Source organism: Anomaloglossus baeobatrachus, chromosome 3 (genome assembly GCF_048569485.1).
Source record: "Anomaloglossus baeobatrachus isolate aAnoBae1 chromosome 3, aAnoBae1.hap1, whole genome shotgun sequence".
In the NCBI taxonomy this organism is placed as follows: domain Eukaryota; kingdom Metazoa; phylum Chordata; class Amphibia; order Anura; family Aromobatidae; genus Anomaloglossus; species Anomaloglossus baeobatrachus.
The window spans coordinates 358670016-358742104 of NC_134355.1; positions in this window are offsets into that span (position 1 = coordinate 358670016).

Here is a 72089-nt window from a genome sequence, read left to right on the forward strand (position 1 = left end):
TCATGTGTCTTGCTTAAAGCACCACTCCAGCATTTTTTTTTTCTGATGATATGGCGCCATGTTATGCCCGTAACTTCTCATTGACCAGATGTCAGAAGTTATGCCATAAGCAATCATTTCAACTCTATGAGAGCCAGAATAAGGCCATAAGAAGGCCCTTATAGACTTGTACTCAGTTGTGATCTCCGAGCCACTCCATGAAACACTGGAGCAACCAGTAGGTCAAAAATCACCGGAGAATGACCAGAGCAGACCTAATAACAGATGCAAGTCAGGAAGTAAGTATAACACTAAGGGCAAGGGATTTAAATTGAAAGCACCACTGCATGAAATGAAAAAAACCTAAAACACTGGAGTGATGCTTTAAAGATGTAAAGCAAAGCTATTAAAAACCATGTTTAAATTGTGCTAAGATGTTGCTACTTTGGGAAGCTAAACACAACAAGTTTAGAAGTCTTGGCGGAAGATGGAATTAGGCAATCAGGAGGTTTGGGTGCCTAGGCAAACATACAATGTTGGTTAACAGAAAAATTCCTAAAACTTGCAAATTTATTAAATATGCTATAAAAACACAATAAGTGAAGATATCAATGGAAAACCTCTATGAAAAAAGATATTAGACAGGAAACTTGTCGATATAAGGGAGTGAGAGTAAGGGCGGCTTTGCACGTTGCGACATTGCACGTGCGATGTCGATGGGGTCAAATCGAAAGTGACGCACATCCGGCGTCGCAGTCGATATCGCAACGTGCAAATCCTTTTTGATACGATGAACATCGCTGCAGCCTCCGACATTTCCATAATGCCAGTGCAGCGACAGGTGCGATGTTGTTCCTCGCTCCTGCGGCAGCACACATCGCTGTGTGTAAAGCCGCAGGAGCGAGGAACTTCACCTTACCTGCCGCCGGCTGCAATGAGAAGGACGGAGGTGGGCGAGATGTTTACATCCTGCTCATCTCCGCCCCTCCACTTCAATTGGCCACCTGCCGTGTGACGTCACTGTGACGCCGCACGACCCGCCCCCTTAGGAAGGAGGCGAGTCGCCGGCCAGAGGGACGTCGCACGGCAGGTATGTGCGTGTGAAACTGCCGTAGCAATAATAATCGCTATGGCAGCTTTCACTAGATATTGCACGTGCGACGGGGGCGGGACTATCGCTGCAGCATCGGTAACACATTGTTACCGATGTCGCAGCGTGCAAAGACCGCCTAAATGTATCCAATATACAAATACTACAGGGCACTATGAATGTCCCTAAGGGATGGCCCTACCTTGCTGTGGAGGTCGGTACCCTAAAAAGCACACCAATGACTCTCTCTGGGATTCCCTAAGTCCCTAAACTAGAACCTGCCCATAGCAAAATTGATCCACAAAATGGAGATTTGACTGTGAGGGGTTAAGTATCCAAAATAGCCAAAGCAAACACCATGAGTGTAGTCACTACAAATAGCTAAATAGAATCACAAAAAAGCAAAAGTCTATAAAAATTGGCTAGGGTTAACTGGTGCGCACCACAGTGCCCAGCCAAAGAAATAAATGGAACTTCAAAAGTATTAGTAAAACAATCACAAGTCAAACCAGTGAAGAAAAAAAAAGGAAAAAACAAAAAACTTTCCACATATATGCATTTGTTCTGAAAGGATAGCCTAAATGAGTGTTTACTTTGGCTATTTTGGTTATTTAACCCCTCACAGTCAAATCTTCATTTTGTGGATAACTTTTGGTACAGGCAGGTTCTAGTTTAGAGACTCCTTAGGGAATCTCAGGAAGAGTCATCGGTGAGAGGTGGCACCCATTGCGCTTTTTAGGATGCCGACCTCTGCTGCAAGGTAGGGCCATCCCTTAGGGACATTCATAGTGCCCTGTTGTATTTGTATGTTGTATATGTTTACTCTCACTCCCTTATATCGACTAGTTTCCTGTCTGTTACCTTTTTTAATGGAGTTTCTCATTGATATCTTCACTTATTGTGTTTTTAAAGCATATTTAATAAATTTGTAAGTTTTAGGAATGTTTCTGTTAAACAACTTTTTGGATTCCTTCCATATTGTTAATTGTTAGTGTGTCGCCCCAGGGCTATGGGATGCTCGATCCCAAGCAATGTATTGCTGGGGAAATGTCACTGGGTGGCCGTTGCCCGGTTCTGTGACCCTGGGCTTGCTTTTAAAAGGGGAAATATTTACAGGGGATTTGAAATAAAAGTTTTATCATGACGCCACTTGTGGGTTGTGGCTATTTCGTGAAGCCGCGCTGCATAGTTCTCACTACTGGGGCTGGTGTTGGTGGTAGCCTAGATGTTGGGCCTTCCACAAGTAGGGCCAGGCCCCAGGGGATAGATGATGTTGTTGGGTGCGGAAAGAAGGTAGGCCACACAAGGGATTGCAGTGTAACTGGTACCTTTACTCACAGTAATGTGGTAGTTGGTAACCCAAGAAAGGCTGGTCTTGACCTCAGGTCCCCTTAGTCCCAGTGCCGGTGTGGTGACTTGGTGACTTCTTTCCCCTGCACCTGTCTCTGGTTGGTGGCTCACTTTGGCTTGGAGCATCTGGGGGTCCCCTCCTGGTAGTATCTCAGTCACAGTCCGTATAACAGGTAGCTTGAACCCTATGGGGTCAGATTCTCTGGTCCTGTTCTCTGGTTCTTCCATTGCTAGTGTGTCCCGAACTTTATGGTCAGTGAGGTCCTGGATGGTCCCCTCACTGTGCAGATTTCTTCAGGTCTGCCTGGAGCATTTGCCTGACCTAGGATTGTGTACTCCATTGGTGCCATGGTTCTGGGAGTACTCCACCATACTCCACCGGCAACCACTTGCCTGGTCCCTCAGGTCACCGTTACACTCTCCTGTCAGTATTGACATTCTACTCCTCTCCTCTCCTTCTACTCACTTACTGTCTACTGACTGTCTGTCCCCTCCCACCTGGCTGTCGTCTAGTGGCCTCCATCGGCTCCACCCATAGGTCACCAGTCTTTGGGAATAGGGAAAACAGGGATTAATTTGAATGTTTTGTTGTTACTGGCACTGGTCTTCTGGGTCCCTGGGGGTAGGCCCTGCATCCTGGTGAGGATGCAGTACCTTGTAGCTCCTGATGGTTTCAGGGGGCGCTACATTAGCAAGCATACAATGCTTGTATGTATACAACGCTATATATTTATGAGGTAGATTTCCTTATTAGCTGTTATTGCCACGACAGGTTGCAGACGAAATGTAATATTACATGGAAAACATTCAGTTTAGCGACTAATCAGCTCTCGTTAACATATGGTGTCACTGATATTTAGCAAGTCTTTCTTTTGGATAAAAAAGGAGGACCACTTGCCCCTATGATGTTGATATGCATTAACATAATGTAAGAAAAGAAGTCTCATTAAGACTTCCCAAAAAATGTTATTAGTTATAGGGCATTTCAAATATTAGTAAATTATGTCATTTACATTTGTCTATACATCTAGGATGTATGTATAATAACAAATATTAATCTAAGAAAGTCTACAATAATATTTTTAAGAACTCAATGACAGTATTTCACTCGCACGTGCAAAGTGTTTTTATTGCTACCGTACGTCATTACATTGAAAAACAATATAAATGTTCTTTAAAAGCTTTTTAATATGCTCAGAGACAAATGCTTATTTCTTTGGTTTAAATCTGCTTTTATATTGTACTTTTAAAGGTACTAAAGAAGCATTAAAATTGCCCCGTAAAAGGAAATAAAAACATCTGAATTAAGTTATTTATCAATAAACCTACTCACTAAGAAGAATATTTAGAATATACTTATACATGTGCTAATCAGATATTTTCTGATTAAAAAAAATCTCATAAGGGAGGGGTTTTTTTCTAGTCGTTTCATCATTTACAGCTTATGGATAGTCCTGCTATAAATTGGCTCACAATTTTTTATAGCCAATAAAAGCAAGTAATAAGGCAATAAAACAGCTTCTTTTTAATCACTAGAAAAATACTGAACAAATAGCATCATAGCCTAGAAGTACAATAGAAAAGATACATGTATTTAATTTAAATAAGGCATAGCCGGCAATAAATGCAAATCATCGTGATTTGTCTGTGAAGCCTAAAAGTTAAAACAGATCCAGTAATTAGAGCCATAAAGGGGCTTTTACCTCCCATATCTGATCGGAGACTTGGACACTGACGAAAGAGAAAATTGGAAGGGAAGGAAATTGATAATGGGAACATAGAGGTCACATTTATTTTCACAGGATAATGTCCTTAACCCTTAGTATAACTGTGAATGAGGAAATTGACACCATTTACCTAATTTAAATCTTTTTCTTTTAGTGGTAATTGTAACCTGTTTGCCGCCAAATAATCAAATATCAATTTCTCCTACATTATAGACCATTCATATAAAATGCGGTCTGGAAAAATAGAAATTGTTTGCGCAAATTAATTTTAACATTTTTATCTATTCCCAAAAATTGAAAATAGGTTTGCTTTTTTATATTTCCTATGCAAATACTAAAGTCCCAAACATCTGCATGCCTTTCTCACCATATTCCCATGTATTATTAATGTGATTTACAGACACCTAAATATAGCACTTTAGTTGGCCCATCTGGACTTTTTGACAGGAAGTTCTATAGATGCGAGTCACATGGGATTGGCAATTTTCAGAATGTCCATACATATATCAAATTTATACACTTTGAAAGGATATGTCATACATGTCTGATAGATTTGATAGATAGAACTGATAGAGTTGCATTGCTGAATCAGCAGTTTTACAAGATCCCATAGAAACTAATGGACAGAACTGCGAATGTGCAACAACCTATTCCTGACAACATCTAATACTTCAGATAGCGATCTGATTAATAAAAATCATATTTATGATACATTTATGGTGTTTGCTGTTAATATTCCAGAATTTTTCCAAATGAGGCTTTCACAACTCCAGGTATGTGTTAGTTAATGGGCTGTTTGATGTCAATTTGGCTTCCACACTTTTTATCCTGTGACCTTCCCACTCTCATCATGGGGGATTTTAACATCTCTATTGATGACCTACTCTCCCCATCTGCCACCCACTTTCCTTCTCTAACCTCATCCTTCGGCCTCTCACAGCTCCCTAAGTCTCCTACACATGAGGATGGGAATGCGCTGGACCTGGTGTTCTCCCGCCTCTGCACACTTCATTACTTCACCAATTCCCCTCTCCCACTCTCTGACCACAACCTTCTCTCCTTTTACGTTACAAACTGTCTTCAAGCCCGGGACGCACCCACTTATCACCCATACAGAAATCTAAGCGTCATCAATACCCAGCTGCTAATGAAAAATTTTCAGTCATCCTTGGCTCCCATCTCCTCTCTCTCCTGTGCAGACTCTGCAGTGTCACATTATAATAAGACATTGCAGAGTGCCCTGGATGAAGCTGCACCAGCTACATGCAGAAAAAAACCCCACAGGCAGCGGCAGCCCTGGCACACGGTTCAAACACGTTTCCTACAGCGCCGTTCTAGGTATGCTGAGCATCTGTGGAGAAAATCCTTTTCAGCTGAAGACTTCATCCACTATTAGTTCATGCTCAAAAACTATAACTCTGCTCTCCATCTAGCTAAACAAGTATACTTTACCACTCTCATCACTTCACTAGCCAACAATCCTAAATGACTCTTTGAAACCTTGCACTCCCTCCTGAGCCCTAAAGCACAGACCCCGGTCACCAACCTAAGCTCTGATGATCTGGCCACTTTCTTCTTACAAAAGATCAATGACATCCGCAAAGAAATCTTTGAAAAATCCCCTCAGAGCCTGGATCCGCTCCTCTCCCGCACCGCAAGCTCACTCTCAAAATTTGAGCCTGTCACAGAAGAAGAAGTGACGCGTCTCCTTGCCTCTTCCCGCCCAACAACATGCACCAGTGACCCTCTTCCCTCACATCTCCTTCAGACTCTCTCTCCAGCTGTCACTACCTATCTAACCAAAATGTTTAACCTCTCTCTTTCATCAGGTATCTTTCCTTCATCATTTAAACATGCCATCATAACCCCCCTACTTGAAAAACCTTCTCTCAACCAGAACTGTGCCGCTAACTACAGACCAGTCTCTAACCTTCCCTTTATCTCTTAGCTCCTGGAATGCTTGGTCCACTCTTGGCTAATCCGCTATTTATCTGAAAACTCACTTCTTGATCCCTCTCAAACTGGTTTCAGCTCCTTACACTCCACCGAAACGGCCCTCACCAAAGTCTCTAATGATCTATTAACAGCAAAATCTAAAGGCCACTATTCCCTATTGTTTCTCTTGGATCTCTCAGCTGCTTTTGACACTGTGGATCACCAACTTCTCCTCACCATGCTCCGCTCTATTGGCCTCAAGGACACCGCTCTCGCCTGGCTCTCCTCCTATCTCTCTGACTGCTCCTTCACTATTTCTTTTGCTGGCTCTTACTCCACTCCTCTCCCCCTCGCCTTCGGGGTTCCTCAAGGCTCAGTCTTGGGTCCTCTCCTCTTCTCTCTATACACCGCCCCTATTGGACAAACCAACAGCAGATTCAGTTTCCAATACCATTTCTATGCCGATGACACCCAATTATACACATCATCTACAATTATCACCCCTGCTTTGTTACAAAATACCAGGGATTGTCTGTCTGCTGTCTCTCAAAGCATGTCCTCCCTCTATCTGAAACTGAATCTCTCCAAAACTGAGTTTCTTGTGTTTCCTCCCTCTACCAACCAACCTACACCCGACATCTCAATTACCTTTGATGATTTAATCATTATTCCCAAGCAGCACGTTTGCTGACTTGGGGTCATATTTGACTGAGAACTCTCCTTCATTCCCCAATCACTCACTCGCACATGTCACCTACATCTCAAAAATATCTCCAGAATCTGACCATTTCTTACTTTCGAAACTGCAAAAACTCTTACTGTCTCTCTTATTCATTCCCGCCTGGATTACTGCAACTCTTTATTGATTCGTCTCACTTGGACCAAACTCTCCCCGCTCCAATCCATCTTGAATGCAGCTGCCAGGGTCATATTCCTGTCCAGCCGCTTCACCGATGCCTCTACCTTGTGCCAGTCACTATACTGGCTACCTATCAGCTACAGAATACAATACAAACTCATATCCCTCACCCACAAATCTCTCCACAGCTCTGCACCCCCATATATCTCATCCCTCATCTCTGTCTATCATCCTACCCACCCCCTTAGTTCCACAAATGATCTTAGGCTAACATCCTCCATAATACGAACCTCACACCTCCGTCTCCAAGACTTTTCTCGTGCCGCACCAGTTTCCTGGAATGCACTACCCCAAAGAATGTGACTAATATCCAGCCCGCAAGTTTTTAAGGGTACATTAAAAACACATCTCTTCAGAAAAGCGTATCATAATAACTTACTAACCTAACTCTCCCCTGTCCCACCTTCTAAATGCTACTCGTACCCTTCTCTCTCCTATTTCTGTCCTCACATCCTACATACAGTTAGGTCCAGAAATATTTGGACAGTGACACAAGTTTTGTTATTTTAGCTCTTTACAAAAACATGTTCAGAAATACAATTATATATATAATATGGGCTGAAAGTGCACACTCCCAGCTGCAATATGAGAGTTTTCACATCCAAATCGGAGAAAGGGTTTAGGAATCATAGCTCTGTAATGCATAGCCTCCTCTTTTTCAAGGGACCAAAAGTAATTGGACAAGGGACTCTAAGGGCTGCAATTAACTCTGAAGGCGTCTCCCTCGTTAACCTGTAATCAATGAAGTAGTTAAAAGGTCTGGGGTTGATTACAGGTGTGTGGTTTTGCATTTGGAAGCTGTTGCTGTGACCAGACAACATGCGGTCTAAGGAACTCTCAATTGAGGTGAAGCAGAACATCCTGAGGCTGAAAAAAAAGAAAAAATCCATCAGAGAGATAGCAGACATGCTTGGAGTAGCAAAATCAACAGTCGGGTACATTCTGAGAAAAAAGGAATTGACTGGGGAGCTTGGGAACTCAAAAAGGCCTGGGCGTCCACGGATGACAACAGTGGTGGATGATCGCCGCATACTTTCTTTGGTGAAGAAGAACCCGTTCACAACATCAACTGAAGTCCAGAACACTCTCAGTGAAGTAGGTGTATCTGTCTCTAAGTCAACAGTAAAGAGAAGACTCCATGAAAGTAAATACAAAGGGTTCACATCTAGATGCAAACCATTCATCAATTCCAAAAATAGACAGGCCAGAGTTAAATTTGCTGAAAAACATCTCATGAAGCCAGCTCAGTTCTGGAAAAGTATTCTATGGACAGATGAGACAAAGATCAACCTGTACCAGAATGATGGGAAGAAAAAAGTTTGGAGAAGAAAGGGAACGGCACATGATCCAAGGCACACCACATCCTCTATAAAACATGGTGGAGGCAACGTGATGGCATGGGCATGCATGGCTTTCAATGTCACTGGGTCACTTGTGTTTATTGATGACATAACAGCAGACAAGAGTAGCCGGATGAATTCTGAAGTGTACCGGGATATACTTTCAGCCCAGATTCAGCCAAATGCCGCAAAGTTGATCGGACGGCGCTTCATAGTACAGATGGACAATGACCCCAAGCATACAGCCAAAGCTACCCAGGAGTTCATGAGTGCAAAAAAGTGGAACATTCTGCAATGGCCAAGTCAATTACCAGATCTTAACCCAATTGAGCATGCATTTCACTTGCTCAAATCCAGACTTAAGACGGAAAGACCCACAAACAAGCAAGACCTGAAGGCTGCGGCTGTAAAGGCCTGGCAAAGCATTAAGAAGGAGGAAACCCAGCGTTTGGTGATGTTCATGGGTTCCAGACTTAAGGCAGTGATTGCCTCCAAAGGATTTGCAACAAAATATTGAAAATAAAAATATTTTGTTTGGGTTTGGTTTATTTGTCCAATTACTTTTGACCTCCTAAAATGTGGAGTGTTTGTAAAGAAATGTGTACAATTCCTACAATTTCTATCAGATATTTTTGTTCAAACCTTCAAATTAAACGTTACAATCTGCACTTGAATTCTATTGTAGAGATTTCATTTCAAATCCAATGTGGTGGCATGCAGAGCCCAACTCGCGAAAATTGTGTCACTGTCCAAATAGTTCTGGACCTAACTGTACAACCAACAGCACGTAAGGGCACCCAAAAGGTTACTGTCTAAAGACCAGATCATTCATCTTTATATGTAACCAATACACTAGCATAACGATGGCCGGCCAGATCTACAAATGTGCTTCACCTTTTGTGTTCCCCTTTTTTACCCCATAGATTGTAAGCTTTTGAGCAGGGCCCTCATTCCTACTGTAGCTGTTGAATTATGTACTATTTTGTTTTGTATTTGTCTATACAACCCCCCATCGGATTGTAAAGTGCTGCGGAATATGTTGGCGCTATATAAATAAACTTTATTATAATTATAATTTGATAAAATCACTATTTTATCACCGGGAGATTACCATTTGAGGACTAGTAAAATTTCGGCCAAGAAGTCCTCCATATTCATGAGATCTATATAACTTTGGCCCCACCATTGAGTGGCAGCTTTCTGTCTATGTCCAGTGTACAAAGAAAGCTGTCAATCAGTGGTTCAGTGGAGTGGATGAGATTATCAAGAATTAAGCACTAAACTAACTGCTAGATCTGTGGCAGATAAAACTTTGATTTTATCAAAATGGCAGCAAACAGCTTCAATGTGTGATACATCAATGAAATTTGGGTTTCCACCCCTACATCATGCTGCTTTCAGATGGTATAGCAAAAAAACAATGACTTATTCCTTTTAATAGCTAAAAGAAGGTTCTCAGGTTCTAAGCTTGATTACTTGGAGCTTTACTTGTATAGTAAACTGATTCTATAATAGGGATAGAAAATTAAGTGTGTTTCAAGAAAGTCATCTATGCATGCTCCTTCCTGTGCCTTTCTTGGATTTCTATGATAAATTGACCTACAGTATGTCCAAAGATTTCACATACCTTTATAAAATGTTTATCACATATAAAAATTGTTCTTTTCATAAATACTTGCTAAGTTCATCGACTTCTTCACAACATGTGGCATCCATGGACATCAAATATTTGGTCTTGAGGTGTGGAGCAACATGTGACACGGATTAAAAGAATTCTTTTAACATAAACAAAAATAAAATTAAAGTTTTAAATCACCCTCAATTTTCCTATTTTGTTACTAACAAACTGCAAGTGTAAAAGTCTGACCATTTATAATTTAATATACACTGTGTGCAGAATTATTAGGCAAATGAGTATTTTGATCACATGATACTTTTTATACATGTTCTCCTACTCCAAGCTGTATAGGCTTGAGAGCCAACTACCAATTAAGTAAATCAGGTGATGTGCATCTCTGTAATGAGGAGGGGTGTGGTGTAATGACATCAGCTCCCTATATAAGGTGTGCTTAGTTATTAGGCAACTTCCTTTTCTTTTGACAAAATGGGTCAGAATGAGATTTGACAGGCTCTGAAAAGTCCAAAATTGTGAGATGTCTTGCAGAGGGATGCAGCAGTCTTGAAATTGCCAAACTTTTGAAGCGTGATCACAGAACAATCAAGTGTTTCATGGCAAATAGCCAACAAGGTCACAAGAAGCGTGTTGGGCAAAAAAGGCGCAAAATAACTGCCCATGAATTGTGGAAAATCAAGCGTGAAGCTGCCAAGATGCCATTTGCCACCAGTTTGGCCATATTTCAAAGCTGCAACATTACTGGAGTATGAAAAAGCACAAGGTGTGACATACTCAGGGACATGGCCAAGGTAAGGAAGGCTGAAAAACCACCACCTTTGAACAAGAAACATAAGATAAAACATCAAGACTGGGCTAAGAAATATCTTAAGAATGATTTTTCAAAGGTTTTATGGACTGATGAAATGAGAATGACTCTTGATGGGCCAGATGGATGGGCCAGAGGCTGGATCAGTAAAGGGCAGAGAGCTCCACTCCGACTCAGACGCCAGCAAGGTGGAGGTGGGGTACTGGTATGGGCTGGTATTAACAAAGATGAACTTGTGGGACCTTTTCGGGTTGAGGATGGGGTGAAGCTCAACTCCCAGACCTACTGCCAGTTTCTGGAAGACAACATCTTCAAGCAGTGGTACAGGAAGAAGTCAGTATTTTTCAAGATAAACATGATTTTCATGCAGGACAATGTTCCATCACATGCATCCAAATACTCCACAGCGTGGCTGGCCAGTAAAGGTCTAAACGATGAAAAAATAATTATATGGCCCCCTTGTTCACCTGATCTGAACCCAATAGAGAACCTGTGGTTCCTCATAAAATGTGAGATCTATAAGGAGGGAAAACAGTACACCTCTTGGAACAGTGTCTGGAGACTGTGGTGGCTGCTGCACGCAATGTTGATCGTAAACAGATCAAGCAACTGACAGAATATATAGATGGTAGGCTGTTGAGCGTCATCATAAAGAAAGGGGGCTATATTGGTCACTAATTTTTTGGGATATTGATTTTGCATGTCAGAAATGTTTATTTCAAAATTTTGTGCAGTTCTATTGGTTTACCTAGTGAAAATACACAAGTGAGATGGGAATATATTTGGTTTTTATTAAGTTGCCTAATAATTCTGCACAGTAATAGTTACCTGCAAAACAGATATCCTCCTAAGATAGCCAAATCTAAAAAAATCGAACTCCAACTTTCAAAAATATTAAGCTTTGATATTTATGAGTATTTTGGGTTGATTGAGAACATAGCTGTTGATCAATAATAAAAAAAAATCCTCTGCAATACAACTTGCCTAATAATTCTGCACACAGTGTATAAAGCTGAATGTGTGTATGTATGTATGAATGTGTGTGTGTATGTCCGGGATTGGCATCTGCACCGTCGCAGCTTCAGCCAAAAAATTTTGCACACTCACATGTCTGGACCCCGAGAGCGTCATAGGCTATGTTGTAAGGCAAAATTTTAACCCTGCGCGTTCCAATTTACCAATCACTTTTGCTCCTATCTACATAATGAGGAAAAAGTGAAACGAAAAGTGTATCCGCACCGTCGCATTTACAATCACGAAATTTTGCACAGACACCTCATGTGACCCAAGGAATGTCGTAGACTATGTTTTGACAGGAAAATTTAACCCCCGCGCTTTACAGTTACTCTCCAAAAAACATGCCTCCATTAAAGTAAATGGAGCCTGGAACTACAGGTTATTAGTAGGAGCTGTGATTGGTTGCTATAGGAACAAAAGACATTCATAGTATAAGAAGCTTATATGTGAGGTAATAAGATGTCGGTGGGGAGACGGATAGAGAGAGACAGACAGAGAGACAGACAGAGAAAGAGACAGACAGAGAAAGAGACAGACAGATAGAGACAGAAAGGGAAAGAGACAGACAGAGACAAACGGTGAATGAGACAGACAGACAGTGAAAGAGACAGACAGAGACAGACGGGGAAAGAGACAGACCTGGAAAGAGACAGACCTGGAAGGAGACAGATCTGGAAAGAAACAGACCTGGAAAGAGACAGACAGGGAAAGAGACATATGGGGAAAGAGACAGACGGGGAAAGAGACAGATGGAGAAAGAGAGAGATGGGGAAAGAGACAGATGGGGAAAGAGACAGACAGACATGAAGACAGGGTCAGAGACAGACAGATAGGGAAGGAGGAGACAGCCAGACAGACAGACACAGATAGATGGGGAAAGACACAGACCTTGATAGAGACAGACAAGGAAAGAGACAGACAGAGACAGGCAGACAGGAAAAGAGACAGACAGGAAAAGACACAGACAAAGAGATGGGGAGACAGATGGGGAAAGAGACAGACCTGGGAAAGAGACAGACCTAGAAAGAGACAGACGGTGAAAGAGACAGATGGGGAAAGAGACAGACAGGAAAAGAGACAGACCTGGAAAGAGACAAACGGAGCACATTACTTGGCTAATTTAGTTAAATCTGTGTGGAATATCTGTGGTGTTGAAATGTATGTTGTGAAATGCTTCTATTAGCTTAGTTTTTGCCTTTTAATAATTACATTTCTATTTGTTTTGTGTTTTTTTGTGTGCAGAATACATTTTTGTTAATACATTCTATTTTGTTAACAACAGTTATTAACCCGGGCGAAGCCAGGTAGTACAGCTAGTATATTTATATAGCCTGTATTTACAGCTGTGAAAAAAAATTAAAAAATGACAGAACTGCTGTTTTTGTTCATTTTGTGTACCATATTTTTCAGACGATAAGACACACTTTTTTTCCCCCAAATGTTGGGGGAAAGTGAGGGGGTGCGGCTTATAGTCTGAATGTAGAGCTGCGGGGAATGAGGGTGTTGCGGTGGAGTGGGTCATCAGCGGCACGAGTAGGTTGTAGCAGCACCTGCCGTGACCACGTGGGCCCGCTCATTTCATATGCATGCATCCTCCCGCCCATCATCTCTCAGCACTGAAGCCGGCGCTGACAGGTGGGCGGGGGATGCGCGCATAATAAACAGCAGGCTAGGGGTATATAGCAGGATGGGGGTATATAGCAGGATGGGGGTATATGAGCAGGATAGGGGTATTTATCAGGATAGGGGTTTATATCAGGATGGGGGTATATAACAGGATGGGGGTTATATCAGGATGAGGGACATATATATACAAGGATGGGGATTATATACAAGGCAGGAGGATCATTACAAAGATTGGGTACCTTAGTAGATAACTTATGGACATTATCCCCATAACAGTGTCAGCAGCAGATCCTCGCCCCATAACAGTGTGTCATGACCACATTTTTTGCTTAATATTTTATTTTCCTCCTCTAAAACCAGGGGGCGTTTTATGGTCCGGTGCGTCTTATAGTCCGAAAAATACAGTACTTTAAAAAATAGAAATAAAAAGCAATCAAAAATTGTATGTATCTCATAAAAATCCCCGCTCACACTTCAAAAAAACCCCACACAACACTTCATGTAAGGAAATATAAAAAAAGTTATGGGTCATAGAATATGGCATCAGAAATACAGTATATTTTTATTTTTTTTAAAGCAGTAGAACATTGAAAAACTATATACATTAGGTATTAACATAATCATACTAACCTGAATTTTTACAGTGCATTGAACTCTATGGAAACTAAACCTTACAAAATGCAATCTTGCCATTTAGTGAAAAATAATTTCAGTTGGTTCAACTGATAGCCCATAAAAAAGATGTCTGATTGCCATACTGTCAAACAAGAAACATCACATGATGGCTAAATCCAGTGAGTTGTTTCAAGACCATTGCAACCTTACTGTTGCAAAACATACTGATTGCATAGGTTACAGAAGAATTTCCATGTAACACTCATACCGACCTCCCCACGCTGTTCTGCCCTCCTCTCCCAGTGAGGAAGCCAGCACTCTCCCCCTCCTGGCCAACCAGCAGTGGCTGCTCCATCACTGGTACCTGTTGCTGTCTCTCAGGGCCTTCACACATCATACAGGCCCCTAGGAATACCCATAGGATGCGCACGTGGACATGTCCTTTTCTTAAAGGGCCAGTATTCCCTGATCCAAAAGTGCCTCTCAGCTCAGCTGAGAGGCATCAGGTTGTTAAGGCACCTCCCCCTTAGGGGAGGTGTTTGGGTAACAAGTTGTATGCATTGATAGTTCTCAGGTCCCTTTGTGTTCTGCTGCTGCTTTTACTGTGCTATGTGCTGTTGCTGATTCCTATCTGCGTTTCAGTGCATGACAAGTCTGCTGCTGCAACTACAACTACAACTGCTATATGGCTTTATTCTTTGGAAGAGTGTTGTTAGAGCAAAACAAGATTTATATATTTTCTTGTTTGGCTTCTGTCACACAAAAAAAAACTCTTTCACAAAAAAAGTTTTTGTATTGTCATATTTTGAGAGCTATAATGTTTCTGTAGTTCTGCAGAAAGAGCCATGTGAAGGCTTGTTTTTTGTGGGACACGTTTATGTTTTATTGCTACCATTTTCAGGCATATACGATTTTTTAATCACTTTCTATTTACATATTTTAGTAGACACAATTGACAAAAAAACGCAATTCAGGAATTGATTTTTGGGTTTAATTTTTATGCCATTCCATATGTGGTAAAAGTGATACATCAGCTTTATTGTTTGGGTCAGTGTGATTACAATGATACTGCCGTGCCCCGGGGCAGCTGAGCTATTTGGATCCGGGCAATCCTGGGCACCTGCAGGCTGCTATTTTTAGGCTGGGGGCTAAATAACCTTGGGTCTCCCCAGCCTGAGAATACCAGGCCCCTAGCTGTTGGCTTTATCATAGCTGAGTATCAAAATTGGGACGGACTTTTTAAATTATTTATTTAAATAATTAAAAAAAAAAAAAGCCGCATGTGGTTCCTCCTATTTTGATACACAGCCCAGAAAAGCACATCAGCCTGTAGCCATGGGCTTTAACTGTGCTGATATCAATAGATGGGGAGACCCTATGTCGATTGTTTTACTTATTTATTTTATACCATGATAGAGACCCACAGACAGAGTCTTGATTCCAACCATTCACAGATGCTGTCTAGGGGCGGGGTCTTACAGTAGCCAGAGATGCTAGGGAACGAGGAAAGCACTGAATATGGATGATGGATAATTATCGGCCTCTGAAGTAATGCTGCAGCCATGAGAGCAGTTACAGCAGCAGGGAGACTCATTAAGTACATACTGCTTTAACCCTTTGGCTTCCTTTTTTATCACAGTGGCCAATCACAGCCATGCCAATACTTGATATTTGAAAATCTTACAACGTGATTTCGTGGAGTTTTGCAGAAGATTCTGTCTGTCACAGTTGAAGTGTACCTATGATAAAAATTAGAGACGAGAGATGAGCGAGCAGTAAAATGCTCAGATGCTCGATGCTCGGGTCGAGCATTTTGAAATGCTCGGGTGCTCGACCCGAGCACCAAACCCAATGTTAGTCTATGGGAAAATCGAGCATTTTTCCGGCGGCACCCGGTCTGGAGAAAGCTCAAAAAAGCTAAACAATTTCACAAATGTATAAGAACAGTGCTCAAATGTCATGGGAGCAGCATGGGGAAGACCCCTGTAAGCATTTCTGACTCCCAGGTCACTGTTGTGAGCAATATTGCTGAATATTAGAGGGAGGAAAAATCCTGTGTTCCGCCTCCCATGTGACATGCACTTTCGCTTAGTAGTGTATGTGCGGCGGCTTGTGTCTGTCTGTACATTCGCTGCTAAACAAAATTAAAAGTGAACAGTAGATGAAGAAAAAAATTATCATATTCACCTGCTTCAGACTCCCAGGACACGTCCGATCGCTCCGGGACCTGCCGGTGATCAGCTGATGCAGTCACCTGATGGCATCAGCTGACAGTTTAAGTCCAGCGGTGAGGCCGGCTTTTTACCGCCCAGCCGATTTAAATGATCAGCTGATGCTGTCAGGTGACTGCATCAACTGATCACCGGCAGGACCTGCAGCCATCAGATGGGAGTCTGCACAGAGGTGTATAGGTTTTTTTCTACTGATGCATCAGCTGATTGTTTAAAAGCCATTTACACAATCAGCTGATGTGTCATGTGATTCAGGTCCTTGAACCTGATATATCTGGTCACTTTGCCTTCCGGTAAACCGATCAGATGATATTGGATCCGGATTGGACATCGTGGGAGCCTCAACCCAGGACAACAGCGGAGGGTGGGTCTTTAGTTCAATATATGGAGTAACTAATTGTGTTATGTTTTATTTCTAATAAAAATATTTTTCTCTGTCTTGTGTTTTTTTTATCTTTACTAAATATTCATGGTAGCCATTAGAGTTGAGCGATGTTCGAGGTTCGCCAATTTCATGTTCAAGTGATTTTGGGGGTGCTCGAGATCGAACTCGAACGCAAGCTTTTTGCTGAAAGCTCGATAGCTCGAGTTACGTTCGAGAACAGTTCGATCAGCAAAAAGCCTAGCTAGTTACTAGCTGGCTTTTCACTGTAATAGTGTGAGTCACTCTGTGATTCACACTATTATCAAATTTCAGCGTATAGTGTGCAGGGGCGGCGCGTTTAGATCAGTGCTGCTGGGATAATGGCGATCGCCATTTTTTTTTTCCCTAAGCGCGCGTGCAGTGGGGCGAGCCAGTATGTCAGCCAATCACAGACACACACACAGCTAAGTGGTCTTTTTTGCCAGACAAGCAAGGGCATGTGTCATAGGCTGTGAATGTCACATGTCCTTGCATTATAAATACAGCCATTTTCCCTCACGGCGCCATTATCTGCTTTCTGCGTGTAGGTGACAGTCACCGCTCACACAGCTCCTGTCGCCGCTCCGGCTGTGCACGCTATACACACAGCGCTCTACAGATTAGGGACAGAAGTTTATTTCAGCCCTTTTCAGGGCTGATTTCCTCAGGCTCAGAGCCATAGGTGACAGGCAGGTCCGTGGAAACGCTGTATACAGCTTCAGATAACAGCGTCTGTGTACCTAAGCTCAGGGAATTTCTTGCTGCATTACACCATTAGAAGGGAAAGAAAGTGGGGCTTCCTTTCCTGTGCACTGACCCAGAGAACCCGGCCACTGTACCCACCTGCCCACTTTTGCCATGCTATTTTTATAGCAAACAGTGCTGAAACTTAGTGGCATCCAAAAAGTGGCTGCTATACTAATACTCCATTGTTGTCCCACTGGTGCCAAGCAATTTCCAGCACCTCTGCATTCTACCCTCATGCACATTTTGCTACGCTATTTTTATTGCAAACAGTGCTGAAAATTAGTGGCATCCACAAAGTGTTTGGTATACTAATTTTGTGTCCCACTGGTGCCAAGCAAGTCCCAGCACCTCTGCATTCAACCCTCATGCACATTTTGCTACGCTATTTTTATAGCAAACAGTGCTGAAAATTAGTGGCATCCACAAAGTGTCTGCTATACTAATGTAGTGTCCCACTGGTGCCAAGCAAGTCCTACCACCTCTGCATTCAACCCTCATGCACATTTTGCTATGCTATTTTTATAGCAAACAGTGCTGAAAATTAGTGGCATTCAAAAAGTGGCTGCTAAACTAATTTTGTGTCCCACTTGTGCCAAGCAAGTCCCACCACCTCTGCATTCAACCCTCATGCACATTTTGCTACGCTATTCTTATAGCAAACAGTGCTGCCAGTTTTAGGGCCATAGTTGCACTGTCAGGGATAGTCAGTGGTGGTTCTTCAGCTGTCAATAAAGCTAGACCACCTCTGCAATCTACACCACCTCTCAATTGTTGCTATAACATTTTAAGTGGCTAATCTTGTCGCTAACAAAATGAGTGGCAAAAGGACAGATGCTGGTGGAAAGGGGAACAGGCGTGTTGGAATAGGATAAAAAGTTTGTGTCCGTGAGGAAGGTGGCAAAACTACATTAACATCTGCTGAAGATAAGCCATCTTCCAGCAAAAGTAAGATGATTACTACTTTCCGTGGACAATCCGATGTGCTCCCTTTTTTACGGACGCAACAAGTGCCCTCTCCTCCACCTCAACTACCACATAAAAAAAAACAGTCCTCTGAGTTGTCATGCGAATCACACTTGCTTTCTTCCAGCTCTCAAGTCTCCACCCACCCTGCACAGTATGGTGTAACAGAGATGGCTGAGTCTGCAGAGCTGTTCAATCACACTATAGCCTGGGAATCAGAGGTCTGCTCCCAAGCTACAGTGAGTACAGACCAGGAAATAGTCTGCAGTGATGCTCAGAAGCTTTGTGACTCAGATTCAGGCCCTGATGGCCAAGTTTATGAGCATAATGTAGACCCTTATTCCCAAACTGTAACACCTGTTGGTGGAGACAATGAGGAACATACTGATGACGATGAGACGCAAATACCAGATTGGGATGACAACTTAAATATTCGGTCAGGGCAGGAAGAGGCAAGGTCTGAGGACGAGGGGAGTGCAAACACAACGCTTGATGATGAAGTTGTAGATCCCACTTACTGTCAACCCACAGTCAGGCAATTGAGGAAGTCAACAGAGGCGGTGGGGGAGGATGCAACTGACGACGAAGTTACCTTGCACCTTCCTAGACAGAGTCGGAGTACTGGTAGCACGTCTACAACTGCGTCCTCAGCCACCACTGCCTCTGAGCACAAGTCGGGGTGGCTCTGCAGGTTGCATGTCCTCTAAGCCTTGCCTAGAGTGGTCCTTTTTTGACCTTGCAAAGGATCTCCCAAATCATGTGATCTGTAAAATTTGTCGGGAATCTATAAGTAAAGGCAAAAAGCTCACCAGTTTGACAACTTCTTGCATGAATCGTCACATAAATGCCAATCATAATTTCCAGTGGGAAGCTCACTGTGCTGCAATGCAGCCTAGAATAGTGGGCCAACCACTGCCTGCCCCTTCCAGTGCATCCGCGCGCTCTTCATCTTCTATGACTGTGGGGACAGCTGTCACACCTGGTTTTCCACACACACCTTCCACCACTGTAACCGCAACAGGCAGTTTGCTTGGTAGGTCGTCAGTTGGTTTGGAAGGGGAAACAAGTGCGTGTGTACAGCTCTCTCAGACATCGATAGCACCAACGTTGGATGAAGGCAACATCATGTCTATGCCTGCACTTTCCTCACAAACCTGCATTTTTCCAGGGACACACTACTCACCACCGTCTACACACAGCAGCCAGATCTCTGTCCCTTAGATGTGGACAAATAAAAGGCCATTTCCTCCGACCCATGACAAAGCTAAGAGGTTGACTTTATCCCTCTGTAAGCTCTTGGCTACCGAAATGCTGCCGTTTCGCCTGGTGGACACACAGGATTTTCGAGATCTTATGTCCGTCGCTGTGCCCCAGTACCAGATGCCCAGTCACCATTACTTCTCTAAGAAAGGTGTGCCTGCGCTACACCAGTATGTCACACACAACATTACCGCTTCCTTGACACACTCTGTGTGTGACAGGATGCATTTCACCACCGATACTTGGACCAGTAAGCATGGACAGGGGCATTATATGTCACTGACTGGGCACTAAGTAACTATGGTGATAGATGGTGAAGGGTCTGCTGCACAAGTCTTGCCATCCCCACGACTTGTGCATCAATCCTCTGTATGTAAAAGTTCCTCCAACGCTTCTGCCTCCTCAACCTCGTCTGGGTCCTCCACCTCCGCCCCAAGCCTGCCTGGTCAGGCCACCAGCATTGAAACTGCGCACAAGGAATCACGCACACCTCTATACTATGCTGGCAGCAGAGCGCAATGGCATCAGGTGGTCTTTAGCTTCAAATGTCTTGGAAATAAGAGTCACACAGCGGCTGAGTTGTGGTCAGCTCTGCTGTCCGAGTTTCATAAATGGTTGTCTCCACTCAACCTGCAGCCAGGTAAGGCCGTGTGCGACAATGCTGCAAACATGGGTGCAGCCCTTCACCTGGGCAAGGTGACACACGTGCCTTGTATGGCTCACGTGTTGAACCTTGTTGTCCAGCAATTTTTAACACACTATCCCGGCCTAGATGGCCTTCTACACAGGGCTCGAAAACTGTCTGCTCACTTCCGCCGTTCAACCGCCGCAGCTGAGCGACTTGCATCGCTCCAGAAGTCTTTTGGCCTGCCAGTTCATCGCCTGAAATGTGATGTGCCGACATGCTAGAATTCGACTCTCCACATGTTACAGCGACTGTGGCAGCACCACAGAGCACTGGGGCAATACGTCATGACGTATTGGCCTAGGCCAACGAGATGCAGAGGTGGGGCAGATCACCCTGATGGAGTGGTCTCAGATCAAGGACCTAAGTACCCTTCTGCACAGTTTCGACATGGCGACGAATATGCTTAGCGCTGACAATGCCATTATCAGCATGACAATTCCAGTCATTTACATGCTGGAGCACACACTAAACACTATTCGGATTCAGGGGGTGGTTCAACAAGAAGGGGAGGAAGTACATGAGGATTCATATGCGCAAGGGATAACAACATCACCAAGGTCCAGACTTTCATCATCACCAAGGCGGCAGGCATGGGACGATGGGAGAGAGAGATTAACAAGGGCGCATGGTAGTTGGCAAAATGTTGAGGAAGGTGCAGGAGAACATGAAGAAATGGAGGACGAACTGTCCATGGACATGGAAGACTCAGCAGATGAGGGAGACCTTGGTCACATTTCAGTTGAAAGAGGTTGGGGAGAGATGTCAGAGGAAGAAAGAACGGTTAGCACCTCTATGCCACAAACACAGCAAGGACTTGGTCCGCATGGATGCGCAAGACACATGAGCACCTTCTTGCTGCACTACCTACAACATGACCCTCGGTTTGTCAAAATTAGAAGTGATGATGACTACTGGGTTGCCACACTATTGTATCCCCGGAACAAGTCCAAATTTTGTGAAATAATTACAGCCATAGAAATAGACGCACGTATGCAGGACTATCAGCAGAAGCTGTTAAGGCCGCTTTATACGCTACGATATCGGTACCGATACCCGTGCCGCACAACATCGCCCAGGCCCGTCACACTAGTTACCTGCCCGGTGACGTCGCTGTGACCGGCGAACCGCCTCCTTTCTAAAGGGCGGTTCGTTCAGCGTCACAGCTACGTCACTGAACCGCCGCCCTATAGAAGCGGAGGGGCAGAGATGAGGGGGACGTAACATCTCGCCCACCTCCGGAGGCAGGTAAGGAGAGGTTCCTCGTTCCTGTGGCGTCAGACGGAGCGATGTGTGCTGCCGCAGGAACGAGGAACAGCTGCATTACTGCTGCAGTATTGATTTTTGAGAATGGACCCCCATGTCACGATGAGCGATTTTGCACGTTTTTGCAACAATGCAAAATCGCTCATAGGTGTCACACGCAACGGCATTGCTAATGCGGCCGGATGTGCGTCACCAATTCCGTGACCCCAACGACTTCGCATTAGCGATGTCGTAGCGTGTAAAGCCCCCTTTACTCAATCTTAGCTCTGCTTTTCCACCAAACACCAGTGGTGCACGGAGTGAATCTCCCAGTTGTAACTTGACAAACATGGGACGGTCTCTTCATCAACAGTCTAACCGTAGCAGCAGCACCGTATCTGTTGCTGGTAACAGCAATTTTATTTAATCGTTTCATAATTTTTTTAGACCATCTTTTGCAAGGCCAACATAGACAAGAAGTCTGACACATAGTCAACAGCTGCAGAGGATGATACAGGCGTATCTCCAAATGAACATCGATGCCATGACTTTGCAAATGGAGCCTTGCTCATTTTGGGCTTCAAATCTTGAAAAATGACCTGAGCTCGCCACTTACGCCTTGGAGATCTTGTCGTGTCCAGCTGCCAGCGTTGTCTCAGAATGTGTCTTCAGTGCTGCTGGGTGTGTGCTGACAGATAAGCGCACGCGTCTGTCCAGTGACAATGTGGACAGACTAACGTTCATCAAGATGAACAAGTCATGGATCCGCAAGGACTTTACTACCCCTGTGTCATCCTGGGGAGAATAAAGGCTTGTGGATTTGGAATGTGCTTGATGCAAATGTACCTGTCAAGTTTGCAACTGGGGCACAAGTTTTGCCACTGAAGGGGTGTTTGTGTGGCCCAATTTTTGGAAAAAATGGCGACTCTGCTTGGAGTACTCTTGCTGTGTTTTTAAAAACGAGCCAAGATGAACAAGTCATGGTTCATCAAAGACTTTGCTACCTACCCTGGTGTCATCCTGGGGACAGTTAAGGCTGGCGTATTTTTGAATGTGCTTGAGGCAAATGTACCTGTGAAGTGTACAACTGGAGCACAAGTGCTGCCACTGAAGTGTTGTCTGTGGGGCCCAATTTTGGGAAAAAAGGGAGACTCAGCTTGGAGTCTCCTTGCTGTGTTTTTCATGGCTTTAGAAGGGCATGCCATGCCGTTATCTGTGTCTCCTCCTCTTTTTCCTCGTCCAGCTGTTTAGTTTTCGCATGGGTATTTGTCTTTGTCACTTTCCCATGTGTTTGTGTTGTCTTGGGAGTTGTTTGTCACCTTTTGTACACCTTCGAGGGTGTTTTCCAGGTGTTTTTAGGTGTTTGTGATTGCTTCCAATTGTTTCCTATGGGGTTCAAGAGGTTCGTCGAATGGTTCGTCGAATGGCTCGTCGGACGGGGCACCGTTCGACGAACCGAACTGAACTCGAACTCTAGGGGGTGGCTCATCTCTATTGTCCATGTCCAATATTGGCGTGACACCATGACTTTTTGGCTTAGGGCCAGCTAATAATATACAGCTAGCCCTAACCCTTATTACCCAGCGAGCCACCTGGCACCAGGGCCGCTGAAGGGTTGAAAACAGTACCAGAAGATGGCGCTTCTATGAATGCGTCATTTTCTCGGGGGGCTGCGGACTGCAGCAGAGGGGCCCCAGAAAGCTTGAGCCAACCTGTGCTGCGGATTCCAATCCCCAGCTGCCTAGCTGTACCTGGCAGGACACAAAAATGGGCCCAAGCTTTCTGGCCCGCCCCTGCTGCAAATTGCAGTCCGCAGCCGCCCCAGAAAATGGTGCTTTTCTAGAAGCGCCATCTTCTGGCTCTGTATCCTTCTCTTCCAGCGGCTCTGGTGCCAGGAGGCACACTGGGCAATAAGTGCTTAATACCACCTTTGTTTTACCAGCTGGTATTAAGCTTGAGATTCTTAATGTCAGGCCAAGTTTGACTCAACCATTAAGAATCTCCAATAAAGGGTTAAAAAAAGACACCACACAGAGAAAAAAATACTTTATTAGAAATAAATATACAGACACACTTAGGGATTCCATCTTTTTTATTCCCTCTCACCCCTCCACGATCCTGGTCTTCTGTCTTCTGTCAGCAATCTAGCTCTGCTATATCATAAATTACGGGGGGAGAAAGAACACTGCTGCTCCTCGTGCTGTGTAATCAGTCAATGAGTGAGCAAAGGGTGCGGGTTGGTAGGCGGTGATGTCACCGCTGCCACCGTTGTCATAGTAACCAAACAAGCAGGTTACTATTGCAACGATGATCTCCGTTCAGCTGATTCCCAAGGCCGCTATTCAGCGGGTCCTGTATTAGTCACTGAATAGCGGTAGCGATAAACAGGGAGTTAACTATGGCAACGGTGGCAGCGGTGACGTCACGTCTGCTAGTACCTACACTACCTAAGGCTGGTTTAAGACATCCGTGTTTCAGGTACGTGTGACATCCATTTTTAACACAGATGCTACACATACCCATGTTATTATATGCTGTTACTAACACATCCGTGTTTTCACACAGACCGTGTGACCCCTCATGGCCCCGCACGCACACACTGAGACATGTCCATTTTTTCTCCTGCAGCATGGGGTGTCACTGATGTGATCCGTGTGACATCAGTGTGACACATATCAGAGAAAACACAGGTCTTTTTAATAAAAATATTTTCTAGATTTACCTGTATCCAGCAGTGCTGTCTCCGGCTCTGTTGTCACTTGCTTATGACCCCCGCTCATTATCCTCACTGAATATTCACTGCACTGAGCAGCGCTAGGGACTTCAGTGCCGGGGACCGCATCGCTTGGTGAGTATACAGCAGAGTATGTGTGTGTTTGTGTGTGTGTTCAGTGTATACATGCATGTGCGCTATGTGTGTGTATGTGCTCGGTGTATCCATGTGTGTCTGCTATGTGTGTATGTATACCTTTGTGTGTATATGTGCTCAGTGTATATGTGTGTGTGTGTAGTGAGAACCTGGAAGCCAGAGGATCGTGGAGACAGCATCGGGGACTCATCATAGTTCCCAATGAACTCTGATGAACCCGTGAAGCTGTAGCGCGGGTGTAATCAGGATGTCATCAGAGTTCATTGTGAACTCCAATGACCTCATGGATGTCATTGTGCTTGCAGAATACTCACCTGTCTCCGCAGTGCTGTCCTCGGCAGTGCTGTACCCAGTGCTGCTCCGGCTTCCTGGTCCTTAGTGTAGTGAATAATCAATGAGTATAAAGAGCGGCGGTCAGGAGCTGGAGGCAGCAGAGCCGAAGAAAGCAGGTAAATATGAAAAATCTTTTTATTTCACAGACCCGTGTTTCCTCCGGTACCTGTCATACGTATGCAAACATGTATGTCACATGTGAGACACACATATGACCATAACCATGTGTGTGACTTGTACCTGATTAAACATGGACATCTGAAACTGGCCTAAGACACACAGTAAATCTGTACCCAGCTCAGCAGCACCTCCCCCTACACTAACTGACTGTGGATCACAGTGCCAAGCACAGCACCGTCAGATCTCATATAGAGCTGATGATGCTGTGAGGCCAGCCAATCACTGTAATGCCACAATCAACATGGCTATGGCATTACAGTGTGTGGCAGCCAATCTCTGCATGTGGGCTGACTCTGTAAAGAGCGCCAAGATGCAGGGAGGGGGAGCCGAGAATGTGCCTAAGCCTCTTGCAGGTACTCGGAGCTCGCCGAGTATACCGAGCACTGAGATGCTCGGGCGAGCACCAAGTAGTCGCGAGCATGCTCGCCCATCCCTATTAGAGACCTCTCCATTCTTTGAAGGTGGGAAAAATGCAAAATTGTCAGAGTATTAAATATTTATTCTCCTCACTGTATATACATATTAGTGAAATAAAGTTGAGATTTTTTCCATAATTGGAAAATCTCACAAACCAGCGCTGAAAAATAAGAGTGAGGATTATTTTAATATTTTATTATTACCAATACTCCTAATCCCTAACAATATGAACAAGATTACTTTCTACAAATAGTAGATAACAATGGACAAAACATATACATTTATAAGCACAGTATGACTGTAGAGTCGTGGGGCCCTGGCCGGTGGCAACCACGATTATTAATAAAAGTTACTGATGTTATTAGTCCGATTAAAAAGAGGGTGAATTTCTCAAGGAATAAATAGTTACTAACTGCAGAAAGTTTTTCCAAGGAGGTACTATGACCGTACCAGCCCGTGTATAAAGGCAATCTTCCTGCTTAAGGGTGCCTGCACCGAGGTTAATACTTTACTGTTTGTTGGATTTTCACTAACAGACACGCTGCACCCATTCACGATCCCTGGTTAGGGTTAAGTGTACCGCGCTCCTGACAAGGAGTCTAGCGGTAATTAGATCAGTGCACCGGGGGCCCGTTACAGATCCCCAGTGTATGTTACCTGACACCGATGCTAACAGAGAGGGCTCCGTGAGATGTGGTCCTTGCGTGGAGTAGTTTTTTCTCCTGTCTGGAGAGGAAAAGTTGATGCTGAGTCTCAGTGTACAAAATCCTCAAATCCAGAGTACAGGATGCCCATTAAAGGTTACTGAAATAAAACAGGGCTGTATTGTCCTGGGTTATAGGCTCCTCCGTGCACCTGCTTGGGCGTTCACCTGCCAGTGAACCGACAGGTCCCGTAGTTGGTGGAGAGCAAACAGACAGTTACGTCTACTTCACAGCACTGGACTGAGCAAGATCCGACGCGCGTTTCGAGGGCGTTACCGGTCCCCTTCCTCAAGGATAGCTCAGTCACTCCTTTAGGAACTATTTATAGTTAAAAGATAGCTGCGGAATTCCACAGAAAACAATGCAACACCTTATCTCCTTGTCAGGAGCGCGGTACACTCAACCCTAACCAGGGATCGTGAATGGGTGCAGCGTGTCTGTTAGTGAAAATCCAACAAACAGTAAAGTATTAACCTCGGTGCAGGCACCCTTAAGCAGGAAGATTGCCTTTATACACGGGCTGGTACGGTCATAGTACCTCCTTGGAAAAACTTTCTGCAGTTAGTAACTATTTATTCCTTGAGAAATTCACCCTCTTTTTAATCGGACTAATAACATCAGTAACTTTTATTAATAATCGTGGTTGCCACCGGCCGGGGCCCCACAACTCTACAGTCATACTGTGCTTATAAATGTATATGTTTTCTCCATTGTCATCTACTATTTGTAGAAAGTAATCTTGTTCATATTGTTAGGGATTAGGAGTATTGGTAATAATAAAATATTAAAATAATCCTCACTCTTATTTTTCAGCGCTGGTTTGTGAGATTTTCCAATTATGGAAAAAATCTCAACTTTATTTCACTAAACATTTTCAGGCAACTGTTGGGGCGTTTTTTGCCTAAAAACCAGCTGCAGAATTATAAGCAAGCCTTTTGGGTCAAGCGCTTACTACTGTCTTAGGACAACTTTTAAATCTGTATATACATATTAATTTGTATAATATCTTTTTTTTATTTTGAGATTTTTTTAAATATGTTTACACATCTATTTTTTTTTTATTTTGTAATAAGTTTCTTTATAGGACTTTAACTTTCAGTACTCTAATCTTTGGTAAAAGGTATTGCAAAGCACAATCATGGCAATGCATTACACCTGTAAGCGATGCAGTGAAAGAAGCTTTTTGGGCCATGCTCCTGGTATGATGTAAAAATCTTGCCATAATTGGCTAAACCAGATATTATCATGATGACCTCAGGTTGCCTTAGCAATGATCCGTCCCTTGCAATGACATTGTGGGGTTGCTGATTGGACAGGAGAAGGATTGTATGCCCTCTGCCAGCCTCCTATATGTTGCAATCAATGTCAATTGCAGTATTTAGGGGATAAACAGCCAGGGCTGTTCAAGCACTGCTCCTGGCTGTGAGAGCCAGTTCTCAGCTGTGTCGGTTTAGATAATCCATGCACAGCTCCCGTGCATGTGCGATCGTTGGGATTTCCATATTGTGATCGCTATGCCTTAGAGATGGTGTAGCTGCTGTTGCTCTAGACAGTTAGCTTAGATAATGGGTTTAATTTTAGGTAATTTATATAGTAGGGAGGGCGATAGTGTACAATTGAGAAGTGCAGGGGCGTGCATAGTAGAGAATGTTGTGTGTCACAAATCAGCATTTCATCATCTAGTGATTGCTAACTGTGTGGTCCTTCCAAATATTGCTATTTACCATCTAAATAGAAATTGCAATTAAATATCTAAATAGTGGTAATTGTGTGGTTCAGCCCAAACCAAACTTTGCTATTTCTTCATTTAAATAAATTGCAAAATCTGTTTTCCAGCCGAAAATAGCTATTTCATCATCTAAATAGAGATTGCTACTTCTGTGGTCCTGCCAGTGATTGAAATTTCAGCACTAAATTTTGATAGCTAAATCTTTGGTCCTATGGAATGCCACAAATAGACATTACAGCATATAAATACTGAATGATAATTCTGTGCTCCTGCCACAGTATCTCAGCAGTAGAGATGAGCGAGCCTTTAGAGGCTCGAGTTCGGTTTCGTTCGTCGAACGGAGGCCGCATTCGAGTTCGGTTCGGTGAGCCATTAGACGAACCTCTCGAACCCCATTGAAAACAATGGGAGGCAATCACAAACACATAAAAACACATTATAAATGTACACATACAGTTAATAAACATTGCCACTACACTTACCAGTCCGGACGCGTCCTGCACTCTGTCTCCTGCTGCTTTTCCTTCCGATAATCGCTGCATCCTCCCGGTAGCCAGCACTGATGATAGGACCTTCCATGACGTGAAAATAGCCATGTGACCAGTCACGTGTATATTATCTCATTGGTTACAGACTGGTCACATGACTATAACATCATGCTAGGTCCTGTCAGTGCATCTCTCCGGTAAGCAATGCTCGTTTGAACATGTCGTTTTACCGGCGAGATGCTCTGGCACATGATGGGCTTCCCCGTCCATGCATGTCGGCACTCTTTACAGAGTCAGCCCACATGCAGGGACTAGCTGTCACAGCCGGTAAATAACAGCACCGGGAATCACTTGCACCGGGAATCACAGCACCGTTGCTATTGTAACCCGTCTGTCAGCGGTGACGTCACCGCTTACAGCCGGCAGCCTCTGGTCACATACAGAGTGATTACTGCACGGAGCAGCAGCGTCTTCTTCCCATGCAGTGCTGTCTGATGTAGCAGAGCTGCATGGGTTGAAGGGGAAAGAAGACAGAAGAGCATGATTGTGAAGGGCTGACAGGGAGTAATAAACATGGAGTCTCTAAGTGTGTCTGTGTATTTATTTCTAATAAAGTATCTTCTCTGTGTGGTGTCTTTTTTAACCCTTTATTGAAGATTCTTAATAGCTGGGTCAAACTTATCTGACATTAAGAATCTCTGGCTTAATACTAGCTAGTAAAACAAAGCTAGTATTAACTCATCATTACCCAGCAAGCTACCCAGCTTCAGGGCAGCTGGAAGAGTTGGACACAGCGCCAGATGATGGTGCTTCTATGAAAGCGCCATTTTCTGGGGCGCCTGCGGAGTGCAATTTGCTGCAGAGGAGCCCAGAAAGCTCGGACTAACCTGTACTGCGGATTCCAATCCTCAGCTGCCTAGTTGTACCTGGCTGGACACAAAAATGAGGCGAAGCCTACGTCGTTTTTTTTTTTTTTAATTATTTAATGAAATTCATGAAATAATAAAAAAAAGGGCTTCCCTATATTTTTAGTTCCCAGCTGGGTACAAATAGGCACCTGTGGGTTGAGGGCAGCCATACCTGCCTGCTGTACCTGGCTAGCATACAAAAATATGGCGAAGCCAACGTCATTTTTTTTTTTTTTTTGGCAAAAAAAAATAAAAAAAGCTTCCCTGGATTTTCCATTGCCAGTGAAGGTAACACCAAGCAGTAGGGGTTAGCAGCCAGTAGCTGCTTGGATTACCCTTTGCTAGCAATACAAAAAATGCAGCAGGAGCCCATATATATATATTTTTTTAATTATTTATTTAAATAACTAAAAAAAAAATGGGCTTCCCTTTATTTTGATTGCCTGACATCACAGTACTGTAAAAATTAATCATTAAAAATATGACGTAGCGCTCCGCGGTATTTTTGATTGTCAGCGGGATAAAGCAGACAGCTACAGGTTGCCACCCCAATCTGCCTGACGTTACCTTGGCTGGCAATCAAAATACAGGGAAGCCCATTATTTTTTTTTATTTAAAAAAATAGTTTAAAAAAAAAATCCCATGGGGTCCCCCCATTTTTGATAGCCAGCTAGGGTAAAGCAGACGGCTGTAGCCTGAAAACCACAGCTGGCAGCTTTACCGTGGTTGGAGATCCAATGTGGAGGTCACCCCAGGCTTTTTTTTATAATTATTTTATAAATAATAATAATTACAAAAAAAAGTAGCGTCCCCCCAAATTAGATCACCAGCCAAGGCAAAGCGGACAGCTGTGGTCTGGTATTCTCAGGGTGGGAAGGTCCATAGTTATTGGCCCTTCACAGCCTAAAAATAACAGGCCGCAGGCGCCCCAGAAGTGGCACATTCACTAGATGCGCCAATCCTGGCGCTTCACCCCAGCTCATCCCATGCCCTGGTGCAGTGGCAAACGGGGTAATAAATGTAGTTGATACTAGCTGTAAGGTCACCTGACATCAAGCCCAGCAGTTTGTGATGTCATGGCGTCTTTCAGATACCTGACATCACAAACTGTCAGTGCTAACAAAAAAAATATACAAAAATATTTCCAAATATTTTCCAAATATAGACAAAATATTTAGATAAAACATTTCCAAATATTGGTATTTGCTGATATTATTGCTATTCCACCTACTATATATTAGGGATAGGATCTTGGAGATGGAATATCCCTTTAAGTCCAGTTATCTAGCTGAATGAATACTAAACAACAGAGCTCCAAATTTAGACATGTTTTCTTGTGGTGTATAACGGACTTTCATGTTTGGTAGTCGTTCAGCAGGGCAACTATAAAATCAAATACCTCCATTTGGAAATGTAGTATAGCTCTCCTGATCAACTATGTTCCTTAGCTCATGAGCAGGGCATTGCAGTAGCTTACAGATGCATGGTTACCGCCACTCACTGTGTCTGTGTCTGAACACAGGAAGCTGAGCTGACAGCCACTGTGCATGCGGCAGCGTCTACTGTGAAGGAGGGGGCCTCGGGGGATCAACGCTGCACAGGTACCGTGGGACACCGGGGAACACCGGTGGGGTTATAGGGGGTGACCTGACAGGGCCTGGGGAGGAGTTTTCTGTCGCATGTGTCATGGCACATGAGACAGAAATCAGAGGAGTAGGGTGAATGCGGCCAGCGCGCTGCTGTGCGCGCAGCCATCTTGGATTTCCGGTAGGAGGTCGGGGGGGACACTTTGGCGACACCGGGGGACCGGAGGGGACCGGGGAGGAGATTTATCTCCCATCTGAGATGTTTGTTCATGCCAGATGGGAGATAAATAATTTTTTACCGGCGCTGTCATTTACTGTAACGTGATCATCGGTATACGGTGTATACCGGTGATCACGTGAGCGGGGACCGGAAAAACCGGCCTGAATCATGATCTCCAGGGTCTCAGCTACCCCCTGAAACCCCGGAGACTTTCTGACGCTGGGGGGCGCTATTCACTTATTTCTGCCTGCTGTTTATAAACGGCAGATCAGAATAAGGCTACATTCACACGACCAATCTGTTTTTGTGGTCTACAAAAATCGGTCCGTTTTTTTCATGGGTGCATCCGTGTGGCATCCGTTTTCGTTCAGTATACAGTCTGTATGTCATCCGATTGTCATCCGTGTGCCTTCCGTTTTTTTTTACGTACTGCAAAAAAACTGAAGGAGGGAAAATACATAAATTTACCCAGGATCCATAGTTTCAACCTACATGAGGCGGTCAGATGTTCACTCCAGTGCCATTTTCAACTGCTTTTCACAGCGTAGAGCGCTCTGGTGATTTTCTTGTGCTTGTACACTTCATATCAGTCTTTTCTGTCATTATAATGGCAGAAAGACACATAATGTCCCACTCTCCTGCATTTTGTAATTTTGCACCCTTTGGTGCTTTTCATGTGGCACTAAGCGGTGCTTAGCCTTGTTTTTAGCCAAAAAAAATAAATACATTTTTAAAAAAATGACGTGGAGTTCCCCCTATTTTTGATAGCCAGCTAGGGTAAAGCAGACGGCTGCAGTCTGCAGACCACAGCTGGCAGCTTCACCTTGGCTGGTAATCCAAAACTGAGGGCACCTGACACTGTTATTTTAAATTAAATAAATAATTTAGAATAAAAAACACATGGGCTCCCCCCAAAATTGGATCACCAGCCAAGGTAAAGCAGACAGCTGGGGTCTGATATTCTCAGACTAGGGAGGTCCATGGTTATTGGACTCTCCCCAGCCTAAAAACAGCAGGCAGCAGCCGCCCCATAAGTGGCGCATCCATTAGATGCGCCAATCCTTGTGCTTTGCTCCAGCTCATCCCGTTACCCTGGTGCGGTGGCAAATGGGGTAATATATGGGGTTAATACCAGATGTGTAATGTCACCTGGCATCAAGACCTGAGATTCATGATGTCAGGCGTCTATCAGATACCTGACATCATCAACCCAGTCAGTAATAAAAAAAAAATAGACGACAAACACATTTTTATTTGAAAAAAACACTCCCCAAAACATTCCCTCTTTCACCAATTTATTAGAAAGAAAAACAAATCCAGGTCTGGTGTAATCCAAGGGGTTCCCATGACGATCCATACCATAGTCAATGTCCCAGTCAATGAAGAACAGAATGTTCAATATTAGCTGCGAGAGCAATGCAGTGACATGAGCTAACATCAATAGGTCAGCCCAGGTCACTGCAGAGCATGACAAATGCTGTTGTCAGGAGGATAGTGAGGTACATTACCTGCGGTGATCACTGCATTTCTGATAGCAGAGCTGTCACTGAGTTCAATGACCGCCGCCTTCACAACCAAGTATCACGGGAGCCCGTGACGTCACCGCTAGTGGCAGTCTTGGGTCGGCAGCGAGAGGAGATGTGACAAGTGGCGGCCATGGAGGACAGTGACAGCGCTGACGTCGGGAGGGCAGGACTTCATCACCGCAGGTAAGGCTAGGTTCACATTTCCGTTGTTTTTGATCACTCACATGCGTTGCTTGACGCTTGTGACTGATGCGTTGTACAACGGATGACAAGAATAGAATTCATTGTCGGACTCCGTTGTAAAAGAGAGAATGATCAGCTCATCGCTCTCATTAGCCGGCCGGCTTTTGAGAGCGAACAGATGATCTCCCCGTGGCCGGCTAATGAGAGCGATCAGCTGATCACTCACAGCAGTTAGCCGCCGAAAATGTGTGCTTACGCCGGAGTGCGGGGTGGGTGAGCCAAGCGGGACCATGTGTGCGGGCGGCGGAGTGCGGGGTGAGTGGAGCCGAGCAGGGCCATGTGTGCGGACGGCGGAGTGGGTGTAGCTGAGCGGGAAAATGTGTGCGGGTGGTGGAGTGAGAGGTGGGTGGAGCCAAGCGGGGTAATGTATGCGGACGGCGGAGTGTGTGGTGGGTGGAGCCGAGTGGGGCCATGTGTGCAGGCGGCGGAGTGCCGGGTGGGTGGAGCCTAGTGGCGCCATGTGTGCGGGCGGTGGAGTGCGAGATGGGTGGAGCCGAGCGGGGCCTTGTGTGCAGGCGGCGGAGTGCGAGGTGGGTGGAGCCGAGCGGGGCCATGTGTGCGGGTGGCAGAAAAGCAGTTTGAGCTATTGCATCAGGTATGACAACTCCCAGCAAACCAGGCCTATACCTTTCATGCATCCACCTCAATATTTCCTGTTACTAGTCTTGGAAGCTAATGGCTGTGCCACAACAGTGTGGCTCCACTGTAAGATGGTTTTAGCTGTTTGGGCAGCTTTTGTCCCCCCCCCCGTAAAGGTGTTGTCTATGCCTTTGTTTTTGTCTCCCATTGAATACAATAGGGTTCAGGAATGTTTGTTGAACCACTCAGAGAACACAGGTGAAGTCAGCGAACACGAATCGAATCGAACCTTGTAAGGTTCGCTCATGTCTAATAGGGGCTAAGTAAAAAAAATAAAAAAAAGTTAACAAAAATTGTATAACTATTTTTTAAAAAATGAGAAAATAAAGAACGAAAAAAAATTCCAATAAATATGTTTATTTATTTACATAAATAAACAAACTAAGTTCTCATAATTAGAATTGCCACTTCCGTAAAAACCTGATCTATAAAACTGTGAAACTAGAACGGTGTTTTCATCATACAGTTGAGAAAAAAGTAGAATAAAAAACAATTAAAAAGTCATATATAAATAAAAATGTCACCACTGAAAATGTCATCTTGTCACACAAACAACAAGCCACAATAGAGCTCCATAAGCAAAAAAATAAAAAAAGCTAAAGCTCTCAGAATACAGTACAGTACATTTTTTGCCTATAAAATAGATTTTATGGTGTAGAAGTGGCAAAGCATAAAAAAACTATATAAATGTGGTATCGCTGTAATTGTAGTCTTGAGTTGTTCACTAATCACTTCCCTTTAACCACTTAAGGACGAAGCCAGTTTTGTACTTAATGCCCAGGCCATTTTTTGTAATTTTGACCAGTGTCCCTTTATAAGGCTATAACTCTGGAACGCTTCAATGGATCCTGGTGATTCTAAGATTGTTTTTTGTGACATATTGGGCTTCATGTTAGAGGTAAATTTAGGATGATATTTTTTTATTTTATTTGTGAAAAAATCTAAAAAAAATTAAAATTTTGCAATTTTCAAACTTTTAATTTGTATGCCCATAAACCAGAGAGTTATGTCACACAAAATAGTTAATAAATAACATTTCCCACTTGTCTTCTTTAGATCAGCGCAATTTTTGAAACAAAATTTTTTGGGGTTAGGAAATTATAAGGGTTCAAAGTTCATCAGCAATTTCCCATTTTTTCAACAAAATTTACAAAACCATTTTTTTAGGGACCACATCCCATTTGAAGTGACTTTGAGATTCCTAAGTGACAGAAAAAACCCAAAAGTGACCTCACTCTATCTGCACCCCTCAAGGTACTCAAAGTCACATCAAAGAAGTTTATTAACCCTTCAGGTGCTTCACAGGAACTAAAATAATGTGGAATGAAAAAAAAATAAAAATGAACATTTTACCTAAAAATATTGCTTTAGCACTAATTTTCTTACTTTTTCAAGAAATAACACAAAAATTGGACCTCCCACTTTGTTACCCACTTTCTTATGAACGCGCCAATACCCCACATGTGGTCAGAAACTTTTGTTTGGGCAAATAGGAGGGCTTGGAACGAAAGGAGCAATATTTTAATTTTGGAAAGCAAATTTGGCTGAAATAGATTGTGGGCACCATGTTGCATTTACAGATCCCCTAAGGTACCTAAACAGCAGAAACCTCCCTCAAGTGACCCCATTTTGGAAACTAGACCCCTTAAGGCTTCTATCTAGGGGTAAAGTGAGCATTTTGGACAAACAGGTACTTCACAGATTTTGTTAACGTTACGTTGTCATATTGAAAATTGACATTTTTTTCTCAAAAATGTTGCATTAGCATCAATTTTCTCCCTTTTTCAAGAGGTAATTCCAACATTTTGACCCAAACAATTGTTACCCACTTTTTATGAGCGCGGTGATACCTCACATGTGGTCTGAAACTTTTGTTTGGACAAATGGGAGGGCTTGGAACGAAAAGAGTAATATTTGAATTTTGGAAAGGAAATTTGGCTGAAAAAGATTGCGAGCACCATGTCGCATTTGGAGGACCCCTAAGTGTTACATCTCATGGCTCTCCTGAGGCAAGGACTGAGGCAGTCTCCCATTCCTTGCCTGCCACAAGCACTTCTGCTCAGCAGCGCCGAAGGTCTGCCAGACTGCGCAGTGTGCAGGAGATACCTTCTCAGAGAGGCAGCAGAAGGGTGACACCTAGTGGTTCTCCTGTTACAAGGAGTGAAGCGGTCTCCCATTCCTGGCCTGCCGCAGACTCTCCTGCTCAGCGGCCCCGAAGGTCTGCGAGGCTGCGCAATGTGCAGAGGTTTACTGCTCAGGGAAGCAGTGAGATTCCCGTTATCTCTGCATATTGTGAGACCGAGGATCCCGCCTCTATTTCCCAGAGGCAGGAGGGTGAGCATGTGCAATGCGTGGTGGGTCCTGATTCGCTCACTGATGTCACACGGCTTGATGACAAGGCTGGTGACGTGGTGAATCCTGACTGGCCAGGCTGGGACGTCGTGGACCCTGATTGGGTCAAGTCAGTCATCTCCGCCTCGCGCCCGCCCTCGGGTGGAGCTGCACCTCCTTAAAAGCTCCCCCTGCCATCATGGCGGCGTGCGACCGTCCTTCTATGTTTGGATGTCTGGCAGCGTGCTGCCACGCCACTGCTCAGGCATTACGTCTCTTGTGGGCTTGGCCCTTGCTGCTCCGGCAGTACCTCGTTTGCAGGCCGTGTTCCTGCCTTGCTGCTCCGGCAGTACCCCCGTCAACAGGCCGTGTTCCTGTCCCAGGTGAGCTCCTCAAGTCTCCATTGGACTCACCTGGTTATTGAAAGCACACGTGCGTGGGCACCTCTGTGCTACCCTCGTGCCATATTCTCGTGACTTCCACTGGCACACGTGCGTGGGCACCTCTGTGCTTCCCCGTGCAACAGGTACACCGAGCCGTGAGATCTGTGCCATACAACCCTCACGGGTTAGGGCAGATCGGTGTACATAGATCGTCTGTGACATTCCAGACGATCGCTAGCAGCAACCCGCTCACTCTTCACCCACCATAGCGGCGGTCCCTTACACCGCACAGTGGACCTTGACCGGCGGAAGCAGTCCATTTCCCATCTTGGCACGCTTCCCCGGGTCCCCCTCGTAACATTACGGTCGCGCCAAAGGTCTGGCTATGGCTGAAGAGCAGCAGCAGTTGCTGCGTTATGTGCAGCAGTTGGAGTCACGATTGGCAGCAGTGGAGCAGTCTTCCTCCGATAAGACTACTCTGACGACAGTCGCCACCCAGGCGGCTACCCAGGCTGTGCTATTGGGCGGAAGGTCTCCTCGCCTTGCGCTTCCAGAGCGCTTTAGCGGCAACAGCTCTGAGTGCCGTGGGTTTATAAACCAGGTTACCACCTACTTAGAGCTGTCCGCGACTCTTTACGCTACCGAGAAGGCGAAGGTAGCCTTCGTCCAGTCCCTGCTCACAGGGAGAGCGCTGAAGTGGTCCACGCCGTTGTGGGAGCGCGGAGATCGTGTGGTGAATAACTTAGCAGCTTATCTTGGGGCCATGAGAATGGTGTTCCTCGGGCCTCAAGTCACCCACGATTCCGCGCTGCGCCTCCTACGACTTCGGCAAGGGTCTGCTTCAGTCGGGGACTTTGCTGTACACTTTAGGACACTGGCCGCAGAGCTGGACTGGCCGGATAAGGTCCTTGTCCCTGTGTTTTGGGAGGGCCTGGCAGGGTTTGTCAAAGACGCACTGGCCACACGTGAGGTGCCTGCCACTTTAGAGTCCTTGATTCAGGTTGCCTCTCGCATAGACATCCGCCAGGCGGAGCGAAGGCTCGAGGTCTCTTCAGCACCCACGTCTTCTCGGCCTAAAAAGCGTCTGCCTCCCGTCTTCCATCAGACAGGTCCCCCAGCCAGTCCTGTAGGCGACTCCGTGGAGTCAATGGAGGTGTCCAAGGTGGTCTCCTCTGCCCCAGGTTCTCGGTCTTGTGTCATCTGCTTTTCCTGTGGGCAGAGGGGACACATAGCTACCCTATGTCCCAAACCGTCGGGAAAAGACAGCGTCTAGTTTCTATCAGAGGGGGGACTCTAGACGCTACTTCTCCCTCTAGGTTGACTATCAGCGTACAGTTGCAGTTCGGCACTACTCTCTTCTCTGCCCTGGCTTGCTTGGACTCAGGCGCTGAAGGCAATTTCATCTCGACCTCCCTGGCAACCCGATACTCAGTTCCCCTGGTTCTGTTGCCCAAGCCACTCAGGGTCCGGGTAGTCGACGGGTCCATACTACTCGATCCTATCACCCAGATCACCATCCCTCTCAGGATGGATGTACCACCGGGACACCATGAGCAGGTGTCCTTCCTGGTGCTTCCAGGGGGGACGGATGAGATCCTACTGGGCCTTCCCTGGTTGAGACAGCATGCTCCTATACTCAACTGGGCAACAGGGGAGATCTCATCCTGGGCAGGATCCTGTAGAGAGCACCTCGTGACTACCGAACCACCCGCTACCATTAGGTCGGTTGGGCCCTCAGGGAATACTGAGGGGCCGGGTTTACCGACACCTTATGAGGCCTACAGGGATGTCTTTTCCAAAAGGGCCGCAGATACTCTTCCTCCCCACCGGCCATATGATTTCCGAATAGACCTGAAGCCAGGCTCCGAGCCCCCTAGGGGCAGAGTGTATCCACTCTCTGCTCCAGAGACGGAGGCTATGTCCAAATATATTCAGGACAGCCTGGCGAAGGGGTTCATTCGCAAGTCTATTTCACCGGCTGGTGCAGGGTTCTTTTTTGTGCAGAAGAAGGAAGGGGATCTGCGCCCCTGTATCGATTACAGGGGATTAAATGCAATCACAATCAAGAACAAATACCCTTTGCCCCTCATTACTGAGCTATTTGATCGATTCCGCGGGGCAAAGGTCTTCACAAAGCTGGATCTACGCGGGGCGTATAATCTAGTGCGAGTCCGAGAGGGCGATGAGTGGAAGACCGCCTTTAACACCAGGGACGGTCACTACGAATATCTAGTAATGCCCTTCGGACTCTGCAATGCCCCCGCCGTACTTCAAGACTTTGTGAATGACATTTTCCGGGATTTGTATCTTTCCGTGGTTGCATACCTGGATGACATTCTTATCTTCTCCCCCGATCTTACCACCCATCGGAGGGATGTCATCCGAGTACTTAAGAGGCTCCACACCCATTCGTTATATGCTAAGCTGGAAAAGTGCGTTTTTGAACAGGAATCCTTGCCGTTCCTGGGGTACATAGTGTCCAGTCAGGGGTTAGCAATGGATCCGGGGAAGTTGGAGACAGTGATGAACTGGCCTGAGCCCCGCTCGCTGAAGGCGATCCAGCGATTCTTGGGGTTTATCAATTATTATCGCCAGTTCATTCCCAACTTCTCGACGGTGGCAGCACCCATCATTGCCCTTACCCGCAAGGGCGCTAATCCCAAAGCATGGACACGGGAAACGGTAGAGGCATTTCACACTCTCAAAACTCACTTCTCCAGAGCTCCCATCCTTCATCGTCCAGACATCTCCAAACCCTTCCTACTGGAGGTAGACACCTCTTCGGTCGGTGCAGGTGCAGTCCTGTACCAGAAAAACGAACGAGGAAGGAAACATCCGTGTTTCTTTTTCTCCAAGACCTTTTCTCTGGCCGAGAGGAACTACTCCATAGGGGATAGGGAGTTACTGGCGATGAAACTAGCATTCCAGGAATGGCGGCATCTCCTGGAGGGTGCGAAGCATCCATTTGAGGTTTTTTCTGACCACAAAAACCTCACATACCTCCAGACAGCACAACGCCTGAACCCAAGGCAGGCCCGTTGGTCTTTATTCTTTTCCCGGTTCCGCTTTATTATCCGCCACCTGGCCGGTGAGAAGAACGTACGGGCCGATGCCTTGTCACGTTGTATGGTTGTGTTGGAGGAGGATGAGGAGGAGCCTCGTCTTATACTACCCCCGGACAGCTTGAGGATGGTCACTCCCACTTCTTTGGACCAGGTGCCACCTGGCAAAACCCTCGTTCCCCCTGAACTACGGAACGAGGTGCTATCGTGGGCCCATGCCTCCAAGGTCGGGGGTCACTTCGGGGTCAAAAGGACCAGAGACCTGGTGACCAGGCATTATTGGTGGCCGAGACTACCCCAGGACATACAGGAATATGTGGGAGCCTGTATGTCGTGTGCTCGGAATAAGCCGTCCCGGCAGAGACCGGCAGGTCTTCTTCACCCACTGCCAGTGCCGGATCGTCCCTGGGAAGTGGTAGGGATGGACTTCCTGGGAGATCTGCCCAAGTCAGCAGGGCACAGGGTCGTATGGGTCATCACGGACCACTTCTCTAAAATGGTCCACTTGGTGCCTCTCCCACGACTCCCGACGTCACGTGCTCTCGCCACCTTGTTCATTCGGCATGTATTTAGGTTGCATGGCATGCCTGACAAGGTGGTGAGCGACCGGGGTCCCCAGTTCGCGTCTCGCTTCTGGAGAGAGCTCTGTAAGCTCCTGCAGATAGAGCTGAACATCTCCTCCGCATACCATCCCGAGACCAATGGACTAGTGGAGAGGACTAATCAGACCTTGGTAACTTACCTCCGCCATTTTATATCCGCGCACCACGACAACTGGGCTAACCTCCTTCCTTGGGCTGAATTTGCCATTAACAATTCGGTCCATGAATCCTCTGGCCAGACTCCGTTTCTACTCAATAACGGACAACATCCCAGAATCCCGGTTCCGATGCCCATTACGTCACCCGATACTAGAGTGGAGGATTGGGCGACCAAGGCCCGGGAGATCTGGGATGACACCCAAGAGGCTCTTAAAAGGGCTAAAGACCGGATGGTGACAACGGCTGATGTTCGCCGCCGCCCTGCACCATCATTCGCCCCTGGTGATCTAGTATGGCTGTCCTCTAAGAATGTTAACCTACGGGTACAGGCAGCCAAATTCGCCCCTAGGTATCTGGGTCCATTTAAAGTACTACAGCAGGTAAACCCAGTGGCATATCGACTCCAGCTCCCTCCACGCTGGGCTATAGCCAACACCTTTCACGTGTCCCTCCTGAAACCCGTACGACTTAATAAATTCTCGGGGTCCCTGCCGGCTCAAACCGACTCCCCGTCCGACGACCCTGAGGTGGCAAAACTTGTGGAGACAAAAGTCATACAGGGCAAGAGGTACTACCTCGTGGAGTGGGCCGGCCGTGGTCCGGAGCATAGATCCTGGGAGTTGGAGGATCATATCCGCGCCCCGGGTTTGATAGCGGCCTTCGAGCACGGACGGGGGGGGCCTAGACGGGGGGGTAATGTTACATCTCGTGGCTCTCCTGAGGCAAGGACTGAGGCAGTCTCCCATTCCTTGCCTGCCACGAGCACTTCTGCTCAGCAGCGCCGAAGGTCTGCCAGACTGCGCAGTGTGCAGGAGATACTTTCTCAGAGAGGCAGCAGAAGGGTGACACCTAGTGGTTCTCCTGTTACAAGGAGTTAAGCGGTCTCCCATTCCTGGCCTGCCGCAGACTCTCCTGCTCAGCGGCCCCGAAGGTCTGCGAGGCTGCGCAATGTGCAGAGGTTTACTGCTCAGGGAAGCAGTGAGATTCCCGTTATCTCTGCACATTGTGAGACCGAGGATCCCGCCTCTATTTCCCAGAGGCAGGAGGGTGAGCATGTGCAATGCGTGGTGGGTCCTGATTCGCTCACTGACGTCACACGGCTTGATGACAAGGCTGGTGACGTGGTGAATCCTGACTGGCCAGGCTGGGACGTCGTGGACCCTGATTGGGTCAAGTCCGTCATCTCCGCCTCGCGCCCGCCCTCGGGTGGAGCTGCACCTCCTTAAAAGCTCCCCCTGCCATCATGGCGGCGCGCGACCGTCCTTCTATGTTTGGATGTCTGGCAGCGTGCTGCCACGCCACTGCTCAGGCATTACTGTCTCTTGTGGGCTTGGCCCTTGCTGCTCCGGCAGTACCTCGTTTGCAGGCCGTGTTCCTGCCTTGCTGCTCCGGCAGTACCCCCATCAACAGGCCGTGTTCCTGTCCCAGGTGAGCTCCTCAAGTCTCCATTGGACTCACCTGGTTATTGAAAGCACACGTGCGTGGGCACCTCTGTGCTACCCTCGTGCCATATTCTCGTGACTTCCACTGGCACACGTGCGTGGGCACCTCTGTGCTTCCCCGTGCAACAGGTACACCGAGCCGTGAGATCTGTGCCATACAACCCTCACGGGTTAGGGCAGATCGGTGTACATAGATCGTCTGTGACATTCCAGACGATCGCTAGCAGCAACCCGCTCACTCTTCACCCACCATAGCGGCGGTCCCTTACACCGCACAGTGGACCTTGACCGGCGGAAGCAGTCCATTTCCCATCTTGGCACGCTTCCCCGGGTCCCCCTCGTAACACCTAAGGTACGTAAACAGCAAAAAAACACCACAAGTGACCGCATATTGGAAACTAGGCCTCTCAAGGAATTTATCTAGATGTTTGGTGAGTACACTGAACCCCCAGGTGATTCACAGACGTTTATAACCCTAAAAATAAAAAAATAAAATTTTACCACAAAATTGTTACTTCAACCAGGTAGCTTTTTTTTCTTAAGGGTAACAGGAAAAAAATCACCATGAAATTTATTGTGCAATTTCTCCTGAGTTTGGTGATATTTTATATATAGTGGAAATCAACTGTCTGGGCACACGGCAGGGCTCGGAAGGGAAGGAGTGCCATTTGACTGCAAAATTGACTGGAATTAATTGCGGACGCCATGCTGCATTAGGAGAGCCCCTGAGGTGCCTAAACAGTGGAGGTCCCCCACAAGTGACCCCAATCTGGAAAATAGACCCCTCAAGAAATTTATCTAGATGTTTGGTGAGTACCCTGAACCCCCAGGTACTTCACAGAAGTTTATAATGTTGAGCTGTGAAAATAAAAAAAATACATTTTTACACACAAAATTGTTACTTCAACCAGATAGCTTTTTTTTAACAAGAGTAAAAGGAAAAAATCAGCATAAGATTTATTGTGCAATTTCTTCTGAGTATGCTGATACCTTATGTGTGGTGGAAATCAACTGTTTGGGTGCACAGCAGGGCTCGGAGGGGCTTTGACTGAACAATTGGCTGGAATAATTAGTGATTGCTATGTCGCATTTGGAAAGCCCCTAAGGTGCCTAAACAGTGGAGGTCCCCCACAAGTGACCCCATTCTGAAAAAAGACACCTCAAGGCTTTTATTTAGGTGTATATTGAGCATTTTGAATCCACGAATACTTCACAGAATTTGATAAGCTTAGGTTGCCATATTGAATATTTTCATTTTTTTCTCAAAAATGTTGATTTAGCATCACATTTCTCACTTTTTCAAGAAGCAACAACAAACCGTGGACCCCACAGGTTGTTATCCAATTCCTTGTGAGCGCAGGGATACCCCACATGTCACCAAAAACCTCTGTTTGGATAAATTGTAGGGCTTGGAATGGAAGGAGCACCATTTGAATTTTGATAAAGTTGAAATAAATTGCACGCACCATGTCACATTAGGGCCTCTTGGGTACCTATACATCAGAAACCCCCCACAAATGACCCCATTTTGGAAACCAGACCCCACAAGGATTTTATTCATGAGTATAGTAAGCATTTTGAATCCACAGGTACTTCACAAAAATGTTGCTGTAGCAACAATATTCTCACTGTTAGGCTATGTGGCCATGATCCAGTGACACGACGTGTAGTACCCAGTGTCAGCCTTCCTGCAGAGATGTGAGTGGTGTCCATGGGAGAATGCAGCTGCCCATGCCCACGATTTGGGTTCAGGCTGCTGTGGACTTTAACTCTATTCTACGTGCAGATAACACTCTCGTCTACGCAGCATAAATTGACATGCTGAGGCTCGGGAAGCTGCACCACACGTCAGTTTATACTGCGGAGAAAGGAAGCACAGTGGGCACGGGATTTCTAAAAATCCTTCCACTGTGCTTCTACTGCACAACGCAGCGTTATGGATGCAAGGAAAAAACTCTGCCCAAAACGCTGCAAACCCTGATTGTGGGCACATAGCCTAAAATGCTACAATGGATGAATGCATAGATGTCAAACAAATATAACATCCCACCCCCCTGCATATTCTAAGCTGTCACCCTTTAGTGCCTTTCATGTGGCACTAAAGGGTGCCAAGCCTTGTCTTTAGCCCAAAAAAAAAAATAATTAAAATAAATGACGTGAGGTCCCCCCTATTTTTGATAGCCAGCTAGGGTAAAGCAGACAGCTGTAGCCTGCAAACCACAGCTGACAGCTTCATCTTGTCTGGTGATCAATTTGGAGGGCTCCCCAAGCTGTTTTTTTTTTTTTTTAATTATTTATAACTGGGGTCTGGTATTCTCAGGGTGGGAAGAGCCATGGTTAGTTGACTCTTCTCAGCCTAAAAATAGCAGGCCACAGCCGCCCCAGAAGTGGCGCATACATTAGATGCGCCAATCCTGGTGCTTCGCCACAACTGATCCCGTTGCCCTGGTGCGGTGGCAAACGGGGTAATAAATGGTGTTGATACCAGATGTGTGATGTCACCTGGCATCAAGCCCAGCAATTAGTTATGTCATGGCGTCTATCAGATACCTGACATAACTAATTGACAGTAATAAAAAAAAATTGACAACAAAAAAAAATGTATTTGAAAAAACTCCCCAACCATTCCCTCTTTCACCAATGTATTGAAAAGAAAATACAAAAAAAAGATCGGGTCCCTATAATCCATTTGGACGTCCCACATCGACTCTGGACCTTCTAGAATATGGGGGCACATTCAGGGAACATGTCCCCCATTTTCTAGGAGTGCACACCCTCCATTTGAGGAAAGTGGGTGCAAAGAATCTGCACCCACCCTCCCTGGGTCACAGCTGCAATTTGCTGAGCAGCAGCTGCAGCCAGCGCAGCTCTCTGAACACAGGAAGCTGAGCTCGGCTGCTCTGCACATGTAACCGCACTGACCGGTGTCTGCTGTGAAGGAGGAGGGATCGCGGGGGATGAAGGCTGGAAAAGGTATGGGGGACACCGGGGAACACCGGGGGGGGATATGGGGTGACCTGGCAGAGCCTGGGGAGCAGGTTTCTGTCGCATGTGTTATGGCACATGCGACACAAACCAGAGAAAAAGGGTGATTGCGGGCGGCGCGCTGCTGTGCTCGCCGGTGCGCGCCGCCATCTTGGATTTTCGGGAGGGGGTTGGGGATCAGGGGGTAACTTTGGCAACACCGAGGGACCGGGAGGGGACCGGGGAAGAGATTTATCTCCCATCTGACATGCTTGATCATGACAGATGGGAGATAAATCATTTTTTACCGGCGCTGTCATTTACTGTAACCTGATGATCGGTATACGGGACCGGAAAAACCGACCTGAATCATGATCTCCGGGGTCTCAGCTACCCCCGGTAGCTGAAACCTCGGAGATTTTCTGACGCTGGGGGGCGCTATTCACTTATTTCTGCCTGCCGTTTATAAACGGCAGATCAGAATAAGGACCTGATTCTGCTGCCGTTTATCTCCGTAAGGCTGTCATAATGGGGTTAAAACCATCTGTTGGCCACCCTGTAATTACTGAAACTTATTTATATTCAAGTATATAACTTAATGATTAGCACAACTTTTATCTTTTTGTGGTAGGGCTGCTGCTTTTGTTTAAAGGCCCATTTACACGCAACGACATCGCTAACGAGATGTCGTTGGGGGTCACGGAATTCGTGACACACATCCAGCCTCGTTAGCGACGTCGTTGCGTGTAACACCTATGAGCGTGTGTTAACGATCAAAAATACTCACCTAATCGTTGATCGTTGACACGCCATTCATTTTCAAAATCTCATTGGTCGTTGTTTATGTAGGTTGTTCGTCGTTCCTGTGGCAGCACACATCGCTACGTGTGACACCCCAGGAACAAGCATCCTCCGGCAACAAGGTGGGCATGTCTTTTATACGGCTGCTCTCTGCCCCTCCGCTTCTATTGGACACCTGCCGTGTGACGTCGCTGTGACGCCGCACGAACCGCCCCCTTAGAAAAGAGACTGTTCACCGGCCATAGCAAAGTCGCTAGGAAGGTAAGTCTGTGTGACGGGGCCTAGCGATATTGTGCATTTGTGATGCACAAACGACAGGGGTGGGTGCTTTTACGAGCGACATCGCTAACGATGTCGCTGCATGTAAAGCAGCCTTTAGTGTTAACCTTCAGCATCTTCTCCCTTTAACATTACCTTCTGTGTGCCTTCTTAATGTTTTCAATTTATTCCTTTATTTATCTCTTTTTATTTTTTCCCATACTTTCCCAACAGACTTGTCTAAATGTTTGTTGCTACACAGTGCACTCTCTCCCATATTTCCTTCCTATAGGTGGTACATCATTTTTTCAGATTTTATGTTACATTTTAAATTTTATTGATAATTTCTACTTATATCTTTATGGTTTTCTTGCCCAATGTTATATTTAGAATGCCAATTAGTAATTCATTATTAGTTACATGCTTATTGTATTTAACATTTGTTCTTCAATGCTAATTCCTGTTCTTTCAATGAAATATGACTTCTTGTAATTTTGTTTTACAGTACATAATTAGAAAATCTTTAAATGCCCACACTAATTGTAATTTCTTTCCTCTTTATTAGCCTAAAGAATAAAAGAACAAAGTATTAATTAGTGTACTGCATGCATCAAACATGTCTTTTCAATCAGAAATGACTGACATTAGTATTATGGTAAAGAAAGTATCATGGAAATGTATAGTTATTAGTGATGAGCGAGCACTACCATGCATAGTTGCTTGGTAATTGTAACAAGCAATTGGATATTAGGTTGGGCATGACTCAAGTGCCCAACTATAATGGAAGCAATGGGGAACTCGAGCATTTCCCAGGAACTCTTTCGGAAAAATGCTTGATTCCCCCATTGACTTTCATTATACTTAGTACACTGTCGAGCCCGTCCGAGCACCCGTTTGTTGGTTACGAGGACAAAGCACCTGAACATGGTAGTGCTCGCTCATTACTAATAGTCAAATTAGATATGTTCTGGTTTTCCACCTCACCAAAATCTTGAGGGTTTTCAATATTAGAAAAGTTGCATGGCTTTAACTTTAATGGGGCACTTCTAAAAAAAAAAAAAAATAGATAAAACTATTGTAATCTAAAACATTGCTAAATATACAAGATGCACATTTTTTTTATGGTTTTGCTCTGAATATTTTCTCAAGAAATGTCTCAATGGTTGTTGTACAGAGTAATTTTTAGAAATGGAATAATAAGATTCCTTTTATGTCAATAGCTTTCTGAAGTCGTAAGGTTTTAAGAATTATTATATATTTTAGTCAACTAAATAAAATGTAAAATCATGACAAATAAAATACTATTTTAACTCTGAACAGTTTAATGGCTTATTTGCTTTAAACACATTGCATTTCTGAAAACACAGTAATTGTTTATTATGAAATGCAGTAGTTATAGAAACATAATCACAAAGTGATTATTCATGGAGAAACAACATTGACTAACATATTAATATCTACAAACTCATCATTCAATATTTTAGCCATTTTCTTTCACTTCTAAACTTTCTTAATAATTGCAAATGTCAAACTTAATTGAGGTTGGAGACCAATTCAAATAATATAAGCAACGTTTTATCAGCTTTTTCTGCCACTTTTACGTACAAGCAAATAAAACTGCAGAAGAGACGTGTAGATCCATGTTTTTTCTGCTATTTCAAGCCATTAAACTTTATGGAATTGGCAGTACTATAGTAAAAATGTTAGTTAAAATTAGTGTTTCATGTAATCAATGGATTTTGCTTAAAATGTACATGAGACTCTAAGAAGAATGTTAAAAAGGCTGAGCATTTTTGAGAGTACTTTATTCTGGAAATCCAAAAATCCAATAATTGATTCAACAACGTAAGGCAGATGTGTTATAATCGTCAATAATCAAGCTTCTTAACTTGGAGATGCCACTTGGGCTGCTATACTGCTTTGGACCACAGCAATAAGCAATGATCCCACAATGGGTGTTGTATAAAGATTAGTGATGGCCGGACTCACAGATAACCGAACTAGCGGGTCTAAAAAAAATATATATATATCTGGCACGGGTGCCGGTCCCCATATAAATCTGAAGAGACAGAAAAACATATTTAAGAATGATGGTAGAAGAGATAGGGGGAAAAGAGCAAGCCGGCTGTACTTACAAATGTTTCGGCATCGCTGTACACTGCTTCCAGGTCGCTCATTCACTTCCGGGTTGCTCATTACCTTCATTACACATGCACTGCTTTCCCCGCCCACCAGTGCCTGTGACTGGTTGCAGTGAGACACGCTCCCATCCTGAGTGCCAGCATGTCAGCTGACTGCTTCCTATCACAGTCACTATGTGCATCTATGGTGGTATAAAAATGAATAAATAAATAAAATATATGACGTAGGGTCTCCCAATATTATAGTACTATTACAATACCCTGCACAGATAAAGCCTATGGCTACAAGCTGTAGCCCCCAGCCTTGCACTTATTTTGGCTGTGTATCAAAATAAGAGGAACTGTATGGGGCATTTTTTTATTTTTATTTTGATATACAGTCAAGATAAGCGCATGGCTGGGGGCTGCAGCCTGTAGCCATAGGCTTTATCTGTGATGGTATCATAATATGGGGGAACCCTATGTCAATTTTTTTTTTATTTTTATACTTGTCGTGTACAATAGACCCATTGACAGCACCTGTGATTGGAAGCATCAGACATGCTGTCACTCAGTCTCACTGCAGCCATTCACCGATCCTGGTGGGTGGGGAAAGCAGGACATATGCAAGGAAGGTATTGAGTGACCCTGGAAGTGAATGAGTGGCCGCGGGAGCTGTTACAGCTATGACAGTGACTCGGTAAGTATAGCCACATGCTTTATTATTTTTTTGTTTCTTTTTTATTTATTTTTTTGTTTTACCCAAGTGCTAGGTCTGGATCCATACCAGAAATTCCCTGAAAATTCTGGGTCCGGCACTCGGGTGTCTTTGAACCCACGCGAGTCTGAACTTTTACAGTCTGGGTCCACCAATAACTAATAAATGTTCAGTGCAATGTACAATTTGTAGCAACAACCTCTCACCTACCATTTATGTATAATACTAGTTTCCATGAAATGTAATACACTGTTGTAGTCGTTAGTAATTGGATTAGCGTCCAAAAAATAGAGACCGACTATGCCATAGATGAAGCTGGCCAAAATTAAAACATTTCTATGTTTGCGAAATCATACTATCTATTAAATGACTTTAGCCAAGTAGTAGTTTTGTAAAAGATTATACATTATACTATCCATGACTTCCTAGATTTTGAATTCACAGACAGCATTTGGTCATTCTTTATTTCTGTTGCCCAAATATATTCTATGTGATTCTTTGGTGATTTCACTTGCTTATTTATAAACAAAAAAACACCAGTGCTTACACTAGGATGAAATCCGAAAAGATCTTTATTGATCTGACTGTAGAGCTGCAGGTAGAAGGCAGGGTCCGTGGATCCCTGTCTCCCTGTCAAAAGGAAGATACAAAACCTATAAATATTAAGGATCTACCGTGCTTCTAAGATGAAAGCTAACAAGGTAGTTTTCATCTTAGAAGTCCAAACCCATCTGAACTGCAATCACCTTGCATGAACAAGACTTCAATTTAGAGGAGAAATGGCGAGAACTTTGGGTCAATGTAGTAGACGGTGATCCCCAAATGTTCCCTAATTTACAAAACCCTCCACCAGGCTTCAATCTACCAAGGAAAACGTGGGTTACTCTAAATCGTATCAGAACAAACTTTAGCGTCTGTGCAGATTTTATGTTTAAGTGGGGAAAATATGACTCTCCGACCTGTGACTGTAGAGCAGATCATCAAACTATCCAGCACATTGATGAGGAGTGCCCCCTGAGATCCTACCATGGTGACAAGAATGATTTCTATATTGTAAATGATAACGCTATTGCATATATAGAAAATCTTGATATTCAACTTTGATTTTTATCCTTGTGATATTTTTCAATCACTGTCTATTGTCTGGTGTTAATTTTTATATGATGGTAAGATATACGTTCATACGATTAAATAAATCTTAGAAGTGTGGTAGATCCTTAATATTTATAACGCTTGCTTATTTGTCCAACTTAATTTTTTGTAATATATCGTATCAGACAAATTTGCTCATTTCTCTGCAAAAATTGATCAGTCATTATCAAAATTCTCAATTCTAAGGTAAAATTTGTATTCAGTGAAGACTTTCCCATTACTGAGAGAGGACAGGGCAGGTGTTAGGAGATTCTATGAATATAGAAGAGGGAGGAGGGAGTGTAGCTCTGCCACTTCTCCTCCCTCTGCCTTTAGCTCCTCCTTTTTCACATAGTCATAGAATCTTATCAGCACCAATGGCAATCTCCTGTATCAGTAATGGTAAAGACTCCAATGCACTATATTTTGGGTAGAGCAGGGGGTATGTTGTTAGTAGAAATGAGCGAATTTCCATAAATTCATTTTAGTTTATATTTTTTTGAAATGGCCAAAAATATTGGCTTTCACTGAATCAATGGGCAATATTTGTGGCAGCAAAAAAGAATGGAGATGGAGAGAATTGCACAATTGACAGAAGCAACTTATCTAATAATGTGTCTGTGAGTCCTATCTATCGATCTATTAATTTCTTCTCATTAAATTTGCTTATTCTTCTCACACACTAATCCTTACTTTGCATTATATGTCACTCTGGGCTCTGAAATCCTCTCCTTTGTATCCTGAATTGAAGCAGCATCTCCTACTTGGGCTTTTATAGTGGCTATGAGTCATCAATGACATCACACCTACAGTATCTCATGATTAACTGTGCTGAAGGAGGGAGCAACTGCATTATTGTGAAGCCTGACATCATGGGGTCTTCATTATCTTTTTTATGCTATCTGTAACACAGTAGTGGCCATTTCAGGCCATTGATCTGCAAAAAAGCTCAGCTTAAAATTTTTGACTGAACTCAATTAGTGCAGAATGGATCACCTCTAGATATTAGGATACTTGTATGCCAATGAGCTTATATGGGCTCAAAAAACAAAGGGTGGGGAGGGCACTAGTGGGGTAAACCAATACAAGTATATATATATATATATATATATATATATATATATATATATATATATATATATATATATATGTATATATATATATTTATACTGTGTGTATATATATATATATATATATATATATATATATATATATATATATATATATATATATAGGTTTATCCTACTAGTGCCCTCCCCACCCTTTGTATGTATACATGTATGTATACATGTATATAACCCTGTGCAAGCACTGAAATTGTATGTAAGGCCCGTTTCACACGTCAGTGAAAAACAGTGACGTTTTTCACTGGCGAGTAAAACACGCACATGTCCCTGCGTGTGCCGTGATTCATGGCACACGTGGGTTGTCTAAGTGCAATCCGGGCTCCGTTCTCCGTGGCCCGTGATTGCACTTAGAAAACCACTCACCTGTGCGCGCTCCCGCTCTCCATGGTGCTGATCGCTTCCGCGGTGCAGCATCCGGCCGGCGCTGACCCCCGCAGCAGCTGCTTCCGGGTCGGCTGTGTCGCGCATAATGAATATGCGCGACAATAATGAGCCGGCTCAGAAGCAGCAGGGAGAACGGGCTGCAGTGGACATCGCTGGACGCCGGGTGAGTTAAAATGATTTTTATTTTAAAAGCACGTTATTTTCTGGCACGTGTTTCACGGACCACACCACTGCGTGGTCCGTGGAACATCAGTGATGCCAAAAAAAAATGGACATGTCTCCGTGCGGCAATCACGCGCACGCGGGTACGTCGCAAGGAGACACGTGCAGTGAATAATCACTGACGTGTGAGCAGACACATTCATTATAATGGGTCTGCGTATGTCAGTGATTCTGGTACGTTTTAAAAAAAGCACAAACGTCCCAGAATCACTGACGTGTGAAAGGGGCCTAAGGAGGAGGAAAAAAAGGCCTTAACTTCACACATGCACTAAATTAATACACCGTGTGCAGAATTATTAGGCAAGCTGTATTTTAGCAGATTTTTTTATAATTGATCAACAACTATGTTCTCAATCAACCCAAAAGACTCAAAATATCAAAGCGTAATATTTTTGGAGGTTGGAGTGTTTTTTTTTTAGATTTGTCTATCTTAGAAGGATATCTGTTTGTGGAGGTAACTATTACTGTGTAGAATTATTGGGCAACTTAATAAAAAACAAATATATTCCCATCTCACTTGCTTATTTCCACAAGGTAAACCAATATAACTGCACAAAATTTAGAAATAAACATTTCTGACATGCAAAAAGAAAACCCAAAAAATGAGTGACCAATATAGCCACCTTTCTTTATGATGACACTCGACAGCCTACCATCCATAGATTCTGTCAGTTGCTTGATATATTTACAATCAACATTGCGTGCAGCAGACACCACAGCCTACCAGACACTGTTCCGAGAGGTGTACTGTTTTCCATCCCTGTAGATCTCACATTTTATGAGGGTCCACAGGTTCTCTATGGGGTTCAGATCAGGTGAACAAGGGGGCCATGTCATTATTTTTTCATCTTTCAGACCTTTACTGGCAAGCCATGCTGTGGAGTAGTTGGATGCATGTGATGGAGCATTGTCCTGCATGAAAATCATGGGTTTTTTTAACAATACCGACTTCTTCCTCTACCACTGCTTGAAGAAGTTGTCTTCCAGAAACCGGCAGTAGGTCTGGGAGTTGAGCTTCATTCCATTCTAAACCCAAAAGGTCCCACAAGTTCATCTTTGATGATACCATCACATACCGGTACCCCACCTCCACCTTGCTGGCATCTGAGTCAGAGTGGAGCTCTCTGCCCTTTACTGATCAGTAGAGTTGAGTGCGGTTCGCGGTTCGAGGTTCTCCAGTTCTAAGCTCGAGTGATTTTGGGGGCTGTTCGAGATCGAACTAGAACTCGAGCTTTTTGCAAAAGCTCGATAGTTCTAGATACGTTCGAGAACGGTTCTAGCAGCAAAAAGCAGGGCTTTTTACAGCTACAGTGTGTAGGAGCCATCGCTGGCAGCCTGCCACAAGCTGGTAACCAAGATAAACATTGGGTATCCAAGCAAAGCGCTTTGGTTAGTAACCCGATGTTTATCTTAGTTACGTGCAGGAAGCCCACACTTCCCCGCTCAGCTCGCTCCGCCCCCTCCTGCCCGCGGCATGTACACATACACACTCACACACACACACACACACACTCCCCCCCCCCGCTCGGCTTACCTGCGGTGATGAAGTCCCGCCATCCCGACCTCAGTGCTGTCACTGTCCTCCATGGCCGCCGCTTGTCACATCACCTCTCGCTTCCGACCCGAGACTGACTAGCGGTGACGTCACGGACCTCTTGCGATGCTTGGTGTGATGGCGCCGGTCATTGAACTCAGTGACAGGGGCTGTCAGTGTGCAGGAGATCAGCGCAGGTAATGTACCTCGCTGACAGCAGCACTTGTCATCCCCTGCAGTGACCTGGGCTGACCCATTGATGTTAGCTCAGGTCACTGCACTGCTCTCCCAGCCAATGGGGAACATTCTGCTCTTCATTGACTGGGACAGTGTGGATCGTCATGGCAACCCCTTGGATTACACCAGACCTGGATTTGTTTTTCATTCTAATAAATTGGTTAAAGAGGGAATGTATTGGGGAGTGTTTTTTCAAATAAAAATGTGTTTGTCATCTATTTTTTTGTATTACTGACTGGGTTGGTGATGTCGGGTATCTGATAGACGCCTGACCTCACCAACCCCAGGGCTTGATGCCAGGTGACATTACACATCTGGTATTAACCCCATATATTACCCCGTTTGCCACCGCACCAGGGCGCGGGATGAGCTGGGGCGAAGCACCAGGATTGGCGCATCTAATGGATGCGCCACTTCTGGGGCGGCTGCGGCCTGCTATTTTTAGGCTGGGGAGAGTCCAATAACCATGGACCTCCCTAGTCTGAGAATATCAGGCCCCAGCTGTCTGCTTTACCTTGGCTGGTGACCCAATTTTGGGGGACCCCTACGTGTTTTTTTTTAAATTATTTATTTAATTTAAAATAACAGCGTGGGGTGCCCTCAGTTTTGGATTACCTGACCTCACCAACCCCAGGGCTTGATGCCAGGTGACATTACACATCTGGTATTAACCCCATATATTACCCCGTTTGCCACCGCACCAGGGCGCGGGATGAGCTGGGGCGAAGCACCAGGATTGGCGCATCTAATGGATGCGCCACTTCTGGGGCGGCTGCGGCCTGCTATTTTTAGGCTGGGGAGAGTCCAATAACCATGGACCTCCCTAGTCTGAGAATATCAGGCCCCAGCTGTCTGCTTTACCTTGGCTGGTGATCCAATTTTGGGGGACCCCTACGTGTTTTTTTTAAAATTATTTATTTAATTTAAAATAACAGCGTGGGGTGCCCTCAGTTTTGGATTACCAGCCAAGGTGAGGTTGCCAGCTGTGGTCTGCAGGCTGCAGCCGTCTGCTTTACCCTAGCTGGCTACAAAACTAGGGGGAACCCTACGTCATTTTTTTTTTTCATTTTTTTGGCTAAATACAAAGCTAAGCACCCCTTAGTGCCACATGAAAGGTACAAAGGGTGCTCCACTTTTTCTCCATTTTTTCTCCACTTTTTCTACATTTTTTCTCCACTTTTTCTACATTTTTTTCTCCACTTTTTCTCCACTTTTTTCTCCACTTTTTCTCCATTTTTTTCTCCACTTTTTCTCCACTTTTTCTCCACTTTTTCTCCACTTTTTCTCCACTTTTTCCTCCACTTTTTCTCCACTTTTTCTCCATTTTTTTTCTCCACTTTTTCTCCACTTTTTCTCCACTTTTTTTCCATTTTTTTCTCCACTTTTTCTCCATTTTTTTCTCCACTTTTTCTCCACTTTTTCTCCACTTTTTCTCCACTTTTTCTCCACTTTTTCTCCACTTATTCTCCACTTTTTCTCCACTTTTTCTCCACTTTTTCTCCACTTTTTCTCCACTTATTCTCCACTTTTTCTCCACTTTTTCTCCACTTTTTCTCCACTTTTTCTCCACTTATTCTCCACTTTTTCTCCACTTTTGCTCCACTTTTGCTCCATTTTTTCTCCACTTTTTCTACATTTTTTCTCAACTTTTTCTACATTTTTTTCTCCACTTTTTCTCCACTTTTTCTCCACTTTTTCTCCACTTTTTCTCCACTTTTTCTCCACTTTCTCTCCATTTTTTTCTCCACTTTTTCTCCACTTTTTCTCCACTTTTTCTCCATTTTTTTCTCCACTTTTTCTCCACTTTTTCTCCACTTTTTCTCCATTTTTTTTCTCCACTTTTTCTCCACTTTTTCTCCACTTTTTTCTCCACTTTTTCTCCATTTTTTCTCCACTTTTTCTCCACTTTTTCTCCACTTTTTCTCCACTTATTCTCCACTTTTTCTCCACTTTTTCTCCACTTTTTCTCCACTTTTTTTCAACTTTTTCTCCACTTTTTCTCCACTTTTTCTCCATTTTTTTCTCCACTTTTTCTCCATTTTTCTCCACTTTTTCTCCATTTTTTTCTCCACTTTTTCTCCACTTTTTCTCCACTTTTTCTCCACTTTTTCTCCATTTTTTTCTCCACTTTTTCTCCACTTTTTCTCCACTTTTTTCTCCACTTTTTCTCCATTTTTTTTCTCCACTTTTTCTCCACTTTTTCCTCCACTTTTTCTCCACTTTTTCTCCACTTTTTCTCCATTTTTTTCTCCACTTTTTCTCCACTTTTTCTCCACTTTTTTTCCATTTTTTTTCTCCACTTTTTCTCCATTTTTTTCTCCACTTTTTCTCCACTTATTCTCCACTTTTTCTCCACTTTTTCTTCACTTTTTCTCCACTTTTTCTCCACTTTTTCTCCACTTTTTCTCCACTTTTTCTCCACTTATTCTCCACTTTTTCTCCACTTTTTCTCCACTTTTTCTCCACTTTTTCTCCATTTTTTTCTCCACTTTTTCTCCACTTTTGCTCCACTTTTTCTCCATTTTTTCTCCACTTTTTCTACATTTTTTCTCCACTTTTTCTACATTTTTTTCTCCACTTTTTCTCCACTTTTTCTCCATTTTTTTCTCCACTTTTTCTCCACATTTTCTCCACTTTTTCTCCACTTTTTCTCCATTTTTTTCTCCACTTTTTCTCCACTTTTTCTCCACTTTTTCTCCACTTTTTTCCATTTTTTTCTCCACTTTTTCTCCATTTTTTTCTCCACTTTTTCTCCACTTTTTCTCCACTTTTTCTCCACTTTTTCTCCACTTTTTCTCCACTTATTCTCCACTTTTTCTCCACTTTTTCTCCATTTTTTCTCCACTTTTTCTCCACTTTTTCTCCACTTTTTCTCCACTTTTTTTCCATTTTTTTCTCCACTTTTTCTCCATTTTTTTCTCCACTTTTTCTCCACTTTTTCTCCACTTTTTTTCCATTTTTTTCTCCACTTTTTCTCCATTTTTTTCTCCACTTTTTCTCCACTTTTTCTCCACTTTTTCTCCACTTTTTCTCCACTTTTTCTCCACTTTTTCTCTATTTTTTCTCTATTTTTTCTCCACTTTTTCTCCACTTTTTCTCCACTTTTTCTCCACTTTTTTTCCATTTTTTTCTCCACTTTTTCTCCATTTTTTTCTCCACTTTTTCTCCACTTTTTCTCCACTTTTTTTCCATTTTTTTCTCCACTTTTTCTCCATTTTTTTCTCCACTTTTTCTCCACTTTTTCTCCACTTTTTCTCCACTTTTTCTCCATTTTTTTCTCCACTTTTTCTCCACTTATTCTCCACTTATTCTCCACTTTTTCTCCACTTTTTCTCCACTTTTTCTCTATTTTTTTCTCCACTTTTTCTCCACTTTTGCTCCACTTTTTCTCCATTTTTTCTCCACTTTTTCTACATTTTTTCTCCACTTTTTCTACATTTTTTTCTCCACTTTTTCTCCACTTTTTCTCCACTTTTTCTCCATTTTTTCTCCACTTTTTCTCCACTTTTTCTCCACTTTTTCTCCATTTTTTTTCTCCACTTTTTCTCCACTTTTTCTCCACTTTTTCTCCACTTATGGAGAAAAAGTGGAGAAAAGTGGAGAAAAAGTGGAGAAAAAAATGTAGAAAAAGTGGAGAAAAAGTGGAGAAAAAGTGGAGAAAAAAATGGAGAAAAAGTGGAGAAAAAGTGGAGAAAAAAATGGAGAAAAAGTGGAGAATTTTTTTCTCCACTTTTTCTCCACTTATTCTCCACTTTTTCTCCACTTTTTCTCCATTTTTTTCTCCACTTTTTCTCCACTTATTCTCCACTTTTTTTCCACTTTTTCTCCACTTTTTCTCCACTTTTTCTCCACTTTTTCTCCACTTTTCCTCCATTTTTTTCTCCACTTTTTCTCCACTTTTTCTCCACTTATTCTCCACTTTTTCTCCACTTTTTCTCCATTTTTTTCTCCACTTTTTCTCCACTTTTTCTCCACTTTTTCTCCATTTTTTTCTCCACTTTTTCTCCACTTTTTCTCCACTTTTTCTCCACTTTTTCTCCATTTTTTTCTCCACTTTTTCTCCATTTTTTCTCCATTTTTTCTACATTTTTTCTCCACTTTTTCTACATTTTTTTCTCCACTTTTTCTCCACTTTTTCTCCACTTTTTCTCCATTTTTTTCTCCACTTTTTCTCCACTTTTTCTCCACTTTTTCTCCATTTTTTTCTCCACTTTTTCTCCACTTTTTCTCCACTTATGGAGAAAAAGTGGAGAAAAAGTGGAGAAAAAAATGGAGAAAAAGTGGAGAAAAAGTGGAGAAAAAGTGGAGAAAAAAATGGAGAAAAAGTGGAGAAAAAGTGGAGAAAAAAATGGAGAAAAAAATGGAGAAAAAGTGGAGAAAAAGTGGAGAAAAAGTGGAGAAAAAGTGGAGAAAAAGTGGAGAAAAAGTGGAGAAAAAGTGGAGAAAAAGTGGAGAAAAAGTGGAGAAAAAAATGGAGAAAAAAATGGAGAAAAAGTGGAGAAAAAGTGGAGAAAAAGTGGAGAAAAAGTGGAGAAAAAGTGGAGAAAAAGTGGAGAAAAAGTGGAGAAAAAGTGGAGAAAAAAATGGAGAAAAAGTGGAGAAAAAGTGGAGAAAAAAATGGAGAAAAAGTGGAGAATTTTTTTCTCCACTTTTTCTCCACTTTTTCTCCATTTTTTTTCTCCACTTTTTCTCCACTTTTTCTCCACTTATTCTCCACTTTTTCTCCACTTTTTCTCCACTTTTTCTCCATTTTTTTCTCCATTTTTTCTCCACTTTTTCTCCACTTTTTCTCCATTCTTTTTCTATGGTCGGTCTACCCATTAGCTCTGCCATGCACACTATAGCTCTACACCTACTGCACATGTTACTTTATGATTGACATCTCTTTCGTACCAGAGCTGTCTAAGTCTACTCTGACCCCATATTTGTCATTACTATATTGTCCTTGTACTATATTATGACATTTGTATCATGTGTTTCATTTCTTGCTGTGTTGCAATTTTTTTGCTGCATCCCAATTGTACCTCTACATTGTTCGAGTTTGTTATTGTTCTCTCACTCTTATGTGATACTGATTATTGTCATTTTTCATGATTACATGCAGATAAGTCCAATCTGACGAAGGCTCAGGCCGAAACGTCATTTGTAACTTGTTTTGGACAAAAACATATATGCTTATGAAAAAATTTTTTTTCTTAATACGGACCAATAAAGAGTGATTTTGCATTACTATCCGTTGTGACTTACTGACTTAGTCTGTAAGATTTAGAGTGCCGAGGTTACTCACTAATTTTATCTATTATTACCTCTGAGCACCTATATACCAGTGAGCAGAGCTTCCTCTACAGTACTTCTCCTGATTAGGCATGCCCTTACCTCATGAGCAGGGCATTGCAGCTTTGGTAGCAACCATTACGACATGGACTCTGCTGCTGTGGACCCGAGAAGAGTGAGTGCAGATTCATTGCACCCACACTCCTCACATGAAGGGTCCGCACTCCTAGAAAATGGGGGATACGTTCCCTGAGTGTCTCACCCCATATTCTAGACGGTCCAGAGTCGTCGTGGGACCCCTTTATTTTTTTTCTTACAATAAAATGGTGAAAGAGGAAATGTTTTGGGGACTGTTTTTTTAAAAAAAATTTCTTTTGTCGATTTTTTTTTTTTTGTTAGTACTGACAGTTTATGATGTTGAGTATCTAATAGACGCCATGACATCCCAAACTGCTGGTCTTGATCTCAGGTTACTTTACAGCTAGTATCAACCCGATTTATTACCCCGTTTGCCACTGCACCAGGGCACGGGATGAGCTGGGGTGAAGCGCCAGGATTGGCACATCTAGTGGATGCGCCACGTCTGGGGTGCCTGCGGCCTGCTATTTTTAGGCTGTGAAGGCCCAATAACTATGGACCTTCCCACCCTGAGAATACCAGACCACAGCTGTCCGCTTTACCTTGGCTGGTGATCCAATTTGGGGGGGACCCTACTTTTATTTTGTAATTATTAATATTTATACAATAATTATAAAAAAGAGCCTGAGGGGACCTCCACATTGGATCCCCAACCACGGTAAAGCTGCCAGCTGTGGTTTTCAGGCTACAGCCGTCTGCTTTACCCTAGCTGGCTATCAAAAATGGGGGGACCCAATGTCATTTTTTTTTTTAACTATTTTTTAAATAGAAAAAATGAATGGGCTTCCCTGTATTTTGATTGCCAACCAAGGTAACGGCAGGCAGATGGGGGTGGCAACCCATAGCTGTCTGCTTTATCTGCGCTGAGAATCAAAAATACCGCGGAGCGCTACGTCATTTTTTTAAATATTTATTTTTACAGCACTGTGATGTCCAGCAATCAAAATACAGGGAAGACCATTTTATTTTTAGTTATTTAAATAAATAATTAAAAAAAATATATATGGGCTCCCGCTGCATTTTTTGTATTGCTAGCTAAGGGTAATCCAAGCAGCTACTGGCTGCTAACCCCCACTGCTTGGTGTTACCTTCACTGGCAGTGGAAAATCCAGGGAAGCATTTTTTATTTTTTTTGCCAAAAAACTACAAAAAAAGGACGTGAGCTTCGCCATATTTTTGTATGCTAGCCAGGTATAGCAGGCAGGTGCTGGAAGAGTTGGATACAGCGCCAGAATATGGCGCTTCTATGAAAATGCCATTTTCTGAGGCGGCTGCAGACTGCAATTCGCAGCAGTGGGGCCCAGAAAGCTCAGGCCAACCTGTGCTGCGGATTCCAATCCCCAGCTGCCTAGTTGTACCTGGCTGGACACAAAAATGGGGCGAAGCCTACGTCATTTGTTTTCTAATTATTTCATGAAATTAATGAAATAATAAAAAAAAAGGGCTTCCCTTTATTTTTGGTTCCCAGCCGGGTACAAATAGGCAACTGGGGGTTGGGGGCAGCCGTACCTGCCTGCTGTACCTGGCTAGCATACAAAAATATGGCGAAGCCCACATAATTTTTTCAGGGGGCAAAAAACTTCTGCATACAGTCCTGGATGGAGTATGCTGAGCCTTGTAGTTCTTCAGCTGCTGTCTATCTGTATGGAGAAGAGCAGACAGCAGCTGCAGAACTACAAGGCTCAGCATACTCCATCCAGGACTGTATGCAGAATTTTTTTGCCCACCAAAAAAATGACGTGGGCTTCGCCATATTTTTGTATGCTAGCCAGGTACAGCAGGCAGCCACGGGCTGCCTCCAACCCCCAGTTGCCTATTTGTACCCGGCTGGGAACCAAAAATATAGGGAAGCCCGTTTTTTTTAATTATTTCACTTATTTCATGAAATAATTAAAAAACAAATGACGTGGGCTTCGCCCCATTTTTGTGTCCAGCCGGGTACAACTAGGCAGCTGGGGATTGGAATCCGCAGGACAGGTTAGCCCGAGGTTTCTGGGCGCCTCTGCTGCGGATTTCAGTCCGCAGCCGTCCCAGAAAATGGCGCTTTCATAGAAGCGCCATCATCTGGCGCTGTATCCAACTCTTCCAACAGCCCTGGAGCCGGGTGGCTTGTTGGGTAATCATGAGTTAATACTGGCTTTGTTTTACTAGCCAGTATTAAGCCAGAGATTCTTAATGTCAGGCATGTTTGACCCGGCCATTAAGAATCTCCAATAAGGGGTTAAAAAAAACACCACACAGAGAAAAAATACTTTAATAGAAATAAATACACAGACACATTAGAGACTCCATCTTTATTACCCCCTGTCAGCCCTCCACGATCCTGCTCTTCTGTCTTCTTTCTTTCTAGTGTAGTAGTAGTGACGATTGTAGTGAGGATGAGGTGCACCAGCCCATCATGGGCTGGGGAACCTCATCCTCAGTACAATCCTCACTACAATCGTGAAGCAGCGTGCAGCCTTCACTCCGTGAGTGATCAGTGCTGTCTGTCAGCGGTAACAGCGGTATCGCTGACAGACGCGTTACCATAGCAACGGTGCTCTCGGAGCCGCGGTTAGCGGTGACGTCACCGCTAACTGCGTTGCTATGGCAACGGTGATCTCCGTTAATGACCGGCTGTGTCAGCCGGTCCCTAACGGAACGGGGAGTCGACCGTGTGCTAGAGCATGTCGCCGGTGCACGGCGATACACATATGTGCACCGTGTACCGGAGAGATGCACTCGCAGGTCCTACATGACGTGTCATAGTCATGTGACCAGTCTGTAGCCAATGAGATAATAGCCACGTGACTGGTCACATGGCTATTTTGACGTCACGATAGGTCCTGCATCTCTGCTGGCAGTGCAGGTCACCGGGAGGATTCAGCGATCATCGGATGGAATAGCGGCAGGAGACAGAGTGCAGAAGGGATCGCGAGGACCGGTAAGTGTTATGGCAATGTTTATTAACTGTTTGTGTACATTTATAATGCATTTTTATGTGTTTGTGATTGCCTCCCATTATAGCCTATACGTTCGAGTTCGGTTCGTCGAACGTTCGACGAACCGAACTCGAACGGGACCCCCGTTCGGCGAGCCGACCTCGAGCCGAACCGGGACCGGTTCGCTCATCTCTACTAATCAGCCTCTGGCCCATCCATCTGGCCCATCAAAAGTCACTCTCATTTCATCAGTCCATAAAACCTTTGAAGAATCAGTCTTAAGATATTTCTTGGCCAAGTCTTGATGTTTTATCTTATGTTTTTTGTTCAAAGGTGGTCGTTTTTCAGCCTTCCTTACATTGGCCATGAGTATGGTACACCTTGTGCTTTTTGATACACAGTAACATTGCAGCTCTAAAATATGGCCAAACTGGTGGCAAATGGCAACTTGGCAGCTTCACGCTTGATTTTCCTCAATCAATGGGCAGTTATTTTGTGCCTTTTTTGCCCAACACACTTCTTGCAACCCTGTTGGCTATTTGCCATGAAACACTTGATTGTTCGGTGATTATGCTTCAAAATTTTGGCAATTTCAAGACTGCTGCATCCCTCTGCAAGACATCTCACAATTTTGGACTTTTCAGAGCCCATCAAATCTCTTTTCTTTCCCATTTTGCCAAAGGAAAGGAAGTTGCCTTATAATTAAGCACACCTTATATAGGGTGTTAATGTCATTACACTACACCCTTCCTCATTACAGAGATGCACATCACGTGATTTACTTAATTGGTAGTTGGCTCTCAAGCCTATACAGCTTGGAGTAGGACAATATGTATAAAAAGTATCATGTGATCAAAATACTCATTTGCCTGCATGCAGTGCATATGCTCTAAACATGGGTTACAAATTACATTTGAGTACTCTTAAAAAAATGTATTTAGTCAAAATCTTGTCAAACATCCCAAAAAGACATCCTTTTAACATACCTGTACATCATGGAAGCCTGTGGTATGTTACAGCATACATGTCTTTATTTCTTGTATATACATATACCTTCAATTTTGTCCTTTATAGCTAAATATTTACTCTATAGATCATTTGTTTTCTGCAGCTTAGTGAAGAATGGTGGTGCTATAGTTCATGGAACTGTTCAGAAGGCCAGCTTGATTTTAGCTTTAGTATCTGCTTAATAACATTCGATAATGCATAGTAAGGGTGTCATTTCATCTGATGTAAGGCAAGTTTTAAACTAATAACTAGTTATGAACATAATAAGTGGAAAATGCAAATCCCATTGCCTCTTCTTGATTAGAGTCAGTTAAGATGCAGTCTGGGATCTTAATCAGGCAGCATTTCAACAAACGAAGGTTGCCTTCAGGTAAATTGTTCCAATATCCACAATAAAATTACAGTGACATCAGGGGTCTGATAATGCTCATAACAACAAAACACTTTATGTACATAAGGAGCCCCATCCACATCTACTACCCACGCCATACATAAGACATTTTAATTATTCTCCATCTTGTGTATTGAAATTGATATCTAACCGGGATAATAACAGAAAGATGAGTCTAAGGGTTGTTGCGATAGATAGCAGGATCTTCCTAATTAAACATGTTAATCCTTAATGCTTGGATGTTTTCTCACATTAAACCATTTCAGCCTGATCTTCTCATTAACAACATTTGGGTTTATATTTTTATCTGAAAAGAAAACTTCATACATGTCAATGATTGATGCCTTACAAAGATAGTTAACACTTTTCCCATATTTAAAGTACTATTAAGAATTCTAATGGTCACAGTGCAGATTATGGGCAACAATCCCTGGATGCCTTCATTATTATCCATTAGCAGCTGAAAAATAAATGACTTCTTTGTGTAAGGATTTAATATTATTACTGCTTTATTAGTACCATCATTTCCCTGTAGGAAATAAAGAAGGAAAGCAAAAAAAAATATCAAATATCAGGCTGTTTTTTTTAATATCAAAATAAGCTGAATGTACATAACTTGTATAGCAGAGAAAGAATGTGTAGCATCTATCTCAAAGATAGAAAAAACTAACAGACTTTTATTGAAAACTCCTTACAGCCATACAAGGCTAATAATAATAACAGATACGCATTTCATTGATGATGCCCAGCTTTGGGTAATATGTATGTACTAAGTTTAAATTGTATACACAGGAAAAAATTAAAGAAAATATAAATAAGGCTAAAGAAGACTTGTTAGTGCATATTCCAGCAGTTTTACTCAGAATGAACCAGCCAGCTGTCAATACCATTACAGCTTTTTTTTTTTCAACCATTGGTATTATTGCAACTTTTTGCTTTAATCAAGCTTACTTTATATTATTCTATTTTTTTCTCATGTTTTTGTAGTAGCAATACGTATATCTAGCATTTAAAAGAAAGAATGTACTAGCATATTTGTATACTATGGTGCTTTATGCCAGAACATAATTTTACTATATATAACTTGTAGCCATACACATAGACTAGAGTTGGGAGAATTTTTTTTGAGTGTAATTAAATTCTACTGAAACTTTACGAAACAGTGAACTTAGGGCCCTTCTCACTAGAAGCGTGGTCATCAGGCTAAAAATGCAATGTGCCAGAGAGGTGAAGGACAAGACAAAGACAAAACAATGGGCAGGAATCAGCCAAAATGACAGATAAGCAGAAAAGTGAATACTTTTTTAAAAAAAATTTACAATATACTTAATATATTTATTAAGCTCTAAGGTCTTGGAGTGACACCTGAGCATAATAAAAGACTTCAAATTTGAGGAGAATAACTTCTAGGCTTTCAAGGTAAAATCTGTGACCAGATAAATTCTAATTTTGCCTTATCTACTCATTATTAATGGACCCTTAAATGTAATTCATATCTCTATAGCTTTATGAAAAAATTTCCCCCTTGAAGACACAAAGATTGTTGTGATGTATTATATGTACTGTGAAGTTAACAACAATTTTGTGCTTAAAAATGTATTTTTTTATTTCGACTGCTCAGAGATGTAAAATTCCATGAAACACCTGGGGGTTCAAGATGTTCACCAAACATCTAGATAAATTCCTTGAGCAGACTAGATTCCAAAATGAGTCACTTGTGGGAGAGCTTCACTGTTTAGGCATACAAATTGTATGGTGTATTTTCTCTTATTACCTTTGTGAAAATACAAAATTAGGGGCAAAAGTAACATTTTTGTGGGAAAACCTAACATTTCATTTTTTCTTTCCACTTTGCATTAGTTCCTGTGAAGCATCTAAAGGGTTACTAAACTTCTTGGATGTGGGTTTGAGCAGTTTGATGGGTGCAATTGTTGGGAGGGTGTCACCTCTGGGTATTTTCTGTCACCTAGGCTTCTCTAAGTCACTTCAAATGTCATGTGGTCCCTGAAAAAAATTATAAATGTTGAAAAAATGGGAAATTGCTGATAAACTTTGAACCCTTCTAGCTTCCTAACAAAAAAATTATGTTTCAATATTTGCACTGATGTAAAGTAGAGTTCTGGGAAATGTTATTTATCAACATAACTTGGATTTAAGGGCATAAAAATTCAAAGTTTGAAAATTGCTAAATTTTCAAAATTTGCACTAAACTGATCTTTTCACAAATAACTGAAAAAATATTGCCTTAAATTCACCACTAACATGAAGTACAAAATGTCACAAAAAAAGCAATCACCGGGATCCGTTAAAGTGTTCCAGATTTATAACCTGTCAAAGTGAAACTGGTCAGAATTGAAAAAATGGCCCGGTCAGGACGATGAAAACCATGTTTTGAAAGTTTGAAAAATGTGCCAAAAATACATTTATCGCTTGTTTTTATTTTTTTATGAATGTGTATTATATACTTCATAAGACAAATACATGAGAATTATATAATGAAGGAAAAATTTTAATCCAAAGATGTCAGTATAAGTAATATCTATTGCATGTTTTATTATGTTGTTTAATTTCCAATTTCCTCATAATCACTTGTGAGTACGTATGTATGTAGAATTAATATTCATTGTTATGAATATTAAATCAAGAAATCCATTTGCAGGAATGTTGATCTTGTTTTAACATACAGGAGAGCTCTATCAATTAAAAATGATTTCATCTTAATTAGAACATTGCTGTCAACTTCCCTCAGTTATTATTAATAAAAAATAAGGATTTCAAGGTATTATCTTCCCACTGAAAAAACAAGGGCACTAAAGTATTATTAAAATTTTACTTTTGTAGGATAAACAAACTGTGATATTGAAAAAGTTCTATCAAAAATGTACTTTTAATTAACTAGAAATAAGTATTAATATTATCAAATATTTGTAAATATCTTGCCTGTGTCATGATTTGATCTAAAGGTGATCATAAACCTTAAATAAATGTTGTCTACGTCATATACACTCGCTGGCACTGAGGTCCTGTGCAGGCGCACTTTGATCTGCCCTGCTCAGGGCAAATCAAAGTGCGCCTGCGCAGAACCTCAGTGCCGGTGAGTGTGTAAGACATAGACGTGTCATGCACCACGGCTTCAGCAGACGGAGTAGCAAGATGGCCAAAAGAGGAGGCATTGGTCAGGGAGAACAGCGCCACCCATCTGACCATCAGCACCGGAGCAACCGATTTAGGTGAGTATTATAAAGTGTTTTTATGTTCTACAGCACGGCTTGCGCTCTTATATACAGCATGTTAGAATGCTGGATATAAGAGCCCACTGGTGCTGGCCGCAGCTTATAGGCCATAAAACTGGGGACAGGTTCCCTTTAAGAAAAATCTTTTGACCTCTCTCCATAGTTTGGGGCTTTTTTTTGCCATTAAAAACAAATTACATCTGTACTGTGACATTGTACATTTCAAGATATTATCAAAATTTGACTATCACCTCAGCATGAATCCTATCAATCAAACAAGTGCCATGCTAGAATTTCCTGCATTTTTTCAAAGGCTAACATGGAGAAATGTTTACTAAGCTAGCTACATTTGTCGGCAGTACTGTACTAATAACACCATTCTCTTATAGTCAATATCAATTCAGCCCTTGCATGTGACAAACTCATTTGTACAGTCTAGAATGAATGAAGGTTAAAAAACAAGATGTGAATAACAATGAATATGTGAGGAGTGAAGAAACCTCAATCTGCTTCTCAGAATCAAGGTTACAAAATGTATTTTTTTTCCATAAGAACATTACCCTAAAAATATTTTGTTCTCAAAGAAACCAGGTTACCCACATTCTTATAAAATGCTATTATGCCTAACATGCTAAAACTGTATGTTTTATTTTAATCATAAACTATTAAATATGTAGCATAGTTTCTGTAATACCTAAGCTATGTATAGCTGCAGCAAAACAGTTGTCTGTAGAGAAAATGAAAATAGGCATTATATTTGCAATTCATAAGGCAAACAATGCCATATGGATGAGTTTAACCTAAGGGAACTCACATATGCCTACCCTTTTACTAACAAAGATGTACCGTGTGTCTACTTTAATGAGGAATTAGCTTTAATTGTCCATTTTTGTAAGAACATGCAATAGTACTAACCAAAATTAAGGCAGCAAAGGAAAATGTGCGTTGCTTGCTTAAGAAGTTTAACATCGGTATCTTAAAACATGTTTTGATACAATCTACATAATCATGAATGGGCTTGTTTTATAGCTTTACACCAAATCGCACATGTTATGACAGATCTACATTAGCTCCTATTACAGCTACAGACTAATGACAGACAGTCTGTAAGTTGTGATAAACTTTTTTAACTTGCCCAGTCACTTGTAGATATGTCAGACTTTTAAAGTGTGGTTTTCCTTAACATGACATACTGGCCCATCAATAAATTTATGTTCTCTTCTTTGCAATTAAGGCGTGCCATGGTTGTTTCTAGACTATTGCTGAAATAGCCATACTACCATTGAGCACAACCATCCACCTGGAGTGCCAACCATTAGAGATGAGCAAACCTGAGTTCTGATATTCAAAGTTCGGGTTCAGAAACCGACTTTCAAAAAAACAAAGTTTGAGTTCGAAGTTCCAGTGAGTTACAAATGCAAACCACTCAAGTGAGCAATGCTGTGCTTGGGTATCAGTGATGCTCAGCGTTGGGCAAGCTGCGTGCAGTGTTTGAACAGCAGCACTTGGGGTAGAATCAGCGTGATCAGATGCAGTGTGCACACACAATAAAAATTGAAAAACTCCACCCAACCTTCCCCGGAAGTGTTTTGCTTAAGGTTGGCAATATGTGGCTGGAACCATGAAATGCTGACTTCAGTAGAGGTTTGGATCAAGCCGGGGGTCAAAAATTGTACTCTTTTAAGGTCTGCATGTACCTGGTGAACCAAACTTCCAAAGGTTCGCTCAACTCTACCATCTCTACCTTTCTATTGTTCATATATGAGTTCTCAAATTCTTTTCTGTTTTCGTCAAACCATATCTCTAAGATTTGAAAATGTTTCTCAACTACTATTGGATGGCCGATACAAAGTTCCTATATAGGAGCTATTATAATTTTACTTTTGACTTAGGAAGCAAAATTAACATTGATGAGAGTCATGAGTGCAAGAAAAGATTTATCCTGGTGGGGATCTCTGAATTGCCTCTTATCATTGCCATACCAAACCTGGTTCCTTGATTTTGCCTCTAATAATGGTTAGTGTTCATCTCTTACCTAAAAAGATGTGGATGCTGAGAAGGAGAGTCACTGGTAACTGGGCGGAATTCACATTTTTGACAACAGATTCCTTCTTGGATTACATATATAAATGTACAGAGTGCCCACTATGTGTGCCTCAAAAATGTTATACTACTTCCATAAACAAATATAATAACTAGAATATCCCAAATGTATCATGTATCAATGTGAGGTGTATATAAATATAATAATATAACAGTGATGTATTATATGTTATCCAAACCTCTATGCCACCTCACACCAAGTCTTCAAATATAAGCTCATTTGCTATACTTTAAATACATTCATATCTCCCACTTCTACTACTAAGCAAACTTATCCTAAACATTTCTAACTTATCCTTGTGCACTATGTCTAGGAAAGAAATTATATAACATATAAAGTCTCTTGCAGCAAATATCCCACCTTTTTGCAACTCTCCAAAGTTTAAATGACTATTTTAGTGGGAAGGAGCAGGGTTCCGATAGCTGAAACCCCATCAAGTGCCAGGAATAAGTAATACAAAGATCAATTGCAAAATTCAATTAACCCACTGTCATATAATTTGCACCTAATCAAACTACATCTTCCTGTATGACCTAACACATAGAGATGGGCAAATGTATCTGTGAAATTGAATTTTCTTCAAATTTTGGAAAAATCTGCACTCTGGAGAATACAGAAATGTTGTACTTCATTAAAGGTAAATTCAGCAAAATGGTGACCGTGTCCCGTAGTCCGACAGTCCGGCAGTCAGGGCACCTGAAGTCACACTGTGAGAGTCCGGGTGTGAACTTACTGCCATAGATTATCTTTTTTGTATATATTTTGCTTTTTAAAATCCTTATGTAACCTGAGATTCTCCCCTGGTAACATGATGACTCGCTGAGAATAATCTGACTTCCTATGATGTCACATTATTATTATTTTATTATTAATATTTATTATTATAGCGCCATTAATTCCATGACGCTTTACAAGTGAAAAAGGGTACACATAATAGGAACAAGTACAACAATCATTAACAGTACAAAACAGACTGGGCTCACAGTCTACAGGGAATGGGTGAGGGTACAACAGGTGAGGACAGAGCCGGTTGCGCAGTGGTGCACTGGACTAAGGGTTATTGTAGATTGTATGCTTGTCAGAAGAGGTGGGCCTTCAGGTTCCTCTTGGAGCTTTTCATGGTAGGAGAGAGTCTTATTTGCTGGGGTAGAGCATTCTAGAGTATGGGGGACACACGGGAGAAATCTTGTATGTGATTGTGGGAAGAGTTCTTCTAGAGTTCCTGGCTCTGGAATGTTATGTGACTTTATAATCATGTGACAAGCTGTATGGTTGGGCTGGCATCTATTCAGCAGAGCTCACTCACTCCTACTGTGTAAAGAACTGGCTCCCTTTTGTGAATAATAGAAACAAGGGCACCCCAGTGAGAGCCACTTACAGCCTGTAAATTGCTTACACTGGCAGTAAAATGACGATGTTCAGCAACTGTAACCCCGCACCCCTGGTAAAAAGCTGCCTGCTCTGCATTTTCATTGGCTGGATGCAGGTGACCAGAGGTTTCAGCCGCGTTGATTTAATCTTATATATGGGTACCCATATTTAATAGAGATTTATAGGGGATCCAAAATAGCCAATTATTTTTGGTGAGCAGAGACAAGTGATCCAAATCACCAAAAAGTGCTGGGTTGCCTCCAAACGTTTTGTGGGAGGGGTTTAGGCAAAGGTGGTGTTCTTGCTGCGGGTTTGCAACCCAGCACAAGGGCTGATGGGAAATGTAGTTAGAAGAGAGCAGAGGATTCTGACAAAGAAGTAATGTCTGTGAACACTGGAGCTGATGCCAGAACACAGTAAGCGAAGTAGAAAAGCATGAAATCACATGAAAATTATCTTAAAAGATACAGTATATGGGATTGTTTAAGGGCATTATCCTTAGGTATTTATGGCAAGCAAAAATAGTAAATGAGTTAGGGTAGTGGAAATCCTTTTTATTAATTCAATTGACTATAATTTACATGCAACTTTAGTGATTTAAATAGTTTTATAAAAGTTTCATAGTCATGCCAGAAGTAGGTCAAAACTTAATTGTCTCAGTGTACACTTACTAGTAGCTGTGATGATGAATTCCACTGAGAACGCATTATGATTACTTTTCACCAAACATTCAGTCTGTGAAATTGCTCCTATTACCGTTACTGTTGTGCCCAATTTCGAAGAATTTCTATTTAGTTCTAGAGAGTACAGCATTGTGCGGTTAAAATATTCTGAAAAGTACGTCTCAGGAATCTGAACAGGAAAATGTCAGTTTTCCAGCTACAAAGACTTGTGTGATTTGTATGCTGTATGCCTTAGCCACAATGATATAAATTGATTCCGTCTCCTGAGGTAAAATTTCAACTCGCCCTAGAGAAACAAAACGTATTTGCTCAGCCTCTCTTCTAAGGGATTTTAACTTTATTGCAAGCTCAGTAAACTATTAAACTGACATTTATTACTTCATGACAGTTTTTGCAATGGACAATAAAGCACTTTAAATGCTGAAAACAAGTATAAAGTCACAATAAGTTTTTTTCTTTTAATAAAGTCTGACGAAAGATATATATTTTTGCCAGTTAATTAGCGATTTGAATTATATGTATATTTGTTATTTTCTTGCTGTTCAAAGTTGTCAAAGTACAAAACCAAACTTTCTAAGCAATTAGAAGTCAATGAGAATTTCAATTTCCTTTATCACAAGAACGCTTTTATTGCAGGGAATCTGGAAATGAAGATAGTTAACATGTAAGTAGAATCTTAATAGAAATATTTTCCAGCAATGAATAAGGAGATATGATGCCTAGGCAAAAAAATAACTACTTGATTTCATTATTTCACAAAAAGATGAACTGTAAATATTAGTTCCGAAATTTCTTTCTAGTGCAACGCTTTAATATTCCACCTGGCAATAATATTTGTTTATGAGATAGCTTAGTAACAGCCATTTTGGCAGCATTCAATACTTTCACCTGGGTTGATGTCCATTTTTACTAGATGTTAAAAACTGGAAATGGGATCAGGGGATTCATCAATTGATAATAAAACCAGATGTCCTATTCCAGTCTCTAGAATAGGTGACAATCTCTATAGAATCTCACATGGCAGTCATCAATCAGTTTTCTAAGAAACTTCTAAAAATAACAAAGGCAAATAATACTTTTGAATTTGAATTGAAGTAGAAAACAGACAGGGTCTGTGGGAGACTAGTTATTCACCATTAGATAGATTGGCCTAGGTATACCCAAGACTTATTTACTTTCATAAGAAGACATTCAAAGACACACCCCTGTGGGTTTTCTGTGTGTTGCGGCCCAGTGGATCTGCTATATCCCTGCTTGCCCGGCAAGCGTAACAGTTTGCCCAGGCCATGGATCCCGCTGGCTCCGACTCCGCTCGATCCTCCACCCTCCAGCAAGAGGTGATCCGGCAATGGGAACAACAGGATCGGATCCTGACTCATCTGCAGTCTCTGGAGAACCGTTTTCAAGCCATGTCATTGTCTAATGGACACGGTTGCTACTCCGGCAGCAAATCCGGCTTCAAGTGCCAGTCTCCATTTGTCACTACCTCCTCACTTTGATGGCACTCCTCAGTTATGACGAGGATTCATAAACCAGTGTACCCTACACTTTAAATTGCTAGCCCACCTGTTCCCTTTGGATCGGACAAAAGTGGACTTCATGATGTTACGGCTGACCGGTGAAGCCCTGACTTGGATCAATCCTTTGTGGGAGAGGAATGATCTGATTATTCAGAATTTACGGGGTTTGACGAACCGAGTCAAGTTTCTTTTTCCATCTCCTTACTGCTCAGACTCCGCCAAGGAAACCTCTCCGTGGGCCAATTTGCCATCCAATTCCACACCATGTCTTCCAAGGTGGGTTGGAACAATGAAGCTCTGGTGGCAGTTTTCTGGGGAGGATTATCAGGGAAAATAAAAGATGAATTGGCAGGACGAGATGTGCCTTCTTCTCTATAAGATCTAATATCGTTGGCCATCTGCATCGACTTCCGGTTCAAAAAACAATCCAGAGGGTCAACTCATGAGAAGACGTTGTGGCGTCTGGCTCCATTATTCCAGAGGACTATCATACAGCAACCCGTCACACCTGCTATATCCTTCGAAGCCATGGAGGTGGATCAAGTGCGTTGAGTCC